Below are 72089 nucleotides of genomic sequence, written 5' to 3' on the forward strand. Positions count from 1 at the left end.
ACTGCTGCTGCAATTTAGTTATCTTATTCGAAAATCCAAAAAAAAAAAAAATTGTTCCAAAATTGCTGCATAAACTTTTCGTCGCAAAGTTTTCATCTCTACGACGAAAGATACATTGCAAAATTCCAATCGCATAGCATAGATTGTTTGATCTTGCTACTATATTTTTTCTATCCAAATCTCTATGAAATTTTTATGACACTTTGACACTTCCTAATAGCAGATTTTCCTTTGGTTTTGTCAAAAAATTCTCAATATAAACCGTTGATCTTTTACGTCTAATCTGCTATACTTGAAAATCTGCACCGTAAAATTTCAACCGCATAGCACTATTTGTTTGATCTTGATACTATGTTTTTTCTGTCCAAATCTCTACGAAATTTTTATGATTTCTTTAAAACTTCCTAACAGTGGATTTCCCTTTGGTTTCGTTGAAAAATTCTCAATATAAACCACTGATCTTTTACGTCCAATCTGCTACACTTGAAAATCTATGCTGCAGAAAATTTCAGCCGCATATTGTTGCCTTAACCCATCTATTTGCAATCTTTTTTAAATGAAATTTCTTATACACTTCATAGATCATCTTGGCTTCCATCTAAGATTGATCTACTAAGGAATTCATCTCTAAAAACGATTTTGGGTTGCTGCAAATTTTCGTCGTAGACCGCTGAAATTTTTCGACGAGATTTCTGCTATCGCAACTTGCATCAATTTTCTTGCTGTTCCTGCCGAAATTTTCTTGATCAAATTGGACATCCTTGCTATCATATAAACTGTGATTTTTCTATCAATTCCCTCCTCAAATCTCTCAAGTTTTTGGTGGAAATTTTGTCGAGAAACCGCTGTTTCTTCGACTACAATTCTGCTCTTACAAGACAATACAATTATGTAGCAAACTTCCACTGATTTCTATCAAACCTTTGCTACCATCTACCACAGATCCAAACCTTTCATCCATAGCCCTAAAACTCTACCAAACCACACCCTCAAACTGCACCCAAAACAGCAACAAAACAAGCCTAAACCGTAGCCTACATCCACCAATCCACCAACCCTTTCGACCATCACTTCTCTCAACCTATACATGCCTTTAACCCAACAACAAAAGAGAGATCTTAACATCACAGATTTGAAGATATATACTATGGTATCTAAGGAGGTAATCAATGCTAAATTCGAAGCCTTGGAGGCACGAATGGAGGATAAGATTCGGATGCTCTTTACCGAACTCAGATTGGGCCGACCACTAAGCCCGAAGAAATCACATCAAGGAGAGAGCTTTGCCCAATCACACCAAGCCCAAAGATATGACTTCCAAGAGAGGGGAAGCTCTATGACCAACTCCAACTATTCATGCATGAGAGTGGAATTCCCTAGATGGGAAGAAGGAGACCCAATTGGTTGGATCTCGCGCGCGGAGCGATATTTTCGGTACCATAAAACTACGGATGCATCTATGGTGAAAATTGCAGCTATACATCTTGAAGGGGATGCTATACAGTGGTTTGACTGGTTTGAACATACTTATGGAGTCTTTTCATGGCAACAATTCAAAGAAGGACTGCTGATCCGCTTCAGACCAACCGATTACAAGAATATTGACGGACAACTAGCAAAGATCCGACAAACCTCCACCATTCAGGAGTACCAAACCAGGTTTGAAAGGTTATCTAATCAAACTCTTGATTGGTCTCAAAAACAGCTATTGAGGACCTTCATTGAGGGCTTGAAGCCGGAGATCCGAGGAGAAGTTAAAGCGCGACAACCGTACACGCTTATGGCAGCCATCTCTTTCGCACGACATCAAGAGGAGCAATTGAACCATGAAGCTCGGAGGACTAGGGTTGCTCCTCAACCAGTAATATTGAAGTCCTTAGCCCCCCCTATTGTCGACCGAGTCCCTACACCAAAGAGGCTAACAAGAGAAGAGCTTCGGGAGCGATATGCGAAGGGGTTATGTTGGCATTGTGACGAGCCGTGGAGCCATGAGCATCGCTGTAGTAAAGGGGGACTTCTTATGATTGAACCGATAGAAGAAGAGGTTATTAAACATCCAAAAGAGAGCCTTGAATATGAAGAAGAAGATGCAGAAGAAGAGCCACAACCGACCGAAGTTACAGTACATACACTAGCTGGCTACTCAAACCCGCAAACGATGAAAGTTGGAGGCCTTCTCAAACAACAATCGATCACTGTTCTCATCGACACGGGCAGCACTAATAACTTCCTAAACAGTAAGGTTGCTGTCCATATGAACTTACCTATTGAGAATTGCAGCAGGTTTGATGTTAAGGTCACCGACAGACGGATTTTGAAGTGTGATCGTAGGCGCCCGCAGGAGAAACTATTGCTGCAGGACCAAGAGATAATTGCAGAATTCTTCCTTCTCCCTCTTGATGATCATAAGACCATGCTTAAAATTGAATGGTTGATGACATTAGGTGATGTTTCTTGGAATTTTATACAACTAATTATGAAATTTTGCAGTAAAGAGAAACAGGTGATACTGCACGGGAAACGTGGGGGCGACGTAACGATGATTTGCACACAACAAATGGAGAAGGTTTTGCATAAAGCATGCAGCGGATTCTTGGTACAACTTGAGCAGCAAACAAAGGGAGAGCTAATAGAATTTAATGATTCAAACCTACTTCCTTTGCTTGCTGAATTTTCAGATATATTTATGGAACCGTGCAATCTACCTCTTACCCATCGGCATGATCATTGTTTAATGATTCTTCCAAGCAAATCTCCAGCAAATACTCAGCCATATCAGTATCCACATCTCCAGAAGGATGAAATAGAAAGGATTATAAAAGAGATGCTCGAAACAGGAGTTATTCGGCCAAGTTGCAGCCCCTACTCTTCACTGGTGCTACTTGTACACAAGAAGGATGGAACATGGCGAATATGTATTGATTACCGAGCTCTTAATGGCATTACCATCAAGGATAAATACCCTATTCCAATAGTAGATGACAGGGAGCACAAATCTTTACAAAGCTGGACCTTTGATCCGAGTATCATCAAATACGAGTATGCGAAGAAGACATACCGAAAATCGCCTTTCGAATACACAACAACCACTATGAATTTTTGCTTTCTTCAAAAGAAGGTGGAATATCTTGGGCATATCATATCAGAGGAAGGTGTGGTAGTAGACCCCTTCAAAATTAGAGCAATGCAAAACTGGCTGACCCCGAGGAACATAAAATTGCTACATGGCTTTCTCGGTTTAACAGGCTACTACTGCAAGTTCGTGAAAAACTATGGAGAGATCAGTGCACCACTTACTTCCTTTCTGAAAAAAGATGTCTTCCAATGGTCGAATAGAGCCTCTGTTGCCTTCGACAAACTTAAGGCAGCCATGACGATGATGCCGGTGCTAACACTACCAGATTTCAACCGACCCTTCATTATTGAGGCCGACGCATCTGGAGTCGGAATTGGAGCAATTCTCATGCAAGATGGTCGACCACTCGCATACACTAGCAAGGCATTATCTCCCTCCCATCAAAATAAGTCAACATATGATAAGGAGATGCTCGCTATTGTGCGCGCAGCAACGAGGTGGAGACCCTACTTGATTGGTCGACGATTTCAAATTAAAACCGACCATAAAAGCCTCAAGTACTTTTTGGAACGAAAGATATCATCCCCTGAGCAGCAAAACTGGGTAACAAAACTTCTTGGATTTGATTATGAAATCACTTACAAAAAGGGGAAAGAGAATGTTCTTGCAGATGCGCTTTCGCAACTACCCGAGCAAGCTGAAGTTTTGGCCATTTCACTTCCGACCAGCGACTTCCTTGAGGATATTAAGATGGAATGGCATCACTCACAAACCGACGGCCAGACAGAAGTTGTAAATAGGTGCTTGGAGATAGCCCAAAGCCACCCACCAAATATGACTACCCAAGGAGGACTTCAGACTCAGCCAAGTGCCATTATTGATCGACGGATTATGATTCAACGACGACGATCCACTACTGAATTGCTAATACAGTGGGCAAACCTACTAACAGAAGATGCCACTTTGGAGAACTATGATGACTTGAAGATCAAATTCCCAAAATTCATGAATCGTCAGCCTCGAGGACAAGGCTGATTTGAAGAGGGCGGGTTTGTTAGGACTCTAGCTAGGAGAGTCCTAATTGAGAGGGACATTCATGTAAAACTGTTAGAACTTTAGCTAGGAGAGTCCTAATTGAGAGGGACATTCTGTTAGGACTCTAGCTAGGAGAGTCCTAATTAAGAGGGACATTCATGTAGGAGGTTTTTTCTTAGAGAAGAATTAGGAGTTGTAAGGGAATAGGAGTCTTGAGTAGGAGTCCTATTAGGAGTCTTGAGTAGGAGTCTTAATTGAGTAGGACTCTTGAGTAGGAGTCCTATTAGGAGTCTTGAGTAGGACTCTTGAGTAGGAGTCCTATTAGGAGTTAGGGTTTAGAAACCCTATAAATAGCTATGTATTCATCCTCTTTTGATAAGCAATAGATGAATCTTTTCTGCAGCCTTTGAGCAGCAACTTGGAGGGAGGAACCCCTATAGAGTTCCAAGGAGGCCGATCCCCTAAAGAGATCAACCCCAAGTTTAGAATCTGCAAGGGTTCTAACAGTATTTATATACCCCAAATGGTTTAAAAAATTAAAGCCAAAAAGTATTCTCCTTGGGTTTTCAAGATACTGGCGGTACTACTACCAATGTTGGGCGGTACCACTGCTTGTAGTAGTGAGCACTAGCAGTACTATCGCTAGTCTCGGCTGTACCACTACTTGACATAGTCTCAAAGACTATGTTCTGGTGGTACTACTAGTCTGGGCACTACCACCGCTTGACACTGGCAGTATTATCGTTAGATCTTCCAAAAATGTACACATTATACTTTCCAACTCATAGGCAGTTCCATCGCCTAACCCAACTATAGGTCACTGAATTAGCCTTTCAATAGGCCCAAATCAACCCTGATTCAGGCCCAATGGGCCCCTAATTGAGTTCGCATGGTTACACAAAAAATCAACTCAATTAAAACCTGAACTATGATAATTAAGACATAAACGATTACAAAACTTGAATCCTATATTTTCCAATATGTCATTGGTTCATCCGAACTCCTGGCGTGTCATGCTTTCCTTCGACGTATTCCTTGATCCATCGACATATTGACTCCCGCAACATATGATCTCTATGCAATGCCTGATTCTTCCAGCTCGATGTTCGATCTTTGATATGATTCACTCCTGCCCAACGTCTGATTCTCTTACTTCAATTATTTTGCTTTTACATGATCGAAGTTAGTCCAGCATCACTTTTCTTAAACACTAATTAGATCATAAATTTATTAATTAATTTCATCATCAAAATCCAAGTTTCAACACCCGGTGCTTTAGGTAGCACACATCGTGGACAACGTGTTGCCTACTTTGTCCTTAGGCAAAGTCAAGGCCTTGGAGAAGATACGGGGGTTCTTCTTATCTGGAGCCACGGAGTGTGAGGAGGAAGCCCCTTTAGTGGAGGCCACTCCTCCCTCGACCCTATTTGGTATGGTCATTCTTTTCTCTTCAACTCCTTTTCATTTGTCTTTGACTCTTGCTTTATGATCCTTTGGTAGGTATGAATCTTTGGCAGCTAAAGAGGCAACGCCCTTTTGTGTCCCTCTCTTATCCCAACGAGGGCCTAAAGATGGGTGGGCAACCATAATGGGCCTAGTGTTCCTCTTGTTGCCCTCCTATTGGTGCCTCTAAAGGCTCCGAGTCTAGTGCCAACCTATTCGTGGGGGAGCTGCAACCCCTTGTGAGGGTTCCGACGTCTTCGGGGTCCTTGGGTGAGCATGACCCCATGGGCCTATGCCCTTGAAAGAGGCATCGGGCGACAACTTCTGAGCCCCCGAAGCCACTACCCACGGAGGTAGAGGTAGCTCCGTCTCCTATGTTAGGAGCATGATGGCACTAAGAGGGGGGATTAGTGCTTTCATAAAACTTACGTCGATGTAAACAACTTCGTTCAATAAAGCCGTATCAGAAAGATGTTTAACTTAAAAATATATAAAAGAGTAATGAGCGTAATGAGATTAAGAAATCAGTTTGCAATGTAAATGAAAAGCATAAAGTAAATGCAAACCTTATTTTATAGTGGTTTGGGCGTCCTGACCTATGTCCACTCACAATTCCTCTTCACTCGAGGCCACTGGCTTTCACTACTAATCTTCTTTCAATGGGCGAAGATTAACTACCCTTAAAACTCTTTCTCCTTTAGACAGGTTTAGGAGAGAACCTTTACAGTCCTCTTGTACAAGTATTTCCTCACACTCTCCCTTAGAACAACTTCTAAGTATATGGAGGAGAGAACTCAACTTTCTAACAAGGATTACAACCTTAGAATCACAAAGTTTTATTTTGCTTTTCATGCTCCCTCAAAAAGAAAAGATTGGGGCATTTATAGACCCCAAATGGCTTCAAAAATTAGAGCAAAAAATTTAAATCCTCAGAATTTCAAGATATTGGCGATACCACCACTAGTACTTTCTGACACTTGGTGGTACCGTTGCTTGACACAATCTCGGAGACTATGTTTGGGTGGTACCATCGCCCAGTCTGGGTGGTACCATCGTCCAATCTGGATGGTACCACCGCTAGACCCTGCTATAGGTCACTGAATGAGCCAAACAGTAGGCCAAATTCAGCTTTGATTCAGGCTCAATTGGCCCCTAATTGAGTTGACATTGTCTTCACTCCAAAACTGACTCAATTAGTCCTAAACTAACTCAATCTAGACACATAATTACAAGTATGAATCATATGTTGTTTGGCATATCATTGGTTTATCCGGTGCTTTGTCTGATCCTTCGACGCATTGTCTTCTCCTTCGGCGTATTACCCAATCGACATGTTGACTCCCGTAACTTCTAATCTCTTTGACGAATTGTCCGATCCTTCAGCCCAATGCCCGAACTCATGGTACGAAGTCCTTCTACTGGTATGTCAATAGATCCTCTAGCTCGACGTCCAATCTCCTGACATGTTTCATTCCGGCCTAACGTCCGATTCCTCCTGCTTTAATCAATTTGCCTTTTCTGATCGAAGTTAGTCCTGCATCACTCAAAATATAGATTAGATCGTAAACTCATCAATAGATTTCATCATCAAAATATGAAATTCAACAATCTCTCCATTTCTAATAATGCCTATCAATTGATGACGGAGTTTAAATTAAACTCCCCTTATCAATATGCCCTATTGATAGATATTTTGAATTAAAAAAATCATGACTATTTTATCATTGCATGCATCATGAATATTGAAAGAACTAAATAATCATATCATTGCATGCATCATTCCAAATCATAAATATTTTAAATCATCATGTTATCAAAATATCAAAATACATTATATCCTACCATGTATGATTTTTATAATTATTTATTGTATGTATCATCATAATATAATGAGTATTTTATGCATAATTTCATATCATCATTATAACTTCCCTCTCTTTGTGATCAACAAAAAGAAGAAGTGCAACTAATAAGTTTTCAAACTAGCAATTTAGTACGATTTACATCAATTTAAAACATGCAAGCTAATAAGTTGACAAGTATTACTTTTCTTTGAAGTATGAAGGCTAACATATTTTGCTTCTCTTGAGACGATTAAGTCCGTTTCGGACGAAAAACCATTTCATAAAGGTAATAACTTTGTAAGTGCATGGAAGAGCCTAGTGGATGTAAAGCAAGTAAAGTGGTTTGCAATTAAAGTAAATTGCTCAATAGAAACGTAAACCAGATTTTTATAGTGGTTCGGCATCATGACCTACATCCACTCCGTCGATCCCTCTTCCGTCGAGGCTACCGGCATCCACTATCTGTCTTCCTTTAATAGGCGAAGACCAACCACCTTTTACACCCCTCTTCTCCTTTTCACAGGTTTAGGAAACAACCTTTACAAGCACATACACTCGTAAACAGAATTCTAGACTTAGACTAGAGGAGGGGATTACACAAGTGATTGCAACAGCGTTTTTTCACTTTTAAACTCTTTGTGCTTACATGTGTTAACCAGGGATGAGTGAGGTATTTATAAGCTTCAAGTTGAATCAAACTTGGAGCCTAAAAATATCTCATCGCAGGTTTCCTGGGTCTGGGCGGTACCACCGCCTATGCTATGAGGTACCACCGCTAGTGTCAGTCTGACACTGACACTGCACTGGACGGTACTACTGCTTGGCACCCTACCAGGGGTGGTACCACTACCTAGACTAGCGATACCACCGCCTAACGTAGTCTCGAATGTTGAATCTCGTATTTTGATGATGAAACTACTTGATATATGTTTATGATTTAATCTGCGTCTTGAGTGACGTAGGGTGCTTCGATCAGGATGAGACAATTAAAGCAAGAACATCATGTTGTGTCGGAGGAACATGTCAGAAGATTGGACATCGGGCCGGTGGATCGGTCGACGTATCGACAGAAGGCTTTGGGCTGTGGACTCGAGCATCGGGCCAAGAATAGCGGGTATTGTGCCAAGGATATCGGAGTTGCGGAGTCAACTAACCGATTGGGCAATAGGCTGCAGGAAAGGACGATGCGCCGAAGAATCGGACGAAGCGTCGAGGGATCAATGACATGCCGGACAACTTGGTTAATTGCTTAGGATTAATTGTCTCGATCGAAGTTTTTGTTTTGAGTGTGCAGGATTAACTACGATGAAAGTAAGACATGCAGTTGGAGTTGCGCTGGAGTCAAGACTATGATCACGTTGGGAGTTCGAGAGTTCGACGGAACTTCGGACGGTCGTCGGAGGTTTTGCGGGAACAAATCCGAGAAGTCCAGAAGCTTGCCAAAGAAGCTCGTCGAAACTCGCCAAGATCAAATCGTGAAGTCTAGGAGCTTGCCGGGAGTCCGCAGAATGGTTTCCGAGAGTTTATCGGAAGACCGCCGGAAGTTCACCGGAAGCTCGCCGGAAGAAGTCATGACTTGCGGACTTTGTAATAGCTTAAGAAATGTCTTTAAATTAGTAGTTAGCATATTAATTAGGGTTAGGATTAGGTGTTAATCTTATAACCCGGTTAGGGGCCAATTGGGCCCGAATTTGGACGGGTTTGGGCCAAGTTTGGAGCCCAACCAATGATCTGAAATAGTGCCAAGAGGTGCAACCGCCCAGGCCAGGAGGTAGCACCACTTGGGCTAAGTCTCCCAGCGAGGCTGGGCGGTGCAACCGCCCTAGCCAGGAGGTGCAACCGCCTGGGCTCAGTCTCCGAGCGAGACTGGGCGGTGCAACCTCTCCTGACAAGAGGTGGCATCGCCTAAGCTCAAGTTTCGAGCTCTGCCAAGCGGTGCAACCGCCCCAGTCAGGAGGTGCAACCGCTTGAGCTCAGTCTTCGAGCTCTGGCAGAGAGGTGCAACCGCCCCTGACAGAGGTGGCACCGCCCAGAGGCTCAGTCTTCGAGTTCTGCCAAGCGGTGCAACCGCCCCAGTCAGGAGGTGCAACCGCCTGATCCCGGAATTCCGGGAATTAACAGATTTGAGCTCCAAATTTGAACTGGGTTGGGGCCTATAAATACCCCACCCATTCAGCACTGAAAGCACAGCACATACACTCAAAATCTTGCTGTCTTTCTGTGTTTCTTAGAGCTCAAAACTGCTAGTTCTCCTCCTTCTATTCTTCAAGTTTGAATTGTAAAGAGAGGAGAGAAAACATCTGTAAGGGTTGTCTCCTAAGCCCGTAAAAAGGAGTGAATCTGTAAGAGGGTGGTTGGCCTTCGCCTATTGAAGGAAGGCTTCTAGTTGACGTCGGTGACCTCGTCGGTGGAGGAAGCCAAAAGTGGAGTAGGTCAAGATTGACCGAACCACTCTAAATCTCGGTTTGCATTTCTTTTGAGTATTTTACCTTCACTGCAAACTTCTCAAAAGCTTACTGCCCTCTGCAATTTTACGAAAGAGTTTCAAGTTTTAGACGAAAATCTGCATTTAGACGTAAAACTGCATTTAGACGTAAATCGGCTTTCCTCGTACAATCATCAGATTTCAGTTTACGTTTACGTCTTGATTTCAACTGCATACTGCCTTCTGCGATTTTACAAACGAGTTTCAAAGTTCAGACGTAAATCTGCGTTTAGACGTAAATCTACGTTTAGACGTAAATCTGCTTTTTGTAGATTACTTTTTGAGCTGTACAATAGCAGCACACTGTCTTTATACTTCTGCTTAAACTGCGTTTTATCTAAACAAGTGATTTACGAATCAGCACTTAGACGTAAATCTGTTTCTTCGTACGAACGTCGGATTTCAGTTTGCGCCGATATTCTGGTTTTCATAATTGCTGCAAACTGCCTGCATAGATTGACTATAACCTTGCTTAGTATCAACTCTCATACAGAGTTGTCCTTATCATTCAAACACAGCTTTCGGTTTTAATCGCAGAAAGTTTTCCGCTGCACTAATTCACCCCCCCCCTCTTAGTGCTCTCGATCCTAACATCGAAGACTATGCCACTTCTTGGGTTAATGTTTAGGCCTTTCATTGGGCCCAACACAGTCCTTACATGGGCCCAACTTTTCATAGACAAACTTCTAAACAGGATGTTTGATGTAATGCTTATGTATGTCTGTGTCTTTTGGTATGTTCATGCTTTGTACAGCATGTAGAGGGACGGCCGAAGGCTTAATAGTCCCATTTTAGTTAGGTTGGTGGCCACTTTAGGCTTGTAAATAAAGGTTGTGTCATGTGGACACGTGTGAGAGATTTTCGATCTGTAATAGACCATTTTGACCCTTTGTTGTGCAACTGTTCATAGCTTGTAAAGTCTGTTTATAATTTACATTGTCTATAAAGTGTTTTTGGAAATGTTTGCTTGTGGATCCTGAACGAGGTGTTTTCTCTAACCCGTTCTCTCTTTTATGGGTCCTAAGGGACATGGGAGGCTTCGGGGAGGCTGACCTTTGCGGATGGACACGCAAGGGTGCCGCACGACTTAGGCAAAACCAGCTAAGTCCATGACAGATAGTATTAGAGTGGGACAAGCACTCATAAAAACACTTAGCATGCAAACGTGGTGGACCTAGCTGGGCTACGTTGAGGGCAGTCAGCACACGCGCGACCATTTGGGGAAAAACGGGCATGGAGATGTAGGGTAAAGAGTCACTCGGAGGAGTGGGCATCTGAGATTGGCATTCAGAGGAATGGCCAACCCTTCGCGTAAGAGGCACTATGAGAACATGCAAGCTTGAAAGAATGTGGAGCGCACAAAGGGTGGGATGACTGAGTTTGAGCTACGGCTCAACGTTGATAACTATACTTGATGGTGCTCAAGACAAGCGAGGCACTTGGTAAAGGATGAGACCATGTAAGGTGGAATGAGTTGCTCAACGACCGAAAGAGTTATGCAAAGCTCACAAAGGTCAGGGGAATTGCTAACTCGAAGAATTTGGTACTCATGCATGGGCTTGTATACGGACGATGGAATGTTTGTGGCCATCCCAAGGCGACCGAAACTCGGTGCCATGGAGTATTGAAACTTTCTCTTCAGCATGTGAAGGATACGTCCGTAAGAGGCTGAAGTGTACAACGAGTTCAGCATGTTGCTAGGCCTTGAGTGGTGCAGCGGGGGCTATATTGACGTGGAGTCGCAATCTAGCAAGTGTGTTTGCAGGAGGTGGAACAACGCACAGTTTGTTCAGCAGATCGGAGTAGTCCAAGGGGATGGTGGTCTCCGAAACGAAGAGAGATGTTGCTCCAAAGGGATAGTTATCTAGGAGGGATAAGTCCCGGCCCTCCAAAGGGAGAATCATGTGGGATAGACCGCACATGTTGAGGAGGAGTACCTCAACAAACAACAACTCCATGAAGCTCAATGGACCAGGCAAGCGGCGAGGAGTCGTCGCATGATCTCGCTTGAGAGAATGCATTAGTGGATGCATTGCGAGATCAAGTGGGGGAGCGACCTAAAGCAACATAAATGAAGGCACACTTAGAGTCGATATGGAGATCGGACTCAAGGGAGGGCTGACCCATGGAATGGTGGGCGCGAGGGCCACCATCAACTCAATGCAAAAATGAGGAGCGGAGCAACTTGGGTTTAACTTGGCGAAGTACCCAAGCCATATGAAGGGAGCCAGCATAGAAGATGGAACATGGAGCGGAGGCACAGTGCTTTCCTTGGATAGAGGTCAAGGACATGAACTCTTGCAGAGGTAAGAGCAGGATCATGTTGTTCCATGGGTCATTCATTCTGACAGTGCAGACTCATCTTGCATGGTGCCAAAAACGAAGGGAGCATATGGCACATACACCTTATCTCGGAGGAGCATTTGATGGAGGAACTAAGGCGACTCAATTTACGAAGGTGAAGTTGGATTCAGAAGACCTTAGCACGGGGGAAGAGGATGTAGAGGCGGGTACTCTTGAAGAATATGCCATAGTGTTGCCATTCAAGTTGCCATGAAGGAAGCAATGCACATCGAAGTTTGTGCTGGTAGGGGCAGAGGCCTAGGATCCAGACAATGGTGCACTAATTGCAGCAAAGTTGGGGGGACTTTGGGAGCTACTAGGCGATGGATTGTCCTAGAGCAGTGCTTCATCTAGGTGTGACCCAAGAGTGGTTGGATGAAGGTCGATTGCCAAAGGAGCGAACAAAATCGAAGGTGGAAGAGACCTTGTGATATATTGGCAGAGGCCACACATGGAGGGATCACAATTCGAGTTCATCCCACAAGGATCAGAATGCAATAGAGATGTCACCAGGAGGCGACATGGTGTAGCGAATCGTGGTGGAACAGTTCGTGGCAATGCGATACACACGACATAGTCCCGTGACGGACTAGATTATATGGAGGTATAATCGGGAGCTACTGGAAGCTCCACTTCGGTGAATAACATGACGACAAGAAGGGCTATGGATTTAAGGAGTGAAGGTCATGGTACCGCAGAGGTGGGCCTTTCGTGCGTGCATCAAATTTTGCATCGGATGAAAGCTTTAGTCATCAGCATATGGGGGCTGTGTTCCACCAAGGGAAAAGTTCGAATGCAAGTACCAGTGAGTCCCATAGGAGGGACTTGATCATACAAAGGTATGATCGAAGCAGTTGGAGAGTTGGACTATTCTAGAGCTCATATTCGCTTAAGGGAGCCCGGCAAGTCAGAGGACAAGGTCGAGTAAGCGAACATTGCTACCAAGGAAGCTAAGGAGAATAGAATCGGTGCAAACTCTACAATGTGATGGCAAAGGCCATGCATGAGAGTTGCAATATGTCTTTCCATTGACTAAAAGGGAGCTGCTTGGAGAACATAGAGGTGTTGAAGCAGAGGGTCGAAAGGGGCGATGAAGCGATGACGAGTCCAGAGGGACTTAGCTACCCAAAATCAAGTATCAGTTAGAATGGAGGTGGACTCAGAGGAGTGCCACAGAGACATATCTACTGATCGTGAAGAAAAGGGATGCATATGCGAGGCGACGGATAGTAGGGCCATGGGCATGATAGCGCTATGATACCGCAGAGGTGGGACTTCCGTGAAAGTCATTGATCCCTTGCTCTCATGGAAGGAGAGCATTTTGTCATGAAAGGGGCCGAGGAGGTAGAGCATGCAGAGGCAAACTCCAAGTACTGAGATAAGGCTGAAGGGTAGAGGCTAAGGAACTTCGTAAGATTGGTGTCAACGAGCTTCTCATCAAGATAGCCGAAAGTGAAGGACTTCGGGTCAGGCAAGAGTGCATGACCAAGGAACGAAGCAGGCAGTACATAGTGCTATACCTTTGCTACTCAGTGGAGTAGGCGGTAGGGTTGATGGAGAAGATAGTACAATCCTGGAGGCGACCAAACCTATGAGAGAATAACTCCAAGTTGGGGTGAAAACTTCCTGCATTCCAGAAGTTCGATGGCATTGAGAAGGTGAATCATAGTAACTAACTCAATGTAAGGAGTGCAAACACTTCAAGTGCTTCAAAAGTGTGAGCAAAGAGTAGGCGAAGCCTAGTAACCAGCTCGATGCATGGAGTACAACCTCGAGGAGGCGGGCGAAGTCAAGTAACCTTTGCCTTCTCAACCCTTAAGAGAATGGGCAAAACCGAGTACCCCAATTCTCTTATCTACCCAGTAGAGGAGCTCTGCACAAGTTTAAAGACCCTTCGAAGATAATGGAAGATAAGGGTTGCCAAATCCTCACCAACGGTGATCAGTGCTACTGAGAGTAGATTGTTCGCTTCATTTCCCAACGAAATGCCAATCGAAAGCGGAAGTGATGCGAACCTACTTGGAAGTGACAACTAAGTGAAAGAAGAGTCAATGGGCAAATTTTATGGAGGAAGGACCCAAAACTTTAGAAATTTGCGAGACGATGCTCGTTAAAGGTCCAACAAGCATCCACCCAGTTCAAGCAGCAAGAGGCATTTGAGAGACTAGCGCAGTAAGGATGGTATTTTCCCTTCATCTAAAGAATCCACAGGAACCAATAGGGATCAACACAACTCAACCAACCCCACACTAGAGTCAGAGTCACTGGCGAGTTGAAGCAGTATGGCGGATCAAAGGTTTGACTACTCAAAAACAGCAGCGGAGAGCAACTGGGAGCCAAGAGGTATATTACAGCTAAAGCAGAAGATTGAAGACTCAGCAAAGGTGAGGAGTTGTAGTGTTGACAAAGGCTTCGACGAGGACGTCGAAGGAATAAGTAGGGGAGAATGCCACAGACAAACTTTTAAACAGGATGTTTGATTTAATTCTTATGTATGTCCATATCTTTTGGTATGTTCATGCTTTGTACAGCATGTAGAGGGACGGTCGAAGGCTTCATAGTCTCATTTTAGTTAGGTTGGTGGCCGCTTTAGGCTTGTAAATAATGGTTATGTCATGTGAACACGTGTGAGAGATTTTTGATATGTAATAGACCATTTTGACCCTTTATTGTGCAACTGTTCAGAGCATGTAAAGTCTATCTGTAATTTGCATTATCTATGAAGTGTTTTCGGAAATGTTTACTTGTAGATCCCAAATAAGGCGTTTTCTCTAACCTGTTCTCTCTTTTGTGGGTCCAAAGGGACATGGGAGGCTTCGGGGATGCTGACCTTTGCGGACGGATACGCAAGGGTGCCGCACGACTTAGGCAAAACCAGCTAAGTCCATGACAAACTGGCCAATAATTGGGTTGGTCCAAATCCAATCCTAATTACATGCTAACTACAAAATCTAAGATATAATTAAGCTAAACAAGTCCGTAAGTTTTGGTTTCTTCCAACGAGCTTTCGACGATCTTTCGGCGAACTTCCAATGATCTCTCGGCAATGTTCCAGCGCACTCCCGATAAGCTCCTGGACTTCACGACGATCTTCTTGGCGAGTTCTGATAAGCTTCTTTGGCAAGCTCTTGGACTTCTTGGTTGGTTCTGATAGAACTTCCGACGAATGTCTAGACTTCCGACGAACTCTTGAACTCCCAACGAAATCACGTTCTTGACTCTGGGACTTCATTTTGCTTTATGCCTTACTATCATAGTTAATCCTACACATATAAAACATACTTCGATCTAGATAATTAATACTAAGCATGAATCATGTTGTCCAGCATGTCATTGGTCCATCGACGCTTCGTCCGATTCTTCGGCGCATCGTCCTCTCTTGCGGCCTATTGCCCAATCGACTTGTTTACCTCCGCAACTCCGATAACCTTGGCGCAATATCCACTCTTCTTGGCCCGATGCCTAAATCCATGGCGCAAAGACTTCTGTCGATATGTCGACGAATCCTTCAGCGTGACTCAAAACATAATTCTTTCTATTTTAAATGTCTCTCCCTGATCGAAGCATCCTACGTCACTCAAAACATAGATCAAATTATAAACACATATCAATTGGTTTCATCATCAAAATATGAGATTCAACAATCACCCCCTTTTTGATAATGACAACCAATTGATGATGGAGTTAATCTTAACACCCCCTATCAATATGTTATATTGATAGAACCTTAAATTCAAGCTGAATTCAAGTCATTGCAAATTTCATCATTAATATTTGAAAGACGTCATCATGCATAACATGATCATACTTCTCCCCCATTGTCATCAACAAAAAGGAGAAGTGTAACTTTCAAATGTTTAGACATAATATTTCATATCATTGCATAATAAATATAATATCAAGTTTAATCATCATGTAAGCTTTATAACATATAGCTAGCAAATTTGTTCATCAACTTACAATATGCATAATCACAAATCATCATTAATCTTGAAGATGTGCAAGATCGTAAAATTTATAAGTTAGCATGTTTTGCTTCATGAGATAGGCAAGATAGCACTTTTGCTTCTCTTGAGATTGCAAGCTAGCAATTCTAAGTGATGTTCCATATAGCAATTTCTACATCATGCAAGCTAGCAAATTTTTTACATCATTAAAAAAATATAAGCTAGCAATATTAAAATGTTTAAGAAAAAACCTTTTGCTTCTTGAAATATACAAGTTAGCAATCTTTGCTTCTCTTTTGAGATGAGCAAGTTAGCATGTCTTTGCATCTTCTTGACTTGTGCAAGCTAGCTATCTCCCCCTTTGTCGTTGTCAAAAAGAAGGAAATAATATAATTTCATAATTCTTTTCCCTTTACAGTAATTTCCAAATCATGACAAATGTAAAGTATCGATCTTATTTGTATATCATTATATTTTCAAATTAAAACATACACAATTTCAAAACCTTGCATTTGTATCCTTACTTCATGCATGACACAAATAAATCAATCACCATGGGTATATCATACATGATATTCAAGCATTCATGATACATCATTTTGGCAACAAATCATAGCATTTCAAATCATGATGGTATATAAATGTCATATTATAATACATCCTATCATGCATGATCATAACTTCTTATTTGTTTGCATCAACATAAATTCATGAGTATTTCATGCATAATTTCACATCATAATAAAAAATATCAAGAGATTTTTGGTGATGAGATATATAAATCATGAAGACAAATTGTAAATATCAAGAGATATATTATGATTATTTTTGGTTAACACAAATGGCGAAAAAAAAGAATTGTAGTAGATAATCTTGATTTATAAAAAGAATTTTCAAGTTATAATTCCGAGAAATCAAGATCATGATTTTGATAAAATCTATTAAATTTAAATCATTTCATAATCCATGAGATTCACAAAAGCATAATATACATGGATTCATTAATGAAAAATCAAAATCAATTTCATGGTTCAAAAATTCCTAACATAGGAATTGAGAAATTTTCAAGAAATGTATTCCCCTTTTATTTCATACAAGCATGCCTTTGCTAACTAAAAACATTCATCTTTGTTTTAAAACCAAAAAATTAAATTTCAACATGATAAGGATCAACAAGCCATAAATCATAAAAATCATCATGCATAATTTTAAAATATAAACTCATTAAGCATGATATAAAATCTCTTAACATTTTCATTAAGACATTAAGTATGGCTTCATTGAATATAATGTTGAATGATTCTTAAAGATATCTAATCTTCTTTAGTTTCAATTTGTATGATTAACTTTATATTAGCATGGCCCAATATTTGTTCTTATATCATAACCATGCATCATGTTTAAAATTAAAAACCAAGGGCAAGATTCATCACAAAAATCATCAAGTCTTCCATACAAAAGCTATCATGTATAACTTCAAAATATCATGCATAGAATAAAGTCATCAAGCATTATCCCAAAACTTTTATTAAAAACAACAAGCATGATTTCATTGAGAGTTTTCAATCAAAGTCAGAAATCAATATGATACAAATTATTGTTTCTTTAGACAAAAGATTTGATTTATCTTTTTATGTGATTGATTTTATATAAGTATGCTCAAATTTTCCATATGAAAGGCATCCAACAAAACTCGAAAAGTAATACAAAATCATATCAATACACATAATTGTTTATACTATACAAGATATTAATAACTAGATTTAATTCTAACATTTTGTTCATATATCAGAAAACATATAATTTTCATGATCATTTTTAAAATTACTAGAATGATAAGCATGATCCTAATTTTTTAATATTTTCATTATATTATTAAACATATAATTTTCAAGAAAAATAATTAAAATAAATTATAAATAACTCATTAAAAGCATCATGTAATTTCAAAATAAATTAAGGGAGTTTCGTTTAGCTCATCGTCAAAAGTCATTAAGGCATAGTTTGTCACCTTGCCTTTGTTGATTTTCTCCTCGTCTTTGAAGGAGTTCGATTCATCCCAAAGTTCTTCCCTCTTTTTGCTTTCATAGCAAGTAGTTGTATTCTTTTTGTTCTTTAATTTCATAGTGATGAGTTCAAGTTCACCATCATTTGAGCTTATGCTCGAGTGGTATTCAATTGTTCTTAGTTCAAAATCCTTCCTCTTCTTTGGAAAGTGATTTTCAAGTTCTTTACATGTATTGTGTGTCATTTCATAGGTCATTAGAGACCCGATAAGTTCTTCAATAAAAAAAGTATTCAAAATTTTTTATTCTTGAATAGCCGTTATTTTTTAATCCTAATTTTTAGAGAGTGATCATAAAATCTTGTTAACGAGTTCAAAATCCAAAAAACTTCTACCAAGTGCTTTTAAACCATTGACGACATCCGTAAAACGGGAGCACATGTCTCCAATGGTTTCGCTTGATTTTATATAAAATAGTTTAAAATCATACATTAAAAGATGTATTTTAGAATCTTTTAATCTACTCATGCCTTCGTGTGTGATTTCAAGCGTGTGCCATATTTTGAAAGTCGTTTCGCAAGTAGAAACCCGATTAAACTCAGTTTTATTCAAAGCGCAAAATAAAACATTTATAGCTCTAGCATTTAAGGAAAAAGTCTTCTTTTCCAAATTATTTCAATGGTTCATTGGAAGAGAAGACCTTCAAAAATCACTTTCGATAATATTCCATAAATTCAAATCCAACGAATGCAAGAAAACTCTCATTGAATAAGGGAGGACGAATGAGAGAGTGACCCTCTTGAAAGCCGAAAAGAGTCATTTCTCTTGGGTGTTAAACCAAATGAGAAATACAAAGCTCTGATACTAATTGTTAGGAAAAGAGTTAGCACTAAGAGGGGGGGGGGTGAATTAGTGTAGCGGTAAAAATTATGTCGGTTCAAAACTTCATTGTGATTGAATATGTTTTTGATGAAAAACCATTTCATAAAAGTAATAACTTTGAAAGTGCATGAAAGAGCATAGTGGATGTAAAGCAAGTAAACTGGTTTGCAGTTAAAGTAAATTGCTCAAGAGAAACGTAAATCAGATTTTTATAGTGGTTCAGTTGTCGTGACCTACATCCACTCCGTTGATTCCTCTTCCGTGAAGGCCACCAGCATCCACTATTGGCCTTCCTTCAATAGGCGAAGACCAACCACCTTTTACACCCCTCTTCTCCTTTTCACAGGTTTAGGAGACAACCTTTACAAGCACACACACTCCTCCTAAACAGAATTCTAGACTTAGACTAGATGAGGGGATTACTCAAGTGATTGCAACAGCGTTTCTTCACTTTTAAACTCTCTGTGCTTATGTGTGTTAACCAAGGATGAGAGGGGTATTTATAGGCTTTAAGTTGATTCAATCTTGGAGCCTAAAAATATCTCATCCCTGATTTCCTAGGTCCGGGAATTACCACCGCCTATGTTGGGCGGTGCCACCGCTAGAGTCAATCTAACACTGACATCGCATTGGGCCGTACCACCGCCTGGTACTGGGCCACTAGGTGGCACCACCACCCAGACTAGTGGTACCACCGCCTGGCACCCTATCAGGGGCGGTACTACTGCCTAGACTGGCAGTACCACTGCTTGAAATAGTCTCGAAGACTATGCCACTTCTTGGGTCACTATTTGGGTCTTTCATTGGGCCCAACACAGTTCTTACATGGGCCCAACTAGCCCAAATCCAATCTCAATTACGTGCTAACTACAAAATCTAATGAATCTCGGATTTTGATAATGAAACCAATTGATATGTGTTTATATTTTAATCTACGTTTTGAGTGACACTGGATGCTTCGATCAGGATGAGACAATTAAAGCAGAAAAAATCATGTTGGGCCCAACATGTTAGAAGATTGGACGTCGGGCCAGAGGATCGGTTGATATATCGACAGAAGGCTTCGGGCCGTGGATTCGGGCATCAGGCCAAGAAGAGCGAATATTATGCCAAGGATATCGGAGTTGCAAAGTCAACTGGCCGATTGGGCAATAGGCCGCAAGAGAGGACGATACGCCGAAGAATCAAACAAAGCGTCGAGGGACCAATGACATGCCGGACAACTTGATTAATGCTTAGTATTATCTAGATCAAAGTATATTTTACATGTGCAGGATTAACTATGATAGTAAGACATAAAGCAAAATGAAGTCCCGGAGTCAAGGACGCGATTACGTTGGGAGTTCGAGAGTTCATCGGAAGTCCGGACGTTCGTCGGAAATTCTGGAGGAACTAGCCAAGAAGTCTCAGAGCTTGCCAGAGAAGCTCATCGAAACTTGCCAAGAAGATCGTCGTGAAGTCCAGGAGCTTGCCGGGAGTCCGCTGGAACATTGCCGAGAGATCGTTGGAAGTTCGCCAGAAGCGGTCCACACTCTTACAATTTTTTTCAACAAGATGGGAGGAGGTGAACACTTAAGCAATATGAAAAACAAGGCTTGCAATGACTATTGTAAGGCTCTTAACTCAAACTATTTCTTTTCAAAAGGTTGTAATCTCAACTGAGATTTGAGGGGTATTTATAGGCCTTAAGAGGAATCAAATTTGGGCTCCAAAATTTGAATTCTCTTTGGTTCCCGATGCTAGCGGTGCCACCGCCCAGCCCAGGCGGTGCCACCGCCTGGCTCTCCAGTGCTAGGCGGTGCCACCGCCTACACTATTTCAGCTCACTGGTTGGGCTCCAAAATTGGCCCAAACCAGTCTGAACTAAAGCCCAATTGGCCCCTACTTGGTTTATAGGATTAACACCTAATCCTAACCCTAAGTAACATGCTTACTACGAATTTAAAGACATTTTCTAAGATATTACAAAGTTTGTAAGTCAAGACTTCTTCCAGCGAGCTTCCGATGAACTTCCGACGGTTTTCCGATAAACTCTCGGAAACCATTCTGCGGACTCCCGGCAAGCTCCTAGACTTCACGATTTGATCTTAATGAGTTCCATCGAGCTTCTTTGGCAAGCTCCGATCTTTCTCGGCGAGCTCCACGAACTTCCAACAAACCTTCCGGCGAGCTTCCGAAAAACCCTTCGGCAAGCTCCCTACTCATTCTCGGCCTGTTCCGGCAGCATTCCCGACGAACCTTCGGACTTCCGTCGAACTCTCGAACTCGCAATGAATCCTTCATGCTTGACTCCGACACTTTGTTTTGCTTTATGTCTTCATCGTTATCATAGTTAATCCTGCACACACACGCTAAAACTCTACTCTGATCTAGACAATTATTATAATGCGAATTGACATTCTGTTGCCCGGCAAGTCATTGGTTGGCGTTTTGTCCGATTCTTCAGTTAATCATCCTTTCTTGCGGCTTGTTGCCCAATCGGCGGTTGACCTCCGCAACCCCGATATCCTTGGCGCAATTCCGCTCTCCTTGGCCCGATGCCCGACGTCCGAAGCGTTCTGCCATCCAATATCTTGACGTGATCTCCTTCGGCGCGACGTCAATTCCTCCTACATTAACTATCTAATCCTGATCGAGTAGACCTGCATCACTCAAAATGCAGTTAAACATCTAAACACAATCAATTAGTTTTATCATCAAAATCCGAGATTCAACAATCTCCCCCTTTTTGATGATGACAACTAATTGATGACTAACGGAGTTAACCTTAACTCCCTGGAGTTTAACTAAACTCCCCCTATCAATATGCCATTGATAGAACACTTGGATTATCCCAAATCCAAGTAACATTCATCACATGTTACGAAAAATATTTAAACCATCATGCAAATATATATAAAATATTTAATTCAATGCATGAAGTCATTAATATACTTCTCTCCCTTTGTCATCAACAAAAAGGAGAAGTTCCTACTCTGATGTGTTTAGAGAAAAAAAGTTCCATACATTGCATGAAAAACATAGTATCAAATTTTATCGTCATGCAATCTAGCAATTAAAGATGTGTAAGTTTAACATGTTTGCTTTTCTTGAGATAACAACTAATTGCTTCTCTTTAGACTACAAGCTAGCAATTTTCATGATATGCAAGTTGCAAGCTAGCAAATTTTTGTTTCCTTTGCAATGTTTGAGCTAACAATTTTGCTTCCGTAGCATGTTTTGTACTTTGAGATAGGCAAGATAGCACATTTGCAAATTTTTTGTTTCTTAAGATAGGCAAGCTTGTGATGTTTAAGACAACAAGCTCTTTCTTCTCTTTTGAGAAGTGTTATTTTTGCTTTCTTAGCAAAATGCCAAACTATCAAGAAACAATGTTTTACATGAGGCAAGCAAACAATTTGGCAAGTGTTACATTTGCATCTTCTCTTTAGATGTGCAGGAAATTAAATAATTTTTTACATTTTCTTGACATTTCAAGCTAGCAATTTTCGGTGATGTTCAAGATATCAATTTCTTCTCTTTTGAGAAGTCTAATTTTTTGCCTTTTTCTTGAATTGTGCTAGCAATCTATCTCCCCCTTTGTCATTGTCAAAAAGAAGGGAGAACTCAATGGCTAAAAATTTCAACCATTCAACAAGCCAAATATGCAAAGAATTCATGAAATATATCAATAAGGATCAATTCGTGAATACCAAAGATATGATTCATGGTTCATTAAAATTCTTCTTAACAAGTTCACGATCAAGATTCATATAATTCATAATAAAGCAAATTGATGTACAATCATCACACAAGGCAAAGAAATCTTGTTATTTCTATATTATGAAATATATAATATCAAGGCTCATGATTCATTTGAAAAGATATAGCACAAAGAGCAACTTGAAACATTCTTATCAAGATCACATTTTAAAATATTCCAAGTATCAAGATATCAATATGACACTTCATTGAATTCTTAGAAATCAAAAGACAAGTTACACTTCATTTGAAGAATTCCTTTTTGATAAATGGAGGGAGCATAATGAACGATCTTAATTTATAAAGAACTTCATGTTATAATTATTAAGATCATGACTTTAATAATTATTTTCTTTAGCAAAGAATCACAAAAACACTTTATTTTTGCATAAGAAATCTCATTGTATTATGATTTATAAATTCTTTCTCTACACATGAATCATAGGAGATATAATAGCAATGATATCATGATTCATTTAGTAATAAATAGCAAGGAGAACAATTTGTTTCATGCATAAGAAATCTCAATAAGATCACATTTCAAAAGAAATTTCAAGTGTCAAATATCAAGTAATCATCATGTTTCTTCTTAAGTCAAGAAGTCAAGGGAAAGTTCATGATTTAGTTAAAACAAAATTTTATTCAAGTTAATAAAAAAATCATAATCAAATTATCATTTTTGAGATTCATAACATGAATAACGTTATTACTATTTCATCAAAATCAATTTCGAGATTCACACAATATCATGAAATCATTAATCTCGATAAGATGGGAAAAGCATTTTCTTTTTAAGTGATTCTTTTAACACATAAAAAAAAACTAATTCATAATTCAAGTGATTTACAAGGTATCATAAATGAATTTATCACTTGTATTTCATCAAAATCGAGAACTCTAGAGATAGAAAATGATTGAAGCATTTAACATGATTGAAGCATGATTCATATTTAAAATGTATCTTATGTCGTAAATACGAATCAAGCATTTGTCAAATATGAAATCATCCTCAAAATTACATTCAATAAATTCATATATGACAAGCATAGATTTATTGAAAAATCAATAAGATAGAGGATTACTTTTCATTTTTATAAATTTCTATTTATGTGATTTTCTTCTTATGAGCATGCCTTTGCCCCCCCCCCCCCCCCTTTTTTTTTTTAATGTCAACATTCAAGATAGAAGGGTAAATTTCGTAAAATAAATTATCAAGCATGATTCCATGATAACATCCTTTTAATATCTTGATATTCATTATCAAGTATGATTTCAAAAAGTATGTTCAAGAGAAATCATTAAGACCAAATGCATGATACACTCATTTATTTTCAAAATATTCATCATGTTTATTTTCATGAGATTCATGAGATTCACAAGATTGGTAAAATAAATTCATTAATCTAAATAGGATATAAAATTCATTTCTATTTCATACAATTGATTTCATGTGAGGGTATTCAAGTCTTTTTGTGAAAACATGTATCATCATTTAAAATCAAAACATAAGTTTCGTCATTAAGCCGTCAAGACCAAACATATCAAAAATGATATCACATCTATCATCAAAAGACTATCAAAAAATTCATACAAAGATGTACATGCACTGTGTCATCTTAATATGTCATGAGAATGTCATCTTAATTCGTCATAAAAATGATTAAACCAAAAACATGTTAATCCAATTGTTAATTTAAAATATGAGTTTCAAATCAATATTTACTTCAAAAACTCATGCATGACATAAAATCATCAAGATACACATGCATAGATTAATCCTAAGCATTATTACATATCATATAGTTATCATCCCTAATGTTGCATACATCATTCAACAGCTCAAAACATAACATGTATGAAACCTTAGCAATATACTTTTCATGATTAAATTTTTAATTTTTCAAAGATGCTAAAAATAAAAACAATTTTTTTATTTTTTATTCCTACTATTTAAATTAAGCACTAATGAAAAGCTTCAAGTAATTTTAAAATAATTCAAGAGAGTTGAGTTACTTAACTTGTAGTCGAAGCCCGTCAAAGCCCAATTCGTCGTTTCACCTTTGGAAGTTCTTGATTCATCCTTGGTTGCCTTCCTCTTTTTTGGCCTCTTCCTTCGTTCAAGTTCATTGTCTATTTTAGGCTTTTGTTTAATAAACTTATTAAGATTTAGTATTCGAAGTTCAAGTTCGTTATTGTCCTCATCACTTGAGTCATCGCTCAAGTGGTATTCATTTGTCCGGAGTTCCAAATCCTTCCTATTCTTTGGAAGGTGGTTCAAGTGTTGATTGTGTTCATCAGGTGCATTGTGCACCATTTCATATGTCATCAATGAGCCGATAAGTTCTTCAAGTGGAAAAATATTTAAATCTTTTGTTTCTTGTATTGCCGTTACTTTTGATTCCCAAGCTTTAGAAAGTGATCGTAAAACTTTACTAACAAGTTCAAAATTCGAGAAACATTTGCCAAGAGCTTGTAAACCATTGACGACATCCGTAAATTGGGTGTACATGTCAACAATAGTTTCGCTCGGCTTCATTCGAAAAAGCTCAAAATCATGCATTAAAATGTTAACTTTCGAGTCTTTGACTCTACTAGTTCCTTCGTGCATGATTTCAAGTGTTCGCCAAATATCAAAAGCCGTTTCGCACGTTGAAATCCGATTGAACTCATTTTTGTCCAAAGCACAAAATAAGGCATTCATAGCCTTTGCGTTTAAAGAAAAATACTTCTTCTCCAAATCTGACCATTCGTTCATCGGTTTATAGGGAAGTTGAAAACCGTTTTCAACGATATTCCATAAATCCAAATTTATAAAAATCAAGAAAACTCGCATTCGAGTTATCCAATAAGTGTAGTCCAATCCGTTAAACAATGGTGGACGAAAAACCGATAAGCCCTCTTGAAAGCCATGAAGAGCCATTTCTCTCGGGTGTAAATCTGAAATGAGAAATACCGGGCTCTGATACCAATTGTTAGGATTGGAGCGGCACTAAGAGGGGGGGGGGGGGGGGTGAATTAGTGAATTAGTGCAGCGGATTAAAACTTCGGTTTTGATAAATCTTTCGTACGATGAAAAGCAATATCAATGGAAACCGATTTTAGAAGATTGATAACTTAGAAACGTATGGAAGCATAGTAACTAAGTAGAGAAGTTTGCAGTATGTAAATGGCAAGAGTAGGATGCAAACCAGATAACGCAGCAGTTTTTAAAGTGGTTTGGTCAAAATGACCATCATCCACTTGCGAAGCCTTCTTCGAAGAGGCTTCCAACTTCCACTAGCAAATTTCTTGTAGGGGAAGGACTAATATCCCTCTTAAACAATATGGGTTCACACTCTTACAATTCTTTTCAACAAGATGGGAGGAGGTGAACACTTAAACAATATGAAAAACAAGGCTTGCAAAGACTATTCTAAGGCTCTTAACTCAAACTATTGCTTTTAAAAAGGTTGTAATCTCAACTGAGATTTGAGGGGTATTTATAGGCCTCAAGAGAATTCAAATTTGGGCTCCAAAATTTGAATTCTCTTTGGTTCCCGATGCTGGCGGTGGCACTGCCCAGCCAAGCGGTGCCACCGCCCAGCTCTCGGGTGCTGGGCGGTGCCATCGCCTACACTATTTCAGCTCACTGGTTGGGCTCCAAAATTGGCCCAAACCAGTCCGAACTAGAGCTCAATTGGCCCCTACTTGGTTTATAGGATTAACACTAATCCTAACCCTAAGTAACGTGCTAACTACGAATTTAAAGACATTTTCTAAGCTATTACTAGTTCTTCCGGCGAGCTTCCGGCGAACTTCCGACGGTTTTCCGATAAACTCTCGGAAACCATTCTGCGGACTCCCGGCAAGCTCCTAGACTTCACGATTTGATCTTGACGAGTTCCAACGAGCTTCTTCGGCAAGCTCCGATCTTTCTCGGTGAGCTCCGCGAACTTCCAACGAACCTTCCGGCGAGCTTCCGAAAAACCATTCGGCAAGCTCCCTACTCATTCTCGGCTAGTTCCGGCAGCATTCCCGACGAACCTTCGGACTTCCGTCGAACTCTCGAACTCGCAATGAATCCTTCATGCTTGACTCTGACACTTTGTTTTGCTTTATGTCTTTGTCGTTATCGTAGTTAATCCTGCACACACCAGCTAAAACTCTACTCCGATCTAGACAATTATTACAATGCGAATTGACATTCTGTTCCCCGACATGTCATTGGTTGGCATTTCGTACGATTCTTCAGTGTATCATCTTTTCTTGCGGCTTGTTGCCCAATCGGCGGTTGACCTCCGCAACCTCGATATCCTTGGCGTAATTCCGCTCTCCTTGGCCCGATGCCCGACGTCCGAAGCGTTCTGCCATCCAATATCCTGACATGATCTCCTCCGGCGCAACGTCAATTCCTCCTGCGTTAACTGTCTAATCCTGATCGAGTAGACCTGCATCACTCAAAATGCAGTTAAACATCTAAATACAATCAATTAGTTTCATCATCAAAATCTGAGATTCAACAATTGGGCTTGGATTTGGGCCAACCCAATTAGGGGCTAGCTAGGCCCATGTAAGAACTATGTTGGGCCTAATAAGAAGCCCAAACAATACCCCAAGAAGTTCACTATCGTGGCATAATCTTCGAGACTATGTCAGGTGATGGTACCGCCAGTCTGGGCGGTTATACTACCCCTAGCAGGGTGCTAGGTGGTAGTACCGCCCAACACTGCTCCCCAGGCGGTGGTACTGCCCAGGACAGTGTCAGTGTCAAACTAACACTAGGTGCTCGTGCCCGGGGAACCTAAGATCGGAAAGTTTTAGGCTCCAAGTTTGAATCAACTTGAGTCCTATAAATACCCCTCTCATCCCTAGTTAAAGCACACAAGCACAAAGATCTTAAAAAGAAAGAAACGCTACCAAAATCTTGTGTGATCTCCTCTCCCTCTTCTAAGTGTTAGACTAGTTTAAGAGAGGAGTAAGTGAGTGCTTGTAAGGGTTGTCTCCTAAACCCAGTAAAAGGAGAAGAGGGGTGTAAAAGGTGATTGGCCTTCACCTATTGAAGGAAGGCCTCTAGTGGATGCCGGTGACCTCGTCGGAGGAGGAAGCCGAAAGTGGATGTAGGACACGTTGACCGAACCACTCTAAAATCTGGTTTGCATTTTCTTTGTGCTATTTATCTTAACTGCAAACTGCCTTCCTTACATTACATAAAATATGTTTCCGTACACTTTCAAAGTTAAGTTCTTTATGAAAAGGTTTTCTGTTAGGATCGGAGTGGCATTAAGAGGGGGGGGGGGGGGGGTGAATTAGTGCAGCGGTAAAGTACGATAAACTTTTGACGATTTAAACACTTTCGGAAACTTTATACGATAAAAGCAACGTTTCGTTTGAAACCATTTCGATTGCATTTTAACTTGAAGGGATACGTAAGAAGGAGACAAAGAAGTAGAGCATCAAAGTGAAGAAGGTTTGTAGTAATATAAATGACAATAAGATAAACGCAAACCGATTTATAGTGGTTCGGTCATGCGACCTACATCCACTTGCGAAGCCTTTTTCGATGAGGCTCTCAACTTCCACTAGCAAATCACTTTGAAGGGGAAGGACAAATACCCCTCTTACAACCTTTTACAAGTGGTTCACTCTCTTACAAATTTTCAAAGAGAAAGAAGGAGGTGAACACTCAAGCAATTGAAAACAAAAACTTGCTAAAGACTTTGCTAAGACTTTTATCTCAATCTCTTGCTTCTCAAAGGTTGTATTCTCTACTGAGAATTGAGGGGTATTTATAGGCCCCAAGAGGATTCAAATTTGGGCTCCAAATTTTGAATTCTCTTGGGTTCCCGAGGCTGGCGGTGCCACCGCCCGACCTCTCAGGTTCTGGGCGGTGCCACCGCTCAGTCCAACGGTGCCACCACTCAATTCTCGGGTTCTAGGCGGTGCCACCACCTAATCTAGCGGTGCCACCGCCTATACTATTTCAGCTCACTGGTTGGGCTCCAAACTTGGCCCAAACTAGTCCGAACTTGGGCCCAATTGGCCCCTACTTGGGTTATAGGATTAACACCTAATCCTAAACCTAATTAATGTGCTAACTACGAATTTAAAGACATTTCCTAAGCTATTATAAAGTCCACAAGTCAAGACTTTTTCCGGCGAACTTCCGGCGGTCTTCCGATAAACTCTCGAAAACCATTCTGCGGACTCCCGGCAAGCTCCTAGACTTCACGATTTGATCTTGGCGAGTTCCAACGAGCTTCTTCGGCAAGCTCCGATCTTTCTCGGTGAGCTCCGCGAACTTCCAACGAACCTTCCGGCGAGCTTCCGAAAAACCCTTTGGCAAGCTCCCTACTCATTCTCGACTAGTTCCGGCAGCATTCCCGACAAACCTTCGGACTTCCGTCGAACTCTCGAACTCGCAACAAATCCTTCGCGCTTGATTCCGACACTTTGTTTCGCTTTATGTCTTCAGCGTTATCGTAGTTAATCCTGCACACACAAGCCAAAACTCTACTCCGATCTAGACAATTATTATAACACGAATTGACATTCTATTGCCCGGCACGTTATTAGTTGGCGCTTCGTCTGATTCTTCAACGCATCGTCCTCTCTTGCGGCTTGTTGCCCAATCGGCGGTTGACCTCCGCAACCCCGATATCCTTGGCGCAATTCCGCTCTTGGCCCGATGCCCGACGTCCGAAGCCTTCTGCCATCCAATATCCTAACGTGATCTCCTCCGGCGCAACGTCAATTCCTCCTATGTTAACTGTCTAATCCTGATCGAGTAGACCTGCATCACTCAAAATGCAGTTAAACATCTAAACACAATCAATTAGTTTCATCATCAAAATCTGAGATTCAATATTTTTGTCGATAACGATTTTTATCGAACAAAGTTTTAGTAGAGACGTAATCTTTCTATTTCAATAATTCACCCCCCCTCTTAGTACTGACCTCTTGATCCTAACAAGATATACTTAAGCTAAACAAGTCTGTAAGTCTTGGTTTCTTACGGCGGGCTTCTAGCGATCTTTCAGCGAACTTTCGACGATCTCTCGATAATGTTCCAGCTCACTCCTAGCAAGCTCTTGGACTTTATGATAATCTTCTTGGTGAGTTCTGACAAGCTTCTTTGGTAAGCTCCTAGACTTCTTAGTTGGTTCCGGCAAACTTCCGACGAACGTCTAGACATCCAACGAACTTACGAACACCTAACAAAATCATGTTCTTGACTCTGGGAATTCATTTTTCTTTATGTCTTGCTATCATAGTTAATCCTGCACACATAAAACATACTTTGATTTAGACAATTAATACTAAGCATGAATCATATTGTCCGGCATGTCACTTGTCTATCGACTCTTCATCCGATTCTTCGGCGCATCATCCTCTCTTGTAGCCTATTGCCTAATTAGCCAATTGACCTCTGCAACTCTGATATCCTTGGTGCAATATTCGCTCTTCTTGGTAGATACCTGAATCCATGGCCTAAAGACTTTTGTCGATATGTCGACCGATTCTTCGTCACGACATCTAATCTTCTTACACGTTTCTCCGGCCCAACAAGATTCTTCCTACTTTAAATGTCTCTCCCTAATTGAAGCATCCTGCGTCACTCAAAATACAGATCAAATCATAAAAACATATCAATCGATTTCATCATCATAATACGAGATTCAACAATCTCTCCCTTTGTGATAATGACAATCAATTGATGATGGAGTTAACTTTAACTCCCCCTATCAATATGTCATATTGATAGAACCTTTAATTCAAGCTGAATTCAAGTCATTACAAATTTCATAATGAATATTTGCAACACATTATCATGCAAAACATGATCATACTTCTCCCCCTTTGTCATCAATAAAAAGGAGAAGTGTAACTTTCAAGTGTTTATATTACATTTCATATCATTGCATAATAAACATAATATCAAGTTTTATTATCATGCAAGCTTTATAACATAGAGCTAGCAAATTTGTTCATCAACTTACTATTGAATCTCGGATTCTGATGATGAAGTCAATTGTCATTTGTTGTCTAATCTATGTGTTGAGATAAGTGTGTAGGATTAACTACGATAAAAGTTAGACAAGCAGCAGGAGTTGCGCCGGAGTCAAGTTCATGATCACGTTGGGAGTTTGAGAGTTCGACGGAAGTTCGTGTTAGGATCGGAGCGGCACTAAGAGGGGGGGGGGTGAATTAGTGCAGCGGATTAAAACTTCAGTTTTAGAAAATCTTTCGTACGATAAGAATGGAACTTGAAAAGCTTAACTTGAAAGCGTATTCTTAGAGTTGCGCAGCAAAGGTAATAAGTAACTAAAGCATGTAAGAAGGTTTGCAGTAATGTAAACAGCGACAATGAAAAGCAAACTAGAGATTACGCCGATTTTAGAGTGGTTCGGTCAAATGACCTACATCCACTTGCGTGGCCCCTCTTCGATGAGGCTCCCACCTTCCACTAGCAAATCTCTTGAAATGGAAGGGTAAATACCCCTCTTACAACCTTTTACAAGCAGTTCAACCTTTTACAAATTTTCAATAAGAAAGAAGGAGAACTCTCTAGCAAATTGAAAACAAGACTTGCTAAGACTTTCTAAGACTTTTCTCTCAATCAAAATGCTTCTCAAAAGTTGTAATCTCAGCTGAGATTTGAGGGGTATTTATAGGCCTCAAGAGGATTCAAATTTGAGCTCCAAATTTGAATTCTCGTGGAGTTCCCGATGCTGGCGGTGCCACCGTCTGCTACTGTCAGACGTTGACAGTGCTGGGCGGTGGCACCGCCCAGCTCAGGCGGTGCTACCGCCCAGCTCTCGGGCACTGGGCGGTGCTACCGCCTACATTGTTTTCAGCCTAACTACAGTGTTTTCAGCCCACTAGTTGGGCTTCAATCTTGGCCCAAACTAGTCCGAACTCGAGCCCAATTGGCCCCTACTTGGGTTATAGGATTAATACCTAATCCTAACCCTAATTAATATGCTAACTACGAATTTAAAGACATTTTATAAGCTATTACAAAATCCAAAAGTCAAGACTTCTTCCGGCGAGCTTCCGACGAACTTTCGGCGGTCTTCCGATAAACTCTCGGAAACCATTCTACGAACTCTCGGTAAGCTCTTAAACTTCACGATTTGATCTTGGCAAGTTCCAACGAGCTTCTTCGGTAAGCTCCGATCTCTCTCGGCGAGTTCCGGCAGCGTTCCCGATGAACCTTCGGACTTCCGTCAAACTCTTGAACTCCCAACGAATCCTTCGCGCTTGACTCCGCACTTTGTTTCGCTTTATGTATTCATCGTTATCGTAGTTAATCCTGCACACACAATCCAAAACTCTACTCCGATCTAGACAATTGTTACAACGCGAATCGACATTTCGTTGCCCGGCACGTCATTGGTTGGCACTTCGTCCGATTCTTCAGCGCATCATCCTTTCTTGCGGCTTGTTGCCCAATCGGTGGTTGACCTCCGCAACCCCGATATCCTTGGCACAGTTCCACTCTCCTTGGCCCGATGCCCGACGTCCGAAGCCTTCTGCCATCCAATATCCTGACGTGATCTCCTCCGGCGCAACGTCAATTCCTCCTGCGTCAACTGTCTAATCCTGATCGAGTAGACCTGCATCACTCAAAATGCAGTTAAACATCTAAACACAATCAATTAGTTTCATCATCAAAATCCGAGATTCAACAATCTCCCCCTTTTTTATGATGACAACTAATTGATGACTAACGGAGTTAACCTAAACTCCCCGGAGTTTAACCAAACTCCCCCTATCAATATGCCATTTTGATAGAATCTTGAATTCAAACTAAATTCAAGTCATTGCAATATTCATCATGAATACTTGCAACACATCATCATGAACATATGCATAAACTTATGCATATCATGTCATCAACATACTTCTCCCCCTTTGTCATCAACAAAAAGGAGAAGTACCACAATCAAGTGTTTGTTATATGGGTTCAACTCATTGCATGAAAAACATAATATCAAGTTTTATCATCATGCAATTTTGAAGCTAGAAAACTTTAGCAATTATTACATCATGCTTAGAACATTCAAGCTATCAAGTTTTAGATATGCAAGTTTTACAGCATACAAGATAGCACTTTTGGTAATGTTCAAGATAGCAAGTTCTAGCAATATTATAATATTTTAGAACATGCAAGCTAGCAGTTTTGAGATGTTCAAGAAAGCAACTTTTGCTTCTTGAAATATGCAAATTTGTCAAGTTTTGCTAGATGTGCAAGTTAGCATTTTTGCCTCTTAAGATAGGCAAGATAGCACATTTGCTCTTTTTGAGATAGCAACTTTTTGCTCTCTTTAGACTACAAGCTAGCAATTTTTACGATATGTAAGTTTCACAATATACAAGCTAGCAAAAATGCCAAACTAGCAAGAGATAATATTTTACATGAGGCAAGCAAACAATTTGGCAAATGTTACATTTGCATCTTCTCTTTCTCTTTTGAGAAGTGCAATTTTTGCTTTCATCTTGAATTGTGCAAGCTAGTTAGTTTGCCTCTTTTCATGATGTCCACGTAGAAATTCTTGCTCCCCCTTTGTCATTGTCAAAAAGATGGGAAGACCCTTATATTAATTTTCATATTATGACAAAGGTAAGTATCATTCTTATTTGTGCATCATTATATATTCAAATTAAAACATACACAATTTCAAAAACCTTATTTTTTATGCACGATACCGAAAAACAAATCAATCATCATTAATAGGCATATCATACATGATACTCAAACATTAAAATTTTTAAGCATTTATCAACACGTTGATCATGATACCAATCATTCATCATTTAAAGCATTTATGATACACATCATATGCAATAAATACATCATGTACATCATTGTCATAAGTATTAGATACATCATTTTAACTTTATGAATATTTCATCATTGCATGCATCATGCCAAAAACATTTCAAGCCAAGCAAGCCATAAATACAAAGAAATCATATCTTAAAGGAATTCAATATGAAAATTCAGCAAGAATCACATGATACAATCGCAAAGCATGATATCATTGTGTGATATATGATGAAATGATAATTTATCATATCAATGAAAGATATCAATCGTGAAACATGAAATGATAATAGTCTCAAAATTTTCAATTTGCGATACATGTGATACATTGCGATACACTAAAAAATTTAATGCGATGCTTCTAAGGATATCAACCTAATTTCGATACAAAGCATGGCTAGAGCAATTATATTGTTAGGCAAGATCTTTCTTCTCTTTTTGAGAAGTGCAAGCTTGCAAGTTTTACTTAGCATGCTAGGAAGTTTACTTTCATTTTCAATGCACAAGCTAGCAAAACCTTCTCCCCCTTTATCAAAGTAAAAAAGAAAGGGAGGACTCAATGGCTAAATATTTCAACCGTTCGACAAGCCAAATATACAAAGAATTCATGAAAGATATCAATGAGGATCAATTCATGAATACCAAAGATATGATTCACGATTCATTAAAATTGTTCTTAACAAGTTCATGATTCAGTTGAAACAAAGTTTCATTCAAGTTAATTCATTAACTCAAAAAAAATCATAATCAAATTATCATTTTTGAGATTCATAACATGAATAACGTTATTACCATTTCATCAAAATCAATTTCGAGATTCACACAATATCATGAAATCATTAATCTCGCTAAGATGGGAAAAACATTTTCTTTTTAAGTGATTCTTTAACACATCATCAAAATCTCATTCATAATTCAAGTGATTTACAAGATATCATAAATGAATTTATCACTTGTATTTCATAAAAAATCGAGAACTTTAGAGATAGAAAATGATTGAAGCATTTAACAAGATTGAAGCATGATTCATATTTAAAATGTATCTAATGTCGTAAATACGAATCAAGTATTTGTCAAATTTGAAATCATCCTCAAAATTACATTCAATAAATTTATATATGACAAGCATAGATTTATTGAAAAATCAATAACATAGAGGATTGTATTTCATTTTTATAAATTTCTATTCATGTGTTTTGCTTCTTATAAGCATGCCTTTGCTTTAAAAAGAAATGTCAACATTCAAGATAGAAAGGCAAATAAAGATTTATTAAGTCGAATCGCATTAAGCATGTGGCATTTTCCAAAAGATTTGATTCAAGATATTCACATAATTCATGAAATGAGTTCATTAATTTCAATAGGATAGAGAATCCATTTTCATGTCATGCAATTGATTTCATATGAGCATATTTAAAATTTTCATGTAAAAACTATGCATCATGTTGAGAGCAAAATCATCGTTATGTTTGCTTCTATTTATTAATCACATTTGGTGTGTAAGCATTATCATAAAACATGCCATTATCATGATGTTTAATTTGTAGCAAACAATGCATCTTGTTTTGAAACTAAAATCAACATGAATTTATCACGATCATACATATATATTTATTTTTGTTTGTGTTTCATTTTGGATTGAGTAAAAGAAAATGTTTATGAAAGTGTTGATCATCATGTTTAGAACCGAAAGCATCATCACCATCAAGGCATCATTCCAAAACATAGGGTATCATCATTTTAAATTCTCATGCATAATATCAAAATACACAATCATAGATTAATCCTATTAAACATAATCATGCAAATTAATTTTATGTCAAAACCATACATCAAAATCCAATACGAAAATCATAAACATTCATGGAATTTTGTATTATCACAAATTAAGCAATCATCATTCATAATTTTTAATTTTTCAAAAATACTAGAAAGAAAAGCATAAAAAAAATCCTACTAACTAAGTTAAGCACTCAAGTAATTTCAAAATAATTCAAAAGAGTTGAGTTACTTACCTTGTAGTTGAAGCTCGTCAAAGCCCAATTCGCCGTTTCACCTTTGGAAGTTCTTGATTCATCCTTGGTTGCCTTCCTCTTCTTTGGCCTCTTCCTCCGTTCAAGTTCATTGTTTATTTTATATTTTTGTTTAATAAACTTATTAAGATTTAGTGTTTAAAGTTCAAGTTCATCATTGTCCTCATCACTTGAGTCATCGCTCAAGTGGTATTCATTTGTCCGGAGTTCCAAATCCTTCCTGTTCTTTGGAAGGTGGTTCAAGTGTTCATTATGTTTATCGTGTGCATTACGCACCATTTCATATGTCATCAATGAGCCGATAAGTTCTTCAAGTGGAAAAATATTTAAATCTTTTGTTTCTTGTATTGTGGTTATTTTAGAATCCCACCTTTTTGGAAGGGATCTTAAGATCTTGCTTACGAGATCAAAATTCGAAAAAGATTTACAAAGAACTCTTAGATTATTGACGACATCCGTGAAACGGGTGTACATGTCGCCTATAGTCTCACTTGGTTGCATTTGAAAAAGCTCAAAATCATGCAATAAAATGTTAACTTTCGAGTCGTTGACTCTACTAGTTCCCTCGTGCGTGATTTTAAGTGTTCGCCAAATAACAAAAGTCGTTTCGCACGTAGAAATCCGATTGAACTCATTTTTGTCTAAAGCGCAAAATAAGGCATTTATAGCCTTTGCGTTTAAAGAAAAATACTTCTTCTCCAAATCTGACCATTCGTTCATCGGTTTAGAGGGAAGTTGAAAACCATTTTCAACGATATTCCATAAATCCAAATTCATAGAAATTAAGAAAACTCTCATTCGAGTTTTCCAATAAGTGTAGTTCAATCCGTTAAACAACGGTGGACGAAAAACCGATAAGCCCTCTTGAAAGCCATAAAAAGTCATTTCTCTCGGGTGTAAATCCGAAATGAGAAATACCGGGCTCTGATACCAATTGTTAGGATCGGAGCGGCACTAAGAGGGGGGGGGTGAATTAGTGCAGCGGATTAAAACTTTGGTTTTAGAAAATCTTTCGTACGATAAGAACGGAACTTGAAAAGCTTAACTTGAAAGCGTATTCTTAGAGTTGCGCAGCAAAGGTAATAAGTAACTAAAGCATGTAAGAAGGTTTGCAGTAATGTAAACAGCGACAATGAAAAGCAAACCAGAGATTACGCCGATTTTAGAGTGGTTCGATCAAATGACCTACATCCACTTGCGAGGCCCCTCTTCGATGAGGCTCCCACCTTCCACTAGCAAATCTCTTGAAATGGAAGGGTAAATACCCCTCTTACAACCTTTTACAAGTAGTTCAACCTCTTACAAATTTTCAATAAGAAAGAAGGAGGAGAACTCTCTAGCAAATTGAAAACAAGACTTGCTAAGACTTTCTAAGACTTTTCTCTCAATCAAAATGCTTCTCAAAAGTTGTAATCTCAGCTGAGATTTGAGGGGTATTTATAGGCCTCAAGAGGATTCAAATTTGAGCTCCAAATTTGAATTCTCGTGGAGTTCCCGATGCTGGCGGTGCCACCGCCTGCTACTGTCAGACGTTGATAGTGCTGGGCGGTGCCATCGCCCATCTCAGGCGGTGCTACCGCCCAGCTCTCGGGCACTGGGCGGTGCCACTGCCCAGCCCAGGCGGTGCTACCGCCTACAGTGTTTTCAGCCTAACTACAGTGTTTTCAGCCCACTAGTTGGGCTTCAATCTTGGCCCAAACTAGTCCGAACTCGAGCCCAATTGGCCCCTACTTGGGTTATAGGATTAATACCTAATCCTAACCCTAATTAACATGCTAACTATGAATTTAAAGACATTTTATAAGCTATTACAAAATCCAAAAGTCAAGACTTCTTCCGGCGAGCTTCCGACGAACTTTCGACGGTCTTCCGATAAACTCTCTGAAACCATTCTACGGACTCCCGGCAAGCTCTTAAACTTCACGATTTGATCTTGGCGAGTTCCAATGAGCTTCTTCGGCAAGCTCCGATCTCTCTCGGCGAGTTCCGGCAGTGTTCCCGACGAACCTTCGGACTTCCGTCAAACTCTTGAACTCCCAACGAATCCTTCGCGCTTGACTCCGCACTTTGTTTCACTTTATGTCTTCATCGTTATCGTAGTTAATCCTGCACACACAATCCAAAACTCTACTCCGATCTAGACAATTGTTACAATGCGAATCGAGATTCCGTTGCCCGGCACGTCATTGGTTGGCACTTCGTCCGATTCTTCAGCGCATCATCCTCTCTTGCGGTTTGTTGCCCAATCGGTGGTTGACCTCCGCAACCCCGATATCCTTGGCGCAGTTCCGCTCTCCTTGGCCCGATGCCCGACGTCCGAAGCCTTCTGCCGTCCAATATCCTTACGTGATCTCCTCCGGCGCAACGTCAATTCCTCCTACGTCAACTGTCTAATCCTGATCGAGTAGACCTGCATCACTCAAAATGCAGTTAAACATCTAAACACAATCAATTAGTTTCATCATCAAAATCCTGTTAGGATCGAGAGCACTAAGAGGGGGGGGGGTGAATTAGTGCAGCGGAAATCTTACAATAATTTAAAAACCAAAAGCTGCGTTCGTTCAAAAACTATTATGATGCAAAAGCAAATTCTCAGTTTGTATCTAAGTGCAGTTTGCGTCTAAGCGCAGATTGCGTTTAAGCGTAGTTTTGCGTCTAAGCGCAGTTTTGCGTCTAAGCGCAGTTTTACGTCTAAACTCAGATTTACGTCTAAATGCAGATTTACGTCTAAATGCAGATTTACGTCTAAACGCAGATTTACGTCTAAACGCAGTTTTACGTTTAAACGCAGTTTTACGTCTAAACGCAGATTTACGTCTAAACGCAGTTTTACGTCTAGACGCAGATTTACGTCTAAACTTTGAAACTCGTTTGTATACTCGCAGAAGGCAGTATGCAGTTGAAATCAAGACGTAAACGTGAACTGAAATCTGATGATTGAGCGAGGAAAGCCGATTTACGTCTGAATGCAGTTTTACGTCTAAATGTTGAAACTCGTTCGTGAAATCGTGGAGGACAGATTGCAGTTATTAATAGGATTAAAATGTAAGGGTAAACTGCAAAGAAGCTCGTTCGTAAAAGCACGGAAAACAGTTCTGCAGAATCAAACGTAAACGTAAACTGTAATGTATGAAAATACGAATTTACGTCTGAATGCAGATTTGGAAGAACAGCACTTAGAACTTGTTCGTGAAAGCGCAGAGAGCAGTAGTGATGAGGGAGGTTTGCAGTAATGATAAAGTGCTCGAAAATAAACGCAAACCAGAGATTTAGAGTGGTTCGGTCAGCCTTGACCTACTCCACTTTTGGCTTCCTCCACCGATGAGGTTGCCGACGTCAACTAGGTGCCTTCCTTCAATGGGCGAAGGCCAAACTTCCCTCTTACAATTTCTCTCCTTTTGACAGGCTCAGGAGACAACCTTTACAGACCTTTCTCTCCTCACTTTACAATTGAAAACTTGAAGAACAGAAGGAGGAGACTTAAAGGCTTTACAACACTTTTGAGCTTCTTAGAATCACAGAAAAGATCAAGATTTCGGTGTAGGTCTGTATCTTTTCAGTGCTGAATGGGTGGGGTATTTATAGGCCCCAACCCAATTCAAAATTCGAGCTCAAAACGATCAAATCGATCAAATCCCAGAATTCTGGGATCAGGCGGTTGCACCTCTTGACTGGAGAGGTGGCACCGCCTGGCAGAGCTCGAAGACTGAGCTCAGGCGATTGCTTCTCTCTGCCAGAGCTCGAAGACTGAGCTCGATGGTTGCATCACCTGGCAGAGCTCGAAGACTGAGCTTGGTGATTGCATCACCTGGCAGAGCTCGAAACTGAGCTCGGTGGTTGCATCACCTGGCAGAGCTCCAAGCTGAGCTCAGGCTGATCCACCTCTCTGCCAGAGCTCGAAGACTGAGCTCGGTGATTGCATCACCTGGCAGAGCTCGAGACTGAGCTCAGGCTGATGCACTTCTCTGCCAGAGCTCGAAGACTGAGCTCGGTGGTTGCATCGCCTGGCAGAGCTCGAAACTTGAGCTCTGGCGGTGCTACCTCTTGGCAGAGGAGGTTGCACCGCCCAGTCTAGCTCGAAGACTGAGCTCTGGGCGGTTGCACCTCTCGGCTGGGGCGGTTGCACCTCCCAGCCTCGCAGCCCTGGCGGTTGCACCTCCTGGCTGGGGCGGTTGCACCTCCCAACCCCACAGCCCAGGCGGTTGCACCTCCTGGCTGGGGCGGTTGCACCTCCTGGTGCAATCAGGGTCCGAATGGTTCACTCCATTCGGCCCACTTTGAATCTTTTCAGGGGCCCAATTGCCCCAAGATTAAGCTAATGGGATCACCTCCCATTTTCATGCTTAATCATCATGCTAACTACGATTAACTCTAAGACAACTTCTGCAGCTTTGCTCCGATGCGTCAATCGCTTCTTCCGGCGAGTTTCCTGCCAACTTCCGTCGATCAACCGATAACCCTCGGTGATCCTTCTGCGGACATCCGGCATACTCCTGGACTTTGCGACGATCCACTTGGCTAGTTCCGACGAGCTTCGCTTGGCAAGCTTCTGGACTTCTCGGATCTGTTCTCGCTGAACCTCCGACGACCGTCCGAACTTCCGTCGAACTCTCGAACTCCCAACGTGATCATGATCTTGACTCCGGCGCAACACCTGCTGCTTGTCTTACTCTTATCGTAGTTAATCCTGCACACTTATCTCAACACATAGATTAGATAACAAATGACAATTGACTTCATCATCAAAATCCGAGATTCAACAATCTCCCCCTTTTTGATGATGACAATCAATTGATAAAGGAGTTGTCCTTAACTCCCCCTATCTATATGCCATAGTTGAGATAAGTCAACCTTGAATTCAAGACCTAAGAATTCAAGTGACGTATTGATAAGTTAGATCAGTTAAACTTATCAATGCTCCCATCATGATGCCCATCATGATGTATCTCTTCAAGAATTATGTCAAGGCATGACATACATCATCAAGTTTGTATGATAGTGTTTGTAACCATTCATCATGTAATCATATAAAGCTATGAAGGACTTTTTACATGATGCACACATTTGAGATTTTCTAGCAAGTTTGCATTTTCTTCACAATATAGAATATCAAATCAAGATTTGATGCAAACTATAGCGCATGTTCACATATCTCTTGGTGATGCAAGGATGGCATAACATTGTTTATAGCATCACTCAAGTATTTGCAACTATGACATAGATATGATTATGGCAGTTCAGCTATGACATAGTGTTTATCAATTCATATGTTTCTCCCCCTTTGTCATCAACAAAAAGCATGATAGCATTATCAAGCATATAAAGGAAGTCATGACACATATATCTCTTTATTGTTTTTGCTTGACGGAGGAAAGTCATTTTCCAAAGAGTTTTCATAAGAGTGTACGGGAACATCCCATTTTTAGCATACAACCCGAAAAATGAACTTCTTATATGCATTTGGTTAAAAATATTTGTCACATAATTTGCAACATGTTATTTGATCAAGCGTTGTCAAGGCATGTAATAGTAATAACATTCGAAAAATAATTTTAACTAGTTTAAGTATTCGGACACATCAACATTCCTAATTCTCTTCTTATGTAATCAAATTGTTCTTCACATAGGGGTTTTGTGAAGATATCAGCTAGTTGATGTTTGGTATCAATAAACTCTATGGTTACATCATGATTAGTGACATGATCTCGTATAAAGTGATGTCTAATATCAATGTGTTTTGTTCTTGAGTGTTGTATAGGATTTTTAGTTAAGCATATTGCACTCGTGTTATCACATTTAATGGGAATATCTTTAAGATTCACTTTGTAATCTTCTAAAGTGTTTTTCATCCATACAACTTGTGCACAGCATGCACTTGCTGCAATGTATTCAGCTTCGGTTGTTGATAGGGCAACCGAGTTTTGTTTCTTAGATGACCAGGATACAAGGGCATGTCCTAAAAATTGACATGATCCTGATGTGCTTTTTCTGTCTAGTTTACAGCCAGCGAAGTCCGCATCAGCATAGGCTGTTAATTGAAAATTTTCTGATTTTGGGTACCATAATCCTAGATTGGTAGTTCCATTAAGATATTTGAGTATTCTTTTGACTGCTTTGAGATGAGATATCTTAGGGTCTGATTGAAATCTAGCACAAAGTCCTACACTGAACATGATGTCTGGTCTGGTGGCAGTAAGGTAAAGTAAACTTCCTATCATACCCCTATAGGTTTTTTGATCGAAGCTTTCTCCATTCTCATCAATTTCTAACTTAGTGGAGGTGCTCATAGGAGTGTCAATGGCTTTTGAATTATTCATTTTGAACTTCTTTAGCAAACTCACAGCATATTTGGTTTGACTAATAAATATGCCATTGCTTAGTTGTTTGATTTGTAGGCCTAAGAAGAATGTTAACTCTCCCATTAGACTCATTTCGAATTCATGACTCATAGTTTTCGCAAAGGATTCACAAAGAGATTCATTTGTAGAACCAAAGATAATATCATCAACATAAATCTGAACAATGAGAAAATCATTTTCAAAATTCTTGATAAACAATGTAGTATCAACCTTGCCTTTTATGAAATTATTTTCAATGAGAAAAGAGCTAAGTCTCTCATACCAAGCCCTTGGGGCTTGTTTTAAACCATAGAGAGCTTTAGTTAATCTAAACACATGATTAGGGTAGCCATTATTTTCAAATCCAGGAGGTTGTTCAACATAAACTTCTTCGGAAATGAAACCATTTAGAAAAGCGCTTTTAACATCCATTTGAAATAACTTAAAATTATTGCAACTAGCGTAGGCAAGGAGCATCCTTATGGCTTCCAATCGAGCCACAGGTGCGAAGGTTTCTTCGTAATCGATACCTTCTTCTTGGTTGAAACCTTTGGCCACTAATCTAGCCTTGTTTCTAACCACGATACCATTTTCATCTTGCTTGTTTCTAAAGACCCATTTAGTACCAATTACTAAATGGTCGTTTGGCCTAGGAACAAGCGTCCACACCTCATTTCTCTCAAATTGATTTAATTCATCTTGCATTGCGATAATCCATGAATCATCTTTCATGGCTTCATCAACACATTTGGGTTCAATTTGGGAGAGAAAAGCGGCGTTGGCACAAAAGTTTTTAAAAGAAGATCGTGTTTGAACCCCCTTTGATGTGTCTCCTAGGATTAGCTCCTTAGGATGAGCATCTATATACTTCCAATCCTTGGGTAAGGATGTTTTGGAAGTGGATGCAACCAAGTTGCTAGTTGGAGACGGGGTTTCGTTTAAATTCAAGGAATCAAAATTAACATCATCATCAAGATCATTTTTCTTAATTTCTGAAATCTCATTGAAAACAACATGGATGGATTCTTCAATAATTAAGGTTCTTTTATTGAAGATGCGAAAAGCTTTAGAAACCGAAGAATAACCAAGAAAGATTCCTTCATCAGATTTAGCATCGAATTTTCCTAAGTTATCCTTTTCATTCAAGATAAAACACTTACACCCAAAGACTTTAAAATATGAGACATTGGGTTTTTTGTTATTCCATAACTCATAAGGAGTTTTGGTGAGTAAGGGTCTTACTAGGACTCTATTTAAAATATAGCATGCAGTGTTTACCGCTTCGGCCCAAAAATATTTGGGTAGGCTATGTTCATTCAACATGGTTCTTGCCATTTCTTGTAAATTTCGATTTTTTCTTTCTACTACCCCATTTTGTTGAGGATTTCTTGGAGTAGAGAAGTTATGGTTGTATCCGTTGAGTTCACAGAATTCTTGGAAGTCATGGTTTTGAAATTCTCCACCGTGATCACTTCTAATTGACGAAATCATAGATTCCTTCTCATTTTGAACAAGTTTACAAAACTTGGTAAAATGTCTAAAGCATTCATTTTTTTGTTTTAAGAAGTAGGTCCATGTATATCTGCTGTAGTCATCAATAATGACAAAGGCGTATTTGCTACCTCCTAGACTCGATGTAGAGATTGGTCCGAACAAGTCCATATGGATCAATTGTAAGGGCCTAGAGGTGCTTATTTGATTCTTAGCTTTGAAGCTACCCCTAATTTGCTTACCTAATTGGCAAGCATCACATACATTATCTTTGATGAACTTGATATGAGGAATTCCTCTTACAAGTTCTCTAGATGATACTTGATTGATTAGTTTCATGCTAGCATGACCTAATCTTCTATGCCATAGCCAAGCATCCTCATTCATAACGGCAAAGCACATTTCATCATATAAGTCATTGATGTCAATAGTGTATACGTTGTTTTGTTTTAATGCAATCATGGATATATTTTTGTGTGGTTTTTCAATGATGCAGGCATTAGATTCAAATCTTATAATATATCCTTTATCACATAATTGACTAATGCTCAAGAGGTTATGTTTTAAACCATCAACTAGTAAAACATCTTCAATAGAGAGGTTGGATTTGTTACCTATGGTTCCTTTGCCAATGATTTTACCCTTGTTGTTGTCTCCGAAGGTGACATATCCTTCGTCTATGCTAGAGAGCTTAGAGAATTGAGATGGATCTCCGGTCATATGCCTTAAGCATCCACTATCAAGGTACCATTTCTTGCTCCTAGCTTGCGATTGTTTAGTTTTCTACAAGAAAGGATGATGTTTAGGTACCCATTTGCTTTTGGGTGCCTCATAAATAGATCTACATTTTCTATCATGTTGCATAGAGTTTATCATGGTTCCTTTAGGAACCCAAATTAATTTGTTTGGACTTATTTTCTTGAATGGACAACAATGTGTCTTGTGTCCAGATTTGCAACAAAAGTTGCACTTGGTTTGGTGTTGAACATGTAAGATGGGGCCTTTTACAAAGGTAGTTGGATTTCGGTGAGGACTCCTCACAAATCCAATCCCACTTCTTTTGGGAGCATGACCCTTGTTTGTAAGGATCATGTTTAATGACTTGCTACCAACCTCGAATTTCTTCAAGGTGTCCTTAAGTAGCAAGTTTTCTTTTTGTATAGTTTCTAAATCATGACATTTGATACATGAATTTAAACTATCATGATGTTCGACTTTTAACTTATCAAACTCACAAGTAAGATTATCATGTACCTTTTTTAGCAACTTGTATTTTCTATTTATAACTTTGCATTCATCAAATAAATCATGGAAGGCATTTAATAATTCATCGAAAGATAAATCAGCATCTAATAAATCCGTTACCTCCTCTTCGATGGCCATAAAGGCGTAATGAGCAACTTGCTCGGTGTTGGATTCCTCTTCCTCAGATGCGCTCGAATCATCCCATGTTGCTTGGAGCGCCTTCTTCTTTGTTGTTCTTTTCTTGACTTGGGGACAATCACTCTTGTAGTGTCCCGGTTTTTTACATTCGTAGCAGATCACTTGGTCCTTCTTGGGTTCAAGTTTATTTTTCACATCGTTTTTAAACTTGTTTCTTTTGAAGAATTTCTTAAACTTTCTTGTCAAAAGTGACAAGTCATCGTCACAATCCTCATCACTTGAGTTTTCTCTCAAGTGGCATTCAGAAGTTTTAAGTGCCATATCCTTCCTGTTCTTTGGAAGGATGTCTTCTTGCTCTTCATGAGCTTTGCAGGTCATTTCGTAGGTCATTAATGACCCGATTAGTTCTTCAAGAGGGAAATTTCGCAGATCTTTTGCCTCTTGAATAGCAGTGACTTTAGGATCCCAACTTTTAGGAAGGGATCTTAGTATCTTGTTAACAAGCTCAAAATCCGAAAAGCTCTTTCCGAGTCCTTTTAGACCGTTGACGACATCCGTGAAACGGGTAAACATGTCGCCAATGGTTTCACTCGGTTTCATTCGGAAAAGTTCAAAAGAATGAAGCAACAGATTGATTTTTGACTCTTTCACTCTACTTGTGCCCTCGTGGGTCACTTCAAGTGTGTGCCAAATATCAAAAGCAGTTTCGCAAGTTGAAACACGATTAAACTCGTTTTTATCAAGTGCGCAAAATAAGGCATTCATAGCCTTTGCATTAAGAGCGAAAGCCTTCTTTTCCAACTCATTCCAATCGATCATTGGAAGAGAAGACTTTGAAAAACCGTTTTCAACAAGGTTCCACAGTTCAAAATCCATAGAAATCAGAAAGATCCTCATTCGGATCTTCCAGTAAGTGTAGTCCGTTCCACTGAACATGGGTGGACGTGTAATCGAATGCCCCTCTTGGTTTCCGGCGTATGCCATCTCTCTTGGGTTTTAATCCTTTAGAGAGTTAACCTTGCTCTGATACCAATTGTTAGGATCGAGAGCACTAAGAGGGGGGGGGGGTGAATTAGTGCAGCGGAAATCTTACAATAATTTAAAAACCAAAAGCTGCGTTCATTCAAAAACTATTATGATGCAAAAGCAAATTCTCAGTTTGTATCTAAGTGCAGTTTGCGTCTAAGCGCAGATTGCGTTTAAGCGCAGTTTTGCGTCTAAGCGCAGTTTTGCGTCTAAGCGCAGTTTTGCGTCTAAACTCAGATTTACGTCTAAATGCAGATTTACGTCTAAATGCAGATTTACGTCTAAACACAGATTTACGTCTAAACGCAGATTTGCGTCTAAACGCAGTTTTACGTTTAAACGCAGTTTTACGTCTAAACGCAGATTTACGTCTAAACGCAGTTTTACGTCTAGACGCAGATTTACGTCTAAACTTTGAAACTCGTTTGTATACTCGCAGAAGGCAGTATGCAGTTGAAATCAAGACGTAAACGTGAACTGAAATCTGATGATTGAGCGAGGAAAGCCGATTTACGTCTGAATGCAGTTTTACGTCTAAATGTTGAAACTCGTTCGTGAAATCATGGAGGACAGATTGCAGTTATTAATAGGATTAAAATGTAAGCGTAAACTGCAAAGAAGCTCGTTCGTAAAAGCACGGAAAATAGTTCTGCAGAATCAAACGTAAACGTAAACTGTAATGTATGAAAATACGAATTTATGTCTGAATGCAGATTTGGAAGAACAGCACTTAGAACTTGTTCGTGAAAGCGCAGAGAGCAGTAGTGATGAGGGAGGTTTGCAGTAATGATAAAGTGCTCGAAAATAAACGCAAACCAGAGATTTAGAGTGGTTCGGTCAGCCTTGACCTACTCCACTTTTGGCTTCCTCCACCGATGAGGTTGCCGACGTCAACTAGGTGCCTTCCTTCAATGGGCGAAGGCCAAACTTCCCTCTTACAATTTCTCTCCTTTTGACAGGCTCAGGAGACAACCTTTACAGACCTTTCTCTCCTCACTTTACAATTGAAAACTTGAAGAACAGAAGGAGGAGACTTAAAGGCTTTACAACACTTTTGAGCTTCTTAGAATCACAGAAAAGATCAAGATTTCGGTGTAGGTCTGTATCTTTTCAGTGCTGAATGGGTGGGGTATTTATAGGCCCCAACCCAATTCAAAATTCGAGCTCAAAACGATCAAATCGATCAAATCCCAGAATTCTGGGATCAGGCGGTTGCACCTCTTGACTGGAGAGGTGGCACCGCCTGGCAGAGCTCGAAGACTGAGCTCAGGCGATTGCTTCTCTCTGCCAGAGCTCGAAGACTGAGCTCGATGGTTGCATCACCTGGCAGAGCTCGAAGACTGAGCTTGGTGATTGCATCACCTGGCAGAGCTCGAAACTGAGCTCGGTGGTTGCATCACCTGGCAGAGCTCCAAGCTGAGCTCAGGCTGATCCACCTCTCTGCCAGAGCTCGAAGACTGAGCTCGGTGATTGCATCACCTGGCAGAGCTCGAGACTGAGCTCAGGCTGATGCACTTCTCTGCCAGAGCTCGAAGACTGAGCTCGGTGGTTGCATCGCCTGGCAGAGCTCGAAACTTGAGCTCTGGCGGTGCTACCTCTTGGCAGAGGAGGTTGCACCGCCCAGTCTAGCTCGAAGACTGAGCTCTGGGCGGTTGCACCTCTCGGCTGGGGCGGTTGCACCTCCCAGCCTCGCAGCCCTGGCGGTTGCACCTCCTGGCTGGGGCGGTTGCACCTCCCAACCCCACAGCCCAGGCGGTTGCACCTCCTGGTTGGGGCGGTTGCACCTCCTGGTGCAATCAGGGTCCGAATGGTTCACTCCATTCGGCCCACTTTGAATCTTTTCAGGGGCCCAATTGCCCCAAGATTAAGCTAATGGGATCACCTCCCATTTTCATGCTTAATCATCATGCTAACTACGATTAACTCTAAGACAACTTCTGCAGCTTTGCTCCGATGCGTCAATCGCTTCTTCCGGCGAGTTTCCTGCCAACTTCCGTCGATCAACCGATAACCCTCGGTGATCCTTCTGCGGACATCTGGCATACTCCTGGACTTTGCGACGATCCACTTGGCTAGTTCCGACGAGCTTCGCTTGGCAAGCTTCTGGACTTCTCGGATCTGTTCTCGCTGAACCTCCGACGACCGTCCGAACTTCCGTCGAACTCTCGAACTCCCAACGTGATCATGATCTTGACTCCGGCGCAACACCTGCTGCTTGTCTTACTCTTATCGTAGTTAATCCTGCACACTTATCTCAACACATAGATTAGATAACAAATGACAATTGACTTCATCATCAAAATCCGAGATTCAACAATCTCCCCCTTTTTGATGATGACAATCAATTGATAAAGGAGTTGTCCTTAACTCCCCCTATCTATATGCCATAGTTGAGATAAGTCAACCTTGAATTCAAGACCTAAGAATTCAAGTGACGTATTGATAAGTTAGATCAGTTAAACTTATCAATGCTCCCATCATGATGCCCATCATGATGTATCTCTTCAAGAATTATGTCAAGGCATGACATACATCATCAAGTTTGTATGATAGTGTTTGTAACCATTCATCATGTAATCATATAAAGCTATGAAGGACTTTTTACATGATGCACACATTTGAGATTTTCTAGCAAGTTTGCATTTTCTTCACAATATAGAATATCAAATCAAGATTTGATGCAAACTATAGCGCATGTTCACATATCTCTTGGTGATGCAAGGATGGCATAACATTGTTTATAGCATCACTCAAGTATTTGCAACTATGACATAGATATGATTATGGCAGTTCAGCTATGACATAGTGTTTATCAATTCATATGTTTCTCCCCCTTTGTCATCAACAAAAAGCATGATAGCATTATCAAGCATATAAAGGAAGTCATGACACATATATCTCTTTATTGTTTTTGCTTGACGGAGGAAAGTCATTTTCCAAAGAGTTTTCATAAGAGTGTACGGGAACATCCCATTTTTAGCATACAACCCGAAAAATGAACTTCTTACATGCATTTGGTTAAAAATATTTGTCACATAATTTGCAACATGTTATTTGATCAAGCGTTGTCAAGGCATGTAATAGTAATAACATTCGAGCTCTGGCAGAGAGGTGCAACCACCTCAGTCAAGAGGTGGCACCGCTTGGGGCTCAGTCTCCGAGCCAGACTCAGGCGGTGCAACCGCCCTGACACAGAGGTGCAACCGCCTGGGCTCAATCTTCGAGCTCTGCCAGGCGGTGCAACCTCTCCAGTCAGGAGGTGCAACCGCCTGGTCCCGGAATTCCGGGATTTGATCGTTTTGAGCTCCAAATTTGAATTGGGTTAGGGCCTATAAATACCCCACCCATTCAGCACTGAAAAGATACAGACCTACACCAAATTCTTGATCTTTTCTGTGATTCTAAGAACTCAAATTTGTGTAAAGTCCTAAAGTTCTCCTCTTTCTGTTCTTCAAGTCTTGAGTTGTAATGAGAGGAGAGAAAGGTCCTGTAAGGGTTGTCTCCGGAGCCCATCAAAAGGAGTGAATCTGTAAAAGGGCAGTTGGCCTTCGCCTATTGAAGGAAGGCCTCTAGTTGACGTCGGTGACCTCATCGGTGGAGGAAGCCAAAAGTGGAGTAGGTCAAGACTGACCGAACCACTCTAAATCTCTGGTTTGTGTTTATTTTGAGCACTTTATCATTACTGCAAACCTCCTACATAGCTACTGTCTTCTGCGCTTTTACGAACAAGTTTCTAAGTGCTGATCTTTCCGAATCTGTATTCAGACGTAAATCGGTGTTTTCATACATTACAGTTTACGTTTACGTTTTGATTCTGCAAAACTGTCTTCTGCGCTTTTACGAACGAAGTTTCTAAGTTCAGATCCCTTTAAAATTGCGTTTAGACGTAAACTGTGCAAACTGTGTTTAGACGTAAAACTATGTTTTAGACGTAAACTACTTTTAAACGCAAAACTACGTTTAGACGTAAAACTGCGTTTAGACGCAAACTGCGTTTAGACGTAAAACTACGTTTAGACATAAAACTGTGTTTAGACGTAAAACTGCGTTTAGACGCAAACTGCACTACGCTTAGACGCAAACTGCGCTTAGACGCAAACAGCGCTTAGACGGAATCTGCATTTAGACGCAAACTACATTTAGACGTAAACTGCACTTAATCATAAGTATTCTTAGAATCGGCTTTTGCATCAAAATAGTTTTATCAAACGAACGCAGCTTTCGTTTTTAATCGCTGAAAGATTTCCGTTGCACTAATTCACCCCCCCCTCTTAGTGCTCTCGATCCTAACAATTGGTATCAGAGCAAGGTTAACTCTCTAACGGATTAAAACCCAAGAGAAATGGCATACGCCAGAAACCAAGAGGGGCATTCTATTACGCGTCCACCCATGTTCAGTGGGACGGACTACACCTACTGGAAGACCCGAATGAGGATCTTTCTTATTTCTATGGATTTTGAACTGTGGAATCTTGTCGAAAATGGATTTTCGAAGTCTTCTCTTCCAATGATCGATTGGAATGATTTGGAGAAGAAGGCTTTCGCTCTTAATGCAAAGGCTATGAATGCCTTATTTTGTGCACGATAAAAACGAGTTTAACCGTGTTTCAACTTGTGAAACTGCATTTGATATTTGGCACACACTCGAAGTAACCCATAAAGGCACAAGTAGAGTAAAAGAGTCAAAAATCAATTTGCTGTTACATTCTTTCGAACTTTTCCGGATGAAACCGAGTGAAACCATTGGCGACATGTTTACCCGTTTCACGGATGTCGTCAACGGTCTAAAAGGACTCGGAAAGAGCTTTTCTGATTTTGAGCTTGTTAATAAGATACTAAGATCCCTTCCTAAGAGTTGGGATCCTAAAGTCACTGCTATTCAAGAGGCAAAAGATCTGTGAAATTTCTCTCTTGAAGAACTAATCGGGTCATTAATGACCTACGAAATGACTTGTAAAGCTCATGAAGAGTAAGAAGACATCCTTCCAAAGAACAGGAAGGATATGACACTCAAAACTTCTGAATGCCACTTGAGAGAAAACTCAAGTGATGATGACTTGGCACTTCTAACAAGAAAGTTTAAAAAGTTCTTTAAAAGAAACAAGTTTAAGAATGATGCAAAAAATAAACTTGAACCCAAGAAGGACCAAGTAATCTGCTATGAATGCAAAATGCCGGGACACTACAAGAGTGATTGTCCCCAAGTCAAAAGGAAAACATCAAAGAAGAAGGCGCTTCAAGCAACATGGGATGACTCGAGCGCATCCGAAGAAGAGGAGTCCAACACCGAGCAAGTTGCTCATTACGCCTTAATGGCCATCGAAGATGAGGTAACAAATTCAATAGATGCAGATTTATCATTCGATGAATTATTAAATGCTTTCCATGAATTGTTTGATGAGTGTAAGACTATCAGTAGTAAATACAAATTGCTAAAAAAGGAGCATGATAATCTTATTTGTAATTTCGATAAGTTAAATGCTGAACATCATGATAGTTTAAGCCCATGCATAAAATGCCATGATCTAGAAACTCTCCAAAAAGAAAACTTGCTACTTAAGGACACCTTGAAGAAATTCGAGGTTGGTAGCAAGTCATTGAACATGATCCTTACAAACAAGGGTCACGTTCCCAAAAGAAGTGGAATTGGATTCGTGAGAAGTCCTCACCAAAATCCAACCACCTTCATAAAAGGCTCCATCTTACATATTCGATATCAAGACAAATATAACTTCTGTTGTAAATTTGGACACAAGACACATTGTTGTCCATTCAAGAAAATAAGTCCAAACAAATTGATTTGGGTTCCTAAAGGAACCATGACAAATTCTATGCAACATGATAAGAAATGTAGATCTATTTATGAGGCACCCAAAAGCAAATGGGTACCTAAACATCATCCTTTCTTGTAGAAAACTAAACCTTCGCAAGCTAGGAGCAAGAGATGGTACCTTGATAGTGGATGCTCAAGGCATATGACCGGAGATCCATCTCAATTCTCTAAGCTCACTAGCATAGACGAAGGATATGTCACCTTCGGAGACAACAACAAGGGTAAAATCATTGGCAAAGGAACCATAGGTAACAAATCCAACTTCTCTATTGAAGATATTTTGCTAGTTGATGGTTTAAAACATAACCTCTTGAGCATTAGTCAATTATGTGATAAAGGATATATTATAAGATTTGAATCTAATGCTTGCATCATTGAAAAACCACACAAAAATATATCTATGATTGCATTGAAACAAAATAACGTATACACTATTGACATCAATGATTTGTGTAATGAAATGTGTTTTTCTGCTTTGAATGAGGATGCTTGGATATGACATAGAAGATTAGGTCATGCTAGCATTAAACTAATCACTCAAATATCATCCAAAGAACTTGTAAGAGGAATTCCTCATATCAAGTTCATCAAAGATAATGTATGTGATGCTTGCCAATTAGGTAAACAAATTAAGAGTAGCTTCAAATCTAAAAATCAAATAAGCACCTCTAGGCCCTTACAATTGATCCATATGGACTTGTTCGGACCAATCTCCACATCAAGCCTAGGAGGTAGCAAATACGCCTTCGTCATCGTGGATGACTATAGCAGATACGCATGGACTTACTTCTTAAAACAGAAAAGTGAGTGCCTTAGATCTTTTACCAAGTTTTGCAAACTTGTTCAGAATGAGAAAGGGTCTATGATTTCATCAATTAGAAGTGATCATGGTGGTGAATTTCAAAACCATGATTTCCAGGAATTTTGTGAACTCAATGAATACAACCATAATTTCTCTACTCCTAGAAATCCTCAACAAAATGGAGTTGTAGAAAGAAAAAATCGAAATTTACAAGAAATGGCAAGAACCATGTTGAATGAACACAACCTACCCAAATATTTTTGGGCCGAAGCCGTAAATACTGCATGCTACATTTTGAATAGAGTTCTAGTAAGACCTCTACTAACCAAAACTCCCTATGAGTTATGGAACAATAAAAAACCCAATGTTTCATATTTTAAAGTCTTTGGGTGTAAGTGTTTTATCTTAAATGAAAAGGACAACTTAGGAAAATTTGATGCTAAATCCGATGAAGGAATCTTTCTTGGTTATTCTACTGTTTCTAAAGCCTTTCGTATCTTCAATAAAAGAACTTTAATTATCGAAGAATCCATTCATGTTGTTTTCAATGAGATTTCCGAAATCATGAAAAATGATCGTGACGAAGATGTTAATTTTGATTCCTTGAATTTAAATGAAACCCCTTCTCCAACTAGCAACTTGGATGCATCCACTCCCGAAATATCCTTACCCAAGGATTGGAAGTATGTAGAAGCTCATCCCAAGGAGCTAATCTTATGAGACACGTCAAAGGGGGTTCAAACACGATCTTCTCTTAAAACTTTTTGTGCAAACGCCGCCTTTCTCTCCCAAATTGAACCCAAATGCGTTGACGAAACCATGAAAGATGATTCATGGATTATCGCAATGCAAGATGAATTGAATCAATTTGAGAGAAATGAGGTGTGGAAGCTTGTTCCTAGGCCAAATGACCATTTAGTTATTGGTACTAAATGGGTTTTTAGAAACAAGCAAGATGAAAATGGTAGCGTGGTTAGAAACAAGGCTAGATTAGTGGCCAAAGGTTTCAACCAAGAAGAAGGTATCGATTACGAAGAAACCTTCGCACCTATGGCTCGATTGGAAGCCATAAGGATGCTCCTTGCCTACGCTAGTAGTAATAATTTTAAGTTATATCAAATGGATGTTAAAAGCGCTTTTCTAAATGGCTTTATTTTCGAAGAAGTTTATGTTGAACAACCTCCTGGATTTAAAAATAATAGCCTCCATAATCATGTGTTTAGATTAACTAAAGCTCTCTATGGTTTAAAACAAGCCCCAAGGGCTTGGTATGAGAGACTTAGTTCTTTTCTTATCAAAAATTACTTTACAAAAGGCAAGATTGATACTACATTGTTTATCAAGAATTTTGAAAATAATTTTCTCATTGTTCAGATTTATGTTGATGATATTATCTTTGGCTCTACAAATGAATCTCTTTGTGAATCTTTTGCTAAAACCATGAGTCTTGAATTCGAAATGAGCTTAATGGGAGAATTAACATTCTTCTTAGGTTTACAAATCAAACAACTAAGCAATGACATCTTTATTTGTCAAACTAAATATGCCATGAATTTATTAAAAAGGTTTAATATGAACAACTCAAAGGCTAGTAACACTCCTATGAGCACCTCCACTAAGTTAGAAATTGATGAAAGTCGAGAAAGCTTTGATCAAAAAACTTATAGGGGTATGATAGGAAGTTTACTTTACCTCACTGCCACCAGACCAGACATCATGTTCAGTGTAGGACTTTGTGCTAGATTTCAATCAAACCCTAAGATATCTCATCTCAAAGCAGTTAAAAGAATACTTAGATATCTTAATGGAACCACAAATCTATGATTATGGTACCCAAAATCAGAAAATTTTGAGTTAACAGCTTATGCTGATGCGGACTTCGCTGGCTGTAGACTAGATAGAAAAAGCACATCAGGATCATGTCAATTTTTAGGACATGCCCTTATTTCCTGGACATCTAAGAAACAAAGCTCGGTTGCTCTATCAATAACCGAAGCTGAATATATTGCAGCAAGTGCATGCTGTGCACAAGTTGTATGGATGAAAAACACTTTAGAAGATTACAAAGTTAATCTTAAAGATATTCCCATTAAATGTGATAACACGAGTGCAATATGCTTAACTAAGAATCCTATACAACACTCAAGAACAAAACATATTGATATTAGACATCACTTTATACGAGATCATGTCACTAATCATGACGTAACCATAGAGTTCATTGATACTAAACATCAACTAGCTGACATTTTTACAAAACCTCTAAGTGAAGAACAATTTGATTTCATTCGAAGAGAATTAGGAATGTTGATGTGTCCGAATAGATAAATTTGTTAAAATTATTTTTTGGACTATATTGAATGATCAAATCACTTGATTGTCATGTTTCTATGATTATATGTGAAAATCTGCAACAAAATCTTGTCCGAATTTATTCGAATGCTATAAAACAGATTTTCTCGTACACTTTCATGAAAAATAAGTTTCTGAAATAGATTTGATGAAGTGATTCATGTGTATGTATTCCATCCTGCAAAATCTTTACTTAGACAATGGATTATAACAAAAAGGGGAAGACGTATTTAAAGCAATCTATGTAAAATTCCTCTATAAGCTTGCTATTTTCCTGGTATCATAATTACTATGCTTTTTGTTGATGACAAAGGGGGAGATATATGAATTGATAAACACTGCTATGATTAGAAATACTATGAGTGATGCTATAAACACTGCTATGATTATGCCATCCTTGCATCACCAAGAGATATATGAACATGTGCTAAAGTTTGCATTATGCCCTGAGTTGATATCTTATCATGTGAAGAAAATGCAAAACTTGCTAGAATATTTCAAATGTGTGCATCATGTAATAGTGCTTCACAACTTTATATGATAATGTTCAAACTACATGATGAATAGTTACAAACACAATCATACAAACTTGATGATGTATGTCAAGCCTTGACATCATCTTTGAAGACATCATGATGAGTATCATGATGGGAGTATTGATAAGTTTAACTGATCTAACTTATCAATACGTCACTTGAATTCTTAGGTCTTGAATTCAAGGTTGACTTATCTCAACTATGGCATATAGACAGGGGGAGTTAAGGATAACTCCATTATCAATTGATTGTCATCATCAAAAAGGGGGAGATTGTTGAATCTCGGATTTTGATGATGAAGTCAATTGTCATTTATTGTCTAATCTATATGTTGAGATAAGTGTGCAGGATTAACTACGATAAAAGTTAGACAAGCAGCAGGAGTTGCGCCAGAGTCAAGTTCATGATCACGTTGGGAGTTCGAGAGTTCGACGGAAGTTCAGACGATCGTCGGAGGTTCTGCGAGAACAGATCCGTGAAGTCCAGAAGCTTGCCAAGCGAAGCTCGTCGGAACTCGCCAAGTGGATAGTCGCAAAGTCCAGGAGTTTGCCGGAAGTCCGTAGGAGCATCACCGAGGGTTCATCGGATGATCGACGGAAGTTCGCCGGAAGAAGCGATTGACGCACCGAAGCAAAGCTGCAGAAATTGTCTTAGATCTAATCGTAGTTAGCACGTTGATTAAGTTGGAAAATGGGAGGTGATCCCATTAGCTTAATCTTGGGGCAATTGGGCCCCTGAAAGACTGAAATTGGGTCGAATGGAGCTAACCATTCGGACCCTGATTGCATTAGGAGGTGCAACCGCCTAGGCCAGGAGGTGGCACCGCTTGGGCTAAGTCTCACAGCGAGACTAGGCGGTGCAACCGCTCCAGCCAGGAGGTGGCACCGCCTGAGCTCAGTCTTCGAGCTAGACTGGGCGGTGAAACCTCCCTGACAGAGAGGTGGCACCGCCTGAGCTCGGTCTTCGAGCTCTAGCAGAGAGGTGCAATCGCCTTAGTCAAGAGGTGGCACCGCTTGGGGCTCAGTCTCCGAGCCAGACTCAGGCGGTGCAACCGCCCCTGACACAGAGGTGCAACTGCCTGGGCTCAGTCTTCGAGCTCTGCCAAGCGGTGCAACCTCTCCAGTCAGGAGGTGCAACCGCCTGGTCCCGGAATTCCAGGATTTGATCGTTTTGAGCTCCAAATTTGAATTGGGTTGGGGCCTATAAATACCCCACCCATTCAGCACTGAAAAGATACAGACCTACACCGAATTCTTGATCTTTTCTGTGATTCTAAGAGCTCAAATTTGTGTAAAGTCCTAAAGTTCTCCTCTTTCTGTTCTTCAAGTCTTGAGTTGTAAAGAGAGGAGAGAAATGTCCTGTAAGGGTTGTCTCCTGAGCCCATCAAAAGGAGTGAATCTGTAAAAGGGCAGTTGGCCTTCGCCTATTGAAGGAAGGCCTCTAGTTGACGTCGGTGACCTCATCGGTGGAGGAAGCCAAAAGTGGAGTAGGTCAAGACTGACCGAACCACTCTAAATCTTTGGTTTGCGTTTATTTTGAGCACTTTATCATTACTGCAAACCTCCTACATAGCTACTGTCTTCTGCACTTTTACGAACAAGTTTCTAAGTGCTGATCTTTCCGAATATGTATTCAGACGTAAATCGGTGTTTTCATACATTACAGTTTAGGTTTACGTTTTGATTCTGCAAAACTGTCTTCTGCGCTTTTACGAACGAAGTTTCTAAGTTCAGATCCCTTTAAAACTACGTTTAGACGTAAACTGTGCAAACTGTGTTTAAACGTAAAACTGTGTTTTAGACGTAAACTACTTTTAAACGCAAAACTACGTTTAGACGTAAAACTGCGTTTAGACGCAAACTGCATTTAGATGTAAAACTACGTTTAGACGTAAAACTGTGTTTAGACGTAAAACTGCGTTTAGACGCAAACTGCACTGCGCTTAGACGCAATCTGATCTTAGACGCAAACTGTGCTTAGACGCAAACTGCGCTTAGACGCAATCTGCATTTAGACGCAAACTACATTTAAACGCAAACTGTGTAAACTGCGCTTAGACACAAACTGTGTTTAGACGTAAACTGCACTTAATCATAAGTATTCTTAGAATCGGCTTTTGCATCAAAATAGTTTTATCAAACGAACGCAGCTTTCGTTTTTAATCGCTGAAAGATTTCCGCTGCACTAATTCACCCCCCCCCCCCCCCCCCTCTTAGTGCTCTCAATCTTAACACTTACAATATGCATAATCACCAAATCATCATTAATTTTGAAGATGTGCAAGATCGTAAAATTTGTAAGTTAGCATGTTTTGCTTTTGAGATAGGTAAGACAACACTTTTGCTTCTCTTGAGATTGCAAGCTAGTAATTCTTAGTGATGTTCCAGATAGCAATTTCTACATCATGCAAGCTAGCAAATTTTTTACATCATTAAAAATATATAAACTAGCAATATTGAGATGTTCAAGAAAACAACTTTTGCTTCTTAAAATATACAAGTTAGCAATCTTTCCTTCTCTTTTGAGAAGAGCAAGCTAGCATGTTTTTGAATCTTCTTGACTAGTGCAAGCTAGCTAGCAAGCTAGCAATCTCCCCCTTTGTCTGTGTCAAAAAGAAGGGAAGAATATAGTTTTATAATTCTTTTCCCTTTATAGTAATTTTCAAATCATGACAAAGGTAAAGTATCAATCTTATTTGTGTATTATTATATTTTTAAATTAAAACATGTATAATTTCAAAACCTTACATTTGTATCCTTACTTCATGCATGACACAAATAAATCAATCACTATGGGCATATCATACATGATATTTGAGCATTTATGATACATCATTTTGGTAACAAATCATAGCATTTTAAATTATAATGATATATAAATGTCAAATTATATTACATCCTATCTTGCATGATCATAACTTCTCATTTGTTTGCATCAACATAAATTCATGAGTATTTCATGCATAATTTCATATCATCATAAAAAATATCAAGAGATTTTTGGTGATGAGATATATAAATCAAGAAGACAAATTATGAATATCAAAAGACATATTATGATTTTTTTTTTATAACTCAAATGGCGAAAAAAAAGAATCATAATAGAAAATCTTGATTTATAAAAAGAATTTTCAAGTTATAATTTCGAGAAATCAAGATCATGATTTCGATAAAATCTATTAAATTTAAATCATTTCATAATCCATGATATTTACAAAAGCGTAATATACATGGATTCATTAATGAAAAATCAAAATCAATTTCAGGGTTCAAAAATTCATAACATAGTAATTGAGAAATTTTAAAGAAATGTATTCCCCTTTTATTTCATACAAGCATGCCTTTGCAAACTAAAATCATTCATCTTCGTTTTAAAATCAAAAAATTAAATTTCAACACAACAAGGATCAACAAGCCATAAATCATAAAAATTATCATGCATAATTTCGAAACATAAACTCATTAAGCATGATATCAAATCTTTTAACATTTTTATTAAGACATTAAGTATGGCTTCATTGAACATAATGTTGAATGATTCTTAATGATATCTAATCTTCTTTAGTTTTAATTTGTATGATTGACTTTATATTAGCATAGCCAAATATTTGTTCTTATATCAGAACCATGCATCATATTTAAAATTGAAAACCAAGGACAAGATTCATCACAAAAATCATCAAGCCTTCCATACAAAAGCTATCATGTATAACTTCAAAATCTTATGCATAGAATAAAGTCATCAAGCATTATACCAAAACTTTTATTAAAAACAACAAGCATGATTTCATTGAGCGTTTTCAATCAAAGTTGGAAATCAATATGATACACATTATTGTTTATTTAGATAAAAGATTTGATTTATCTTTTTATGTGATTGATTTTATATAAGCATGCTCAAATTCTTCATATGAAAGCCATTCAACAAAACTCAAAAAGCAATACAAAATCATCACAATACACATAATTGTTTATACCATACAAGAAATTAATCACTAGATTTAATTCTAATGTTTTGTTCATTTATCATAAAACATGCAATTTTCATTATCATTTTTAAAATTACTAGAATGATAAGCATGATCCTAATTTGTTAGCATTGTCATTATATTATTAAACATGTAATTTTTAAGAAAAATAATTAAACTAAATTAAAAATAACTCATTAAAAGCATCATGTAATTTCAAAAAGAAGGAGAAAATCAACTGGCTCATAATTAGGTTGGCCCAAATCCAATCCAAATTACATGCTAACTATGAAATCTAAGACATACTTAAGCTAAACAAGTCCGTAAGTCTTGGTTTCTTCCGGCGGGCTTCCGGTGATCTTTCGGCGAACTTTCGACGATCTCTCAATAATATTCCAGCGTACTCCCGGCAAGCTCCTGGACTTCACGATGGTCTTCTTGGTGAGTTCCGATAAGCTTCTTGGGCAACCTCCTGGACTTCTCAGTTGGTTCCGGTAGAACTTCCGACGAACATCTGGACTTCCGATGAACTCTCGAACTACTAACGGAATTGCGTTCTTGACTCTCGGACTTCATTTTGCTTTATGCCTTGCTATCGTAGTTGATCCTGCACACATAAAACATACTTCGATCTAAACAATTAATACTAAGCATGAATCATGTTGTCCGGTATGTCATTGGTCCATCGACACTTCGTCCGGTTCTTTGGCGCATCAACCTCTCTTGCGGCCTATTGCCCAATCGACCAATTGACCGCCATAACTCCGATATACTTGGCGTAATATCCGCTCTTCTTGGCCCAATGCCCGAATCCATGGCCCAAAGCCTTTTGTCGATACATCGACCGATCCTTCGGCGTGACGTCCAATCTTCTAACATGTTTCTCTGGCCCAACATGATTCTTCCTGCTTTAAATGTCTCTTCCTGATCGAAGCATCCTGCATCACTCAAAATCAAATCATAAACACTAATCAATTGGTTTCATCATCAAAATACGAGATTCAATAATCTCCCCCTTTTTGATGATGACAACCAATTGATGATGGAGTTAACCTTAACTCCCCCTATCAATATGTCATATTGATAGAATCTTAAATTCAAGCTGAATTCAAGTCATTGCAAATTTCATCATGAATATTTGCAACATGTCATCATGCATAACATGATCATATTTCTCCCCCTTTGTCATCAACAAAAAGGAGAGGTGTAACTTTCAAGTGTTTAAACATTACATTTCATATCATTGCATAATAAACATAATATCAAGTTTTATTATCATGCAAGCTTTATAACATATAGCTAGCAAATTTATTCATCAACTTACAATATGCATAATCACTAAATCACCATTAATTTTGAAGATGTGCAAGATCACAAAATTTGTAAGTTAGCATGTTTTGCTGCTTGAGATAGGCAAAATGACACTTTTGCTTCTCTTGAGATTGCAAGCTAGCAATTCTTAGTGATGTTCAAGATAGCAATTCTACATCATGCAAGCTAACAAATTTTTTACATCATTAAAAAATATAAACTAGAAATATTGAGATGTTCAAGAAAATAACTTTTGCTCCTTAAAATATATAAATTAGTAATCTTTGCTTCTCTTTTGAGATGAGCAAGCTAGCATGTCTTTGCATCTTCTTGACTTGCAAGCTAGCTAGCAAGCTAGCTATCTCCCCCTTTGTCCTTGTTAAAAAGAAGGGAAGAATACAATTTTATAATTCTTTTCCTTTTACAGCAATTTCCAAATCATGACAAAGGTAAAGTATCAATCTTATTTGTGTATCATTATATTTTCAAATTAAAACATGCACAATTTCAAAACCTTACATTTGTATCCTTACTTCATGCATGACACAAATAAATCAATCACTATGGGCATATCACACATGATATTCAAGCATTCATGGTACATCATTTTGGCAACAAATCATAGTATTTCAAATCATGATGGTATATAAATATCAAATTATATTACATCCTATCATGCATGATCATAACTTCTTATTTGTTTGCGTCAACATAAATTCATGAGTATTTCATGCATAATTTCTTATCATCATAAAAAATATCATGAGATTTTTAGTGATGAGATATATAAATCATGAAGACAAATTGTGAATATCAAGAGAGATATTATGGTTCATTTTGGATAACTCAAATGGCAAAAAAAAAGAATCATAGTAGACAATCTTGATTTATAAAAAGAATTTTTAAGTTATAATTCTGAGAAATCAAGATAATGATTTTGATAAAATCCATTAAATTTAAATCATTTCATAATCTATGAGATTCACAAAAGCATAATATACATGGATTCATTAAAGAAAAATCAAAATCAATTTCATGGTTCAAAAATTCATAACATAGGAACTGAGAAATTTTCAAGAAATGTATTCCTCGTTTATTTCATACAAGCATGCCTTTGCTAACTAAAAACATTCATCATCGTTTGAAGACCAAAAAATTAAATTTCATCAGGATAAGGATCAACAAGCCATAAATCATAAAAATCATCATGCATAATTTTGAAATATAAACTGAATAAGCATAATATCAAATCTCTTACCATTTTCATTAAGACATTAAGTATGGCTTCATTGAACATAATGTTGAATGATTCTTAAAGATATCTGATCTTCTTTAGTTTCAATTTGTATGATTGACTTTATATTAGCATGGCCAAATATTTGTTCTTATATCAAAACCATGTATCATGTTTAAAATTGAAAACCAAGGACAAGATTCATCACAAAAATCATTAAGCCTTCCATACAAAAGCTATCATATATAACTTCAAAATAAAGTCGTCAAGCATTGTACCAAAACTTTTATTAAAAACAACAAGCATGATTTCATTGAGTGTTTTAAATCAAAGTCAGAAATCAATTCAGAAATCAATATGATACACATTATTGTTTCTTTAGACAAAAGATTTGATCTATCTTTTTATGTTATTGATTTTATATAAGTATGCTCAAATTTTTCATATGTATACCATCCAACAAAACTCGAAAAGCAATACAAAATCATCACAATATACATAATTGTTTAGACCATACAAGAAATTAATCACAAGATTTAATTCTAACATTTTGTTCATTTATCATAAAATATGTAATTTTAATGATCATTTTCAAAATTATTAGAATGATAAGCATGATCCTAATTTTTTAGTATTTTTATTATATTATTAAACATATAATTTTTAAGAAAAATAATTAAACTAAATTAAAAATAACTCATTAAAAACATCATGTAATTTCGAAATAAATTAAGGGAGTTTCGTTTACCTCGTCGTCAAAAGCCATTAAGGCGTAGTTTGCCACCTCGCCTTTGTTGATTTTCTCCTCGTCTTCGGAGGAGCTCGATTCATCCCAAAGTTCTTCCCTCCTCTTGTGTTCATAGCAAGTAGTTGCATTCTTTTTGTTCTTTAATTTTTGTTTCATGAACTTTTTAAATTTCATAGTGATGAGCTCAAGTTCACCATCACTGAGCTTATGCTCGAATGGTTTTCAATTGTTCTTAGACCAAAATCCTTCATGTTTTTTGGAATGTGGTTTTCAAGTTCTTTACGTGTATTGCACGTCATTTCATAGGTCATTAGAGACCCGATAAGTTCTTCAATCAAAAAAGTATTCAAAATTTTTTATTCTTGAATAGTCGTTATTTTCGAATCCCAATTTTTAGAAAGCATTCGTAAAATCTTATTAACGAGTTCAAGATCCGAAAAGCTTTTACCAAGTGCTTTTAAACCATTGACGATATCCGTAAAACGGGAGTATATGTCTCCAATGGTTTCGCTTGTTTCATATGAAATAGTCCAAAATCGTGCATTAAAAGATTGACTTTAGAATCTTTTACTCTACTCGTGCCTTCGCGTGTAATTTTGAGTGTGTGCCATATTTCAAAAGTCGTTTCGCAAGTAGAAACCCGATTAAATAGAGCATTCATAGCTCTAGCATTTAAGGAAAAAGTCTTCTTCTTCTCCAAATCATTCCAATGGTTCATTGGAAGAGAATACATTTGAAAACTGCTTTCGGTAATATTCCATAAATTCAAATCCGACGAAAGCAAAAAAACTCTTATTTGAGTTTTCCAATATGTGTAGTCCGTCCCATTGAACAAGGGAGGATGAATGAGAGAGTGACCCTCTTGAAAACCGAAAAGAGCCATTTCTCTTGGGTGTTAAACCAAATGATAAATACAAGGCTCTAATACCAATTGTTAGGAAAAGAGTTGGCACTAAGAGGGGGGGGGGTGAATTAGTGTAGTGGTAAAAATTACATCGGTTCAAAACTTCATTGTGATTAAATTCGTTTCCGACGAAAACCTGTTTCGTAAAGGTAATAACATTGAAAGTGCACGGAAGAGCATAGTGGATGTAAAGCAAGTAAAATGGTTTGCAGTTAAAGTAAATTGCTTAAGAGAAACGCAAACTAGATTTTTATAGTGGTTCGGTCATCGTGACCTACATCCACTCCGCCGATTCTCCTTCTCTCGAGGCCACTAGCATCTACTATTGGTCTTCCTTCAATAGGCGAAGACCAGCCACCTTTTATACCCCTCTTCTCCTTTTCACAAGTTTAGGAGACAACCTTTACAAGCACACATACTCCACCTAAACAGAATTCTAGACTTAGATTAGAGGAGGGGATTACTCAAGTGATTACAATAGTGTTTCTTCACTTTTAAACTCTTTGTGCTTGTGTGTGTTAACCAAGGATGAGAGGGGTATCTCTAGGCTTCAAGTTGCTTTAAACTTGGAGCCTAAAAACATCTCATCCCGAGTTTCCTGGGTACGGATGGTACCATCGCTTGGGCTAGGCGGTACCACTACTATTGTCATTCTGACACTAACACTGCATTGGGTGGTACCTCCGCCTGGTATTGGGCCATTGGGCGGTACCACCTCCCAGATTGGCGATACCACCGCTTGACACAGTATCGAAGACTGTGCCACTTCTTGGGTCACTGTTTGGGCCTTTCATTGGGCCCAACACAGTCCTTATATAGGTCCAACTGGCCCATAATTAGGTTGGCCCAAATCCAATCCCAATTATGTACTAACTATGAAATCTATGACATACTTAAGCTAAACAAGTCTGTAAGTCTTGGTTTCTTCCGGCGGGTTTCCAGTGATCTTCCGGCGAACTTCCGACGATCTCTCAGCAATGTTCCAACGGACTCCCGGCAAGCTCCTGGAATTCACGATGATCTTTTTGGCTAGTTCCGACAAGCTTTTTTGGCAAGTTTCTGGTCTTCTCGGTTGGTTCCGATAGAACTTTCGATGAACATCTGGACTTTCGACGAACTCTCGAACACCCAACGAAATTATGTTCTTGACTCCAGGACTTCATTTTACTTTATGCCTTGCTATCATAGTTAATCCTGCACACATAAAATATACTTCGATCTAGAAAATTAATACTAAGCATGAATCATCTTGTCCGGCATATCATTGGTCCATCGACGCTTTGTCCGATTTTTCGGTGCATCGTCCTCTCTTATGGCGTATTACCCAATCAGCTAGTTGACCTCCGTAACTCTGTTATTCTTGGCACAATATCCGCTCTTCTTGGCCCGATGCCCGAATCCATGGCTCGAAGCCTTTTGTCGATACGTCGACCGATCCTTTGGTACGACATCCAATCTTCTAACATGTTTCTCCTACCCAACATGATTCTTCCTGCTTTAAATGTCTCTCTCTGATCGAAGCATCCCATGTCACTCAAAACGCATATCAAATCATAAACACTTATAAATTGGTTTCATCATCAAAATATGAGATTTAACACTTTTCTCTTGAGAAATGCAAGATAACAAGTTCTACTTCTTTGAAATGTGCAACCTAGCAATTTTGCTTTCTTTTCCAATGTATACAAGCCAGCAATTTTTGCTTCCTTTTGCAAGATAGCAAGTTTTTATTCCTTGAAATGTACAAGCTAGTAATTTTTGCTTCCTTTTGCAAGCAAGCAAGTATTCTTTCCTTGAAATATGCAAGCTAGCAATTTTTTTTTTCTTTGCGATGTGCTAGCTAGCAAGACTTTCTTCCCCTTTGTTATTGTCAAAGAGAATGGAAGAATACAATAGTATAATTTTTCTCTTTTTTACATCAATGATTCAATCATATCATGAGATATACAAATCATAAATACAAGACAATTGTACATAATAAAATTGAAGTCATAAATATCAAGAAGTCAAGTGACATCATTTGGATAATTTTCTTCTTTAGTTAATGGCAAAGATAAACATAGGAGATCAAATAAGAGATCTTGATTCACAAAAAAATCTCAAGTGTCAAATATCAAGAAATCAAGATCATGATTAGGATAAAAACTTCTTTATAACAAAAAGAAACATAGAAGAACTTGATTCATAAATAAGAAATCTAAGTCATCAAAATCGAGAAATCAAGATCATTATCCAAAAAATGTATAAGAAGAATTTATACATTTGGGAGATTTAACATGCCTAAGTTTGACAATCAAACTAGCAATTTTCTTTCTCCCCTTTGTCATTGTAAACAAGAAAGAAGAAGAGTGAAAGAATACAATGGTATAATTTTTTTTTTAACATTAATGCTCTACTCATAACATAAGGTTTACAACCATAAATACAAAGGAATTATACATAATGAAAATCATGTCATGAAAGATAATATCAAAGATCATGTGAATACAAAGAGACATGATTCATTTTGACAAATCTCCTCTTAAATAATAAAAAAAAATCTTATGAGATCAAATAGTAAAAGATCTTCAAAAGAAATTTTAAGTCATGAATTCCGAGAAATCAAGAGAAAAATCATGATTCATTTAGATAAATATTCTCTTTAAAAAAATTCAAGAATCATACAAGTATAAAGAGTAAGGGGTCTTGATTTATATAAATAAAATATCAAGTTATAATTTTAAGAATTTAATATCATGATATAGATAAAACTCATTTAAATTCAAATCGTTAAATCATCAAAATCACTTACAACAGATTCAAAATGACATAAATAGATTCATTAATCTCTTACTGAAAACTTGATAAGATTCAGGGATAGAGACATTTACAAGAACAATGCATTCCTCTTTTTAGTTGTTTCAATTTATGTGATTGATTTCATACAAGTATGCCCAAGTTTTTCTTTTTATGTCAAAACCATGCATTATGTTTAAAATCAAAAAATAAGATTCATCACAAAAATTATCAAGACTTAAAATCATCATGCATAATTAAATCATTAAATTAATTTCATTAAGTATTTTTAATCAAAATCATTTTATTTGTTATAGTAATGCATTTTTTTTTCTTAAGTCAATCTAACTCTTCATACTTAGTGCAAGGAGTTAACATGTAGTTGTCATGCTCAATTTTTTTAATTTTTTTAAATCATTAGAAAGAGAAGGCATGATCCCCTTTTTTATGTATTTTATATAATAATTTATAAATAACTCATGAAATGCATCAAGTAATTTCATAGGTAAGTAAAGGGGTTTTGGTTAAGTCAATTATCTCGTTGTCGAAAGCCACCAAGGTGTAATTGACCACCTCTTCTTTGTCAGTTTACTTCTCATCTTCGGATTGACTCGAATCGTCCTAAGTCGCCTTGAGTGCTTTTTTCTTCTTTTGTAGTTTCTTCTTCACTTGTGGACATTCGCTTTCGAAGTGCCCTAGCCGATTACATTCATAGCAAGTTGTTTTATCCTTTTTAAGTTTATTTTTATTCTTAGATTCTTATTTAATTGTGATGAGTTCAAGGTCATCATCACTTGAGCTTTCACTCGAGTGGTCTTCTTTTGTTCTAAGTTTTAGATCCTTCTTATTCTTCAGAAGGTTGTTTTCAAGTTCATCATATGTCATACAAGTCATTTCATATGTCATTAATGAACCGATGAATTCTTCCAGTGGAAAATTATTTAAGTCCTTTGCCTTTTGTATTGCAATTATTTTCGAATCTCAATTTTTAGAAAGAGATCGTAAAACTTTATTAACAAGTTCAAGATTCAAAAAATATTTGCCCAGAGCTTTTAAACTATTAAGAACATTTGTAAAATAGGTGTACATGTCAATAATAGTTTCACTTGGCCTCATTCAAAACAATTCAAAATCATGCATCAAAAGATTTATTTAAGACTCTTTAACTCTACTTGTGCCTTCATGTATAATTACAATAGTGTGCCAAACGTCATGTACAATTTCACAAATCGAAATACAATTAAACTAATTTTTATCTAAAGCACAAAATAAAGTATTCATAGCTTTCACATTTAACGAAAAAAGTTTTCTTTTCCAAATCATTTCATCCATTCATTGGTTTGGAAGATATTTGAAAACTGCTTTCAACAATATTCTATAAATCAAAATCCATAGAAAGTACGAAAACTCTCATTCGAGTTTTCTAATATGTGTAGTCCGTCCCATTGAAAATAGGAGGACGAATGATAGAGTGACCCTCTAGATTACCTGTAAAAGTCATTCTCTTGAGTCTTAAACCAATTGAGAAAAATTTGGCTTTGATACCAATTGTTAAGAGTATGACGACACTAAGAGGGGGGGTGAATTAGTGCTTTCATAAAACTTATGTCGATTCAGAAACTTTGTTCAATAAAACCATATCAGAAAGATGTTTAACTTAAAAATGTATGAAAGCGTAATGAGCATAGTGAGATTAAGAAATCAATTTGCAATGTAAATGAAAAGCAGAAAGTAGATGCAAACCAGATTTTATAGTGGTTCGGTCGTCTCGACCTACGTCTACTATTGATTTTCTTTCACTCGAGGCCATCGACTTTCACTACCGATCTTCTTTCAATGGGCAAAAATCAACTACCCTTACAACTCTTTCTCCTTTTCACAGGTTCAGGTGAGAACCTTTACCCCCCTCTCTTACAAGTATTCCCTCACACTCCCCCTTAGAACAACCTCTAAGTATATGAAGGAGGGAATTCAACTTTCTAACAAGGATTGCAACCTTAGAATCATAAAGTTTTGTTTTGCTTTTCATACACTCTCAACCAGAAAAGATTGGGGTATTTATAGACCCTAAATGACTTCAAAAATTAGAGTAAAAAATTTGAATCCCCAGGATTTCGGGGTACTAGCGATAGCACCGCTAGTACTTTCTGACATTGGGCAGTACCACTGCCTAGTTTGGCGGTACTACCGCCTGACACCCTAACACTGGGTGGTACCACCGCCTAGTCTGGCGGTACCACCACCTGACGGAGACTGTGTCAGGGCGGTACCATCGCTAGACCCTACTACAAGTCATTGAATGAGCCAAATAGTAGGCCCAATTGGCCCCTAATTGAGTTAGTATTGTTTTCACTCCAAAATCGACACAATTAGTCCTAAACTAACTTGATCTAGACATAGGATTACAAGCATGAATCATATGTTGTCCAGCATGTTATTGGTTTATCCAATACTTTGTCTGATCCTTCGGCGTACCGTTCTCTCCTTCGGCGTATTGCCCAATCAGCATGTTGACTCTCAAAACTTCCAATCTCTTTGGTGCAATGTTTGATCCTTCGGCTCGATGCCCAAACTCATGACACGAAATCCTTCTCCCAATACATCTATCGATCCTTCGACTTGACGTTCAATCTCTTGACATGTTTCACTTCGGCCCAACGTCTAATTCCTTCTGCTTTAATTGATTTACCTTTTCTGATCAAAGTTAGTCCTACATCACTCAAAATGCAGATTAAATCGTAAACTCATTAATTGATTTCATCATCAAAATTTGAGATTCGACAAGGTGCCCTACAAGCCAATCACGTGACTATCTCTAGCGAGGGAGGTGTTGAATCTCAGATTTTGATGATGAAACCAATTGATAGTATTTATGATTTGATCTACATTTTGAGTGATGCAGGAAGCTTCGATTAGGGAGAGATAATTAAAGCAGAAAGAATCATGTTGGGTCGGAAACATGTTAGAAGATTGAACATTGAGCCAAAGGATCTGTCGACGTATCGGCAGAAGGCTTCGGGCCATGAGTACGGGCATTGGGCTAAGAAGAGTAGAAATTATGCAAGGAAATCGGAGTTACAGAGGTTAATTGGCCGATTGGACAATAGACCACAAGAGAGGACGACGCGTCAAAGAATCGGATGAAGCGTCGATGGACCAATGACATGCCGGACAACATGATTCATGCTTTGAAATAATTTTCTAGATCGAAGTAAATTTTATTTATGCAGGATTTGTTGAATCTCGGATTTTGATGATGAAGTCAATTGTCATTTGTTATCTAATCTATATGTTGAGATAAGTGTGCAGGATTAACTACGTGTTGAATCTCGGATTTTGATGATAAAATCAATTGATAGGTTAATTGATCTAATCCATATTATTGAGTTAAGTGCACAGGATTAACTATGATAACCAGAAAACATAAAGCAAGAATACCGGAGTCAAGTTCGATGGACGTTTAAGAGTCTGAAGAATCATCGGATATGTTGCTGGAACCAACTGAGAAGAAATTGGGAACCTGTCGGAATTTTCGAAAGTTCACCGAAGAGATTGTTGGAGGTTCACGGAGATCACCGAGAAGGCTCGGCTACTCGTTAAAGTCATCATAAGTTCAGGAGCTTGCTGGGAGTCCGTCAGAAGAAGTTCGTCGGAAAGCTCGCCGGAACAAGACTCGACGTTCGCGGTTGAAAACTTGCTTAGGATGTTTTTTTTTTGTTATATAGTTCACTTGTAATTAGGATTAGGATTAAGAGATAATCCTATATCCTGGTTAGGGGCTAACTGGGCCCAAAATTAGACTTGGTTTGGGCTAAATTTGAAGCCCAACAAGTGAACCGAAGGGTTTGGCGGTGGCACCGCCAAACTGGGTGGTTGCACCGCCCAACACCCGAGAGCTGGGCGGTGGCACCGCCCAACACTATCAGTGTCTGACACACAGGCAGTGGCACCGCCAGCATCGGGAACCCAAAGAGAATTCAAATTTTGGAGCCCAAATTTGAATCCTCTTGAGGCCTATAAATACCCCTCAAATCTCAACTGAGATTACAACTTTTTGAGAAGCAATTGATTGAGAGAAAGGTCTTAGAAAAGTTTTTGCTAGTCTTGTTTTCAATTTTCTAGTGTTCACCTCCTTCTTTCTAGCTGAAAATATGTAAGAGAGTGAACCGCTTGTAAAAAGTTGTAAGAGGGGTATTTACCCTTCCCCTTCCAGAGATTCGCTAGTGGAACGTGGGAGCCTCATCGAAGAGGGGCCTCGCAAGTGGATGTAGGTCATTTGACCGAACCACTGTAAAATCGGCGTGATCTCTGGTTTGCATTTACTTATTGTCATTTATATTACTGCAAACCTTTTGCACTTTAATGCTCTACTTCTTTGTCTCCATCTTAATTATCCCTTCAAGTTAATACGCAATCGAAACGGTTTCAAACAAAAACGTTGCTTTTATCGTACGAAGTTTCCGAAAGTGTTTAAATCTTGTTGAAAAGTTTATCGCACTTTACCGCTGCACTAATTCACCCCCCCCCCCCCTCTTAGTGCCGCTCCGATCCTAACAATTAGTATCAGAGCTAGGCTCACTCTTATATTTGGTTTGATACCCAAGAGAGATGGCTTACTCCGGCATACATAAGGGTCATTCTATCACACGTCCACCCTTGTTTAATGGGTCGGATTATACTTATTGGAAGACGCGTATGAGGATATTTCTCATTTCTATGGATTTCGAGCTTTGGACTACTGTTGAAAACGGATTTCAAAAATCTTCTCTTCCGATGAGCGAATGGAATGAATCGGAGAAGAAGGTTTTTGCTTTAAATGCAAAGGATATGAATGACTTGTTTTGTGCGCTAGACAAAAATGAATTTAATCATATTTCAATTTATGATTCGGCTTTTGATATTTGGAGAATTCTTGAGGTCACTCATGAAGGCACTAGCCGAGTGAAAGAGTCCAAAATCAACATCCTTGTGCACTCTTACGAACTTTTCCGAATGAAACCAAGTGAGTCCATCGGAGACATGTACACTCGGTTTACGGATGTCATCAATTGACTCAAAGCTCTTGGTAAAGATTTTACTAACTTTGAACTAGTAACTAAAATCTTAAGATCCCTCCCTAAAAGTTGGGATCCAAAAGTCACGGCCATTCAAGAGGCCAAAGACCTTAAAACATTCCCTCTTGAAGAACTCATTGGGTCTCTAATGACCTACGAAATGACATATCAAGCTCATGACGAGCTCGAGAACCCCCTTCCAAAGAACAGGAAGGATATGGCACTCAAATCACAAGAAGACCACTTGAAAGGAACATCAAGTGATGAGGACAGTGACAATGACATTGCACTTTTGACTAAAAAATTTAAAAATATTTAAGAAAGAACAAATTTAAAAATAATACAAAAAATAAATTCGAACAAAAGAAGGACCAAGTGATTTGCTATGAATGCAAAAAACCGGGACACTACAAGAACGATTGTCCTTAAGCCAAAAAGAGAACATCAAAGAAGAAGGCGCTCAAGGCAACGTGGGATGATTCAAGCGCGTCCGAAGAAGAGGAGTCCAACACCAAGCAAGTTGCTCATTACGCCCTAATGGCCATCGGAGAAGAGGTAACGGATTTAATTAATGCAGATTTACCATATCATGAATTATTAAATGCTTTCCATGAGTTATTTGATGAATGTAAGACAATTAGTAGAAAATATAAATTGCTAAAAAAGGAGCATGATAGTCTCACGTGTGATATCG

Source organism: Musa acuminata, chromosome BXJ1-5, assembly GCF_036884655.1.
Source record: "Musa acuminata AAA Group cultivar baxijiao chromosome BXJ1-5, Cavendish_Baxijiao_AAA, whole genome shotgun sequence".
NCBI classification, from domain to species: domain Eukaryota; kingdom Viridiplantae; phylum Streptophyta; class Magnoliopsida; order Zingiberales; family Musaceae; genus Musa; species Musa acuminata.